General features: G+C 53.3%; 3 protein-coding genes across 5 annotated transcripts in view; 1 reads left to right on the forward strand and 2 right to left on the reverse strand.

Moving 5' to 3' along the window:
* Positions 1-3,363: 3,363 nt before the first annotated feature.
* BICDL2 (BICD family like cargo adaptor 2) lies at positions 3,364-39,846 on the reverse strand. Its single transcript, XM_069984738.1, has 10 exons — positions 39,753-39,846; positions 30,564-30,867; positions 29,108-29,323; positions 23,860-23,976; positions 10,189-10,335; positions 6,331-6,507; positions 5,625-5,762; positions 5,412-5,542; positions 4,310-4,430; positions 3,364-4,198 (listed from the first exon to the last, which is right to left on the reverse strand). Exons 2-10 carry the CDS (start codon positions 30,852-30,854, stop codon positions 4,043-4,045), a joined length of 1,494 nt encoding a protein of 497 aa, XP_069840839.1. The 5' UTR covers positions 30,855-30,867; positions 39,753-39,846; the 3' UTR covers positions 3,364-4,042.
* A 3,255-nt stretch (positions 39,847-43,101) lies between these two features.
* THOC6 (THO complex subunit 6) lies at positions 43,102-57,978 on the reverse strand. 2 transcript variants are annotated; one of them, XM_069982405.1, is made up of 13 exons: positions 57,902-57,978; positions 50,124-50,239; positions 49,719-49,783; positions 48,871-48,974; positions 48,667-48,710; positions 48,541-48,589; positions 48,257-48,328; positions 47,488-47,590; positions 47,365-47,414; positions 46,360-46,422; positions 45,827-45,937; positions 45,382-45,510; positions 43,102-43,309 (listed from the first exon to the last, which is right to left on the reverse strand). In XM_069982405.1, the coding sequence occupies exons 1-13, from the start codon at positions 57,914-57,916 to the stop codon at positions 43,226-43,228; spliced, it is 1,005 nt and encodes a 334-aa protein (XP_069838506.1). In that variant the 5' UTR covers positions 57,917-57,978; the 3' UTR covers positions 43,102-43,225. The 2 variants fall into 2 exon arrangements, with proteins under 2 accessions (XP_069838506.1, XP_069838507.1); XM_069982406.1 differs by having other exon boundaries at positions 43,104-43,309; positions 48,667-48,707.
* Positions 57,979-58,079: 101 nt separating this feature from the next.
* The window catches only part of SRRM2 (serine/arginine repetitive matrix 2), a 32,001-nt gene continuing 17,991 nt past the window's right edge, over positions 58,080-72,089 (forward strand). For both annotated transcript variants that reach the window (XM_069984739.1, XM_069984740.1), the window contains exons 1-2: positions 58,080-58,202; positions 71,075-71,328. In XM_069984739.1, coding sequence (XP_069840840.1) covers positions 71,090-71,328 — 239 coding nt within the window. In that variant the 5' untranslated portion in view covers positions 58,080-58,202; positions 71,075-71,089. The remainder of the gene's footprint in view (positions 58,203-71,074; positions 71,329-72,089) is intronic.

Genomic DNA, 72,089 nt, shown 5'->3' on the forward strand with positions numbered 1-72,089 from the left:
CACCACCATCATCTCTCCACACACCACCATCATCTCTCCACACACCACCATCATCTCTCCACACACCACCAGACTCCACACACCACCAGACTCCACACACCACCATCATCATCATCTCTCCACACACCACCATCATCTCTCCACACACCACCATCATCTCTCCACACACCATCATCTCTCCACACACCACCATCATCTCCACACACCACCAGACTCTCCACACACCACCAGACTCTCCACACACCACCAGACTCTCCACACACACCATCATCTCTCCGCACACCACCAGACTCTCCACACACCACCATCATCTCTCCACACACCACCATCATCTCTCCACACACCACTATCATCTCTCCACACACCACCATCATCTCTCCACACACCACCACCATCATCTCTCCACACACCACCACCAGACTCTCCACACACCACCATCATCTCTCCACACACCACCAGACTCTCCACACACCACCATCATCTCTCCACACACCACAATCTCTCCACACACCACCACCATCTCTCCACACACCACCATCATCTCTCCACACACCATAATCTCTCCACACACCACCATCTCTCCACACACCACCATCATCTCTCCACACATCACCATCATCTCTCCACACACCACCATCATCTCTCCACACACCACCACCATCTCTCCACACACCACCACCATCTCTCCACACACACCATCATCTCTCCGCACACCACCAGACTCTCCACACACCACCAGACTCTCCACACACCACCATCATCTCTCCACACACCACCATCATCTCTCCACACACCACCACCATCTCTCCACACACCACCAGACTCTCCACACACCACCAGACTCTCCACACACCACCATCATCTCTCCACACACCACCATCATCTCTCCACACACCACCACCATCATCTCTCCACACACCACCACCAGACTCTCCACACACCACCATCATCTCTCCACACACCACCAGACTCTCCACACACCACCATCATCTCTCCACACACCACAATCTCTCCACACACCACCATCTCTCCACACACCACCACCATCTCTCCACACACCACCATCATCTCTCCACACACCATAATCTCTCCACACACCACCATCTCTCCACACACCACCATCATCTCTCCACACACCACCATCATCTCTCCACACACCATAATCTCTCCACACACCACCATCATCTCTCCACACACCACCATCATCTCTCCACACACCACCATCATCTCTCCACACACCACCATCATCTCTCCACACACCACCACCAGACTCTCCACACACCACCATCATCTCTCCACACACCACCAGACTCTCCACACACCACCATCATCTCTCCACACACCACAATCTCTCCACACACCACCATCTCTCCACACACCACCACCATCTCTCCACACACCACCATCATCTCTCCACACACCATAATCTCTCCACACACCACCATCTCTCCACACACCACCATCATCTCTCCACACACCACCATCATCTCTCCACACACCATAATCTCTCCACACACCACCATCATCTCTCCACACACCACCATCATCTCTCCACACACACTATCATCTCTCCACACACCACCATCATCTCTCCACACACCACCATCATCTCTCCACACACCACCATCATCTCTCCACACACCACCATCATCTCTCCACACACCACCAGACTCTCCACACACCACCAGACTCTCCACACACCACCAGACTCTCCACACACCACCAGACTCTCCACACACACCATCATCTCTCCGCACACCACCAGACTCTCCACACACCACCATCATCCCTCCACACACCGCCATCATCCCTCCACACACCGCCATCATCCCTCCACACACCACCATCTCTCCACACACCGCCATCATCTCTCCACACACCGCCACCATCTCTCCACACACCGCCACCATCTCTCCACACACCATAATCTCTCCACACACCACCATCATCTCTCCACACACCACCATCATCTCTCCACACACACCATCATCTCTCCACACACCGCCATCATCTCCACACACCACCATCATCTCTCCACACACCACCAGACTCTCCACACACCACCAGACTCTCCACAAGCGCAGTAACTCAGTCAAAGCCGCCAGTATTCACCGCTGGATGCCACAGGACTGTATACCACCTGCCCGTCTATCAGTAAAGGAGTTGTTGTTACACTGCCTCCCTCCTTGTCTCCCTGTTGTCCCGGTTATCTGCACCACACCACCTCCAAGGGCCATTGTACCGGACAGCAGTATTTGGGGTTGGCCCCGGGGGAACTACAGGTCCACACCACCGACCACCTTACACACAGGTGCAGCCCCCCTACAGGAACCTCTGCAGTAGCCACAGGAGAGAGAGAGAACTCAGGGAAGCGCCAGAGAGTCCCCCTGTACCTGCAGAAGCCCTCGTGCCCACCTGTGACCATGACAAGATCCAGCCATCCTGCAGGTACAGCACACTCTCCCTCTGCAGCCCTCGGTGCGTCCCCTCACAGAGGAGCTCAGCGCCACACTCAGGAGAGACTACCACCACCATCATCCTCTCCTCATTCCCCTCACTCTCTTCCAAGTACCCCGGCTCGCTGCATCTGTGTGCCGGCAGTATGACATCAGGGGCCCCTCTCTCTCTCTATGTGCCGGCAGTGTTACATCAGGGGCCCCTCTCTCTCTCTATGTGCTGGCAGTGTGACATCAGGGGCCCCTCTCTCTCTATGTGCCGGCAGTGTGACATCAGGGGCCCCTCTCTCTCTATGTGCTGGCAGTGTGACATCAGGGGCCCCTCTCTCTCTCTCTATGTGCTGGCAGTGTGACATCAGGGGCCCCTCTCTCTCTATGTGCCGGCAGTGTGACATCAGGGGCCCCTCTCTCTCTCTCTATGTGCTGGCAGTGTGACATCAGGGGCCCCTCTCTTTCTCTCTATGTGCCGGCAGTGTGACATCAGGGGCCCCTCTCTCTCTCTCTATGTGCCGGCAGTGTGACATCAGGGGCCCCTCTCTTTCTCTCTATGTGCCGGCAGTGTGACATCAGGGGCCCCTCTCTCTATTTGCCGGCAGTGTGACATCAGGGGCCCCTCTCTCTATTTGCCGGCAGTGTGACATCAGGGGCCCCTCTCTCTCTATGTGCCGGCAGTATGACATCAGGGGCCCCTCTTTCTCTCTCTCTATGTGCTGGCAGTGTGACATCAGGGGCCCCTCTCTTTCTCTCTATGTGCCGGCAGTGTGACATCAGGGGCCCCTCTCTTTCTCTCTATGTGCCGGCAGTGTGACATCAGGGGCCCCTCTCTCTCTCTCTGTGCTGGCAGTGTGACATCAGGGGCCCCTCTCTCCCCCTCTAGTTTGGAGTCTCTTTAAAAACACTGAGACAATTCAAAATAGGCCAATATTTATATATACAAAATGCACATTATATACAGAGGTGATAGGATCCCCCTCCCCCCCTCGCAACGTGGAGTCAGCTCCGCCCACTGCTGGGTGGTATACCGAGGGCTATATGTGACATGGAGTCAGCTCCGCCCACTGCCGGATGGTATACCGAGGGCTATATGTGACATGGAGTCAGCTCCGCCCACTGCTGGGTGGTACACAGAGGGCTATATGTGACATGGAGTCAGCTCCGCCCACTGCTGGGTGGTATACCGAGGGCTATATGTGACATGGAGTCAGCTCTGCCCACTGCTGGGTGGTATACCGAGGGCTATATGTGACATGGAGTCAGCTCCGCCCACTGCCGGATGGTATACAGAGGGCTATATGTGACATGGAGTCAGCTCCGCCCACTGCCAGATGGTATACCGAGGGCTATATGTGACATGGAGTCAGCTCCGCCCACTGCTGGGTGGTACACAGAGGGCTATATGTGACATGGAGTCAGCTCCGCCCACTGCTGGGTGGTACACAGAGGTGTACAACAGGTGCTATAACCCACCAGGCATTATAAATCATGCAGGTCCTGAGGGTCGGAGCTCCTCAGGCCTCAGTAGAAGCTTGTGCGTGTCGGGCAGGACCATCACACCAGCTTCAGGTCCACAGTGGCTCCTCCAGCTCTTAGATCCTCTTGAAGATGGAGAAGATGCCATTGGCAGCATCGCGTGGTCTCCTGCGGCTGTCTCTTCTGGTGGGGGTGGACGGGGAGGTCTCGGATGTCCTCTCCTGCTCTCTCTGGGTCTTCAGCTGCTGGCTGATAACTATCTGCATGTCGTCCTGTGTGGAGAAAGCAACAACCATCAAGCGGGTGGAGATCACAGCCGAGAACCTCACGTCTCCTGACCACCGAGGTATAGTCCAGGAGTGGGGGAGTCTCAGCGGCCTCACCTGCCAGGCCTCCAGCTCCTGGCTCAGTAACACCTTCTGCTCCACCGCGCTCAGAAGCTGACGGCTCATCGACTCCTTTTCCAGGCGACATTTCGCCAACTCCAGTTCCAGCTCCCCCTTCCTGCAGATGACACATAAGTACAGTTAGGAGGTTCCCATGGAGCCAATGGCGGCCTCCTCATACAGCCCAAGCGTGGCCCAATGTGGTGTTGGCCGCCTCCTCCTCATACAGCCCACACGTGGTCAAATGTGGTGGTGGACGCCTCCTCATACAGCCCAAGCGTGGCCCAATGTGGTGGTGGCCTCCTCCTCATTCAGCCCAAGCGTGGCCAAATGTGGTGTTGGCCTCCTCCTCAAACAGCCCATGTGTGGCCCAATGTGGTGGTGGCCTCCTCCTCATACAGCCCACACGTGGTCAAATGTGGTGGTGGCCGCCTCCTCATACAGCCCAAGCGTGGCCCAATGTGGTGGTGGCCTCCTCCTCATACAGCCCAAGCGTGGCCCAATGTCGTGGTGGCCTCCTCCTCATACAGCCCAAGCGTGGCCCAATGTCGTGTTGGCCTCCTCCTCATACAGCTCACACGTGGTCAAATGTGGTGGACGCCTCCTCATACAGCCCAAGTGTGGCCCAATGTCGTGTTGGCCTCCTCCTCATACAGCCCATGTGTGGCCCAATGTGGTGTTGGCCTCCTCTTCATACAGCCCATGTGTGGCCCAATGTGGTGGTGGCCTCCTCCTCATACAGCCCATGTGTGGCCCAATGTGGTGTTGGCCTCCTCTTCATACAGCCCATGTGTGGCCCAATGTGGTGGCGGCCTCCTTCTCATACAGCCCATGTTAGGCCCAATGTGGTGGTGGCCTCCTCCTCATACAGCCCATGCGTGCCCCAATGTGGTGGTGGCCTCCTCATACAGCCCATGTGTGGCCCAATGTTGTGGTGGCCTCCTCCTCATACAGCCCATGTGTGCCCCAATGTGGCGGTGGCCTCCTCATACAGCCCGAGCGTGGCCCGATATGGTGGTGATGGTGGCCGTGCCCCCCCCCCCCCCCCCGTCTCGTCGTGCACTTGCTCTCATCCTGTGCTCCTGTCACGGTGACTTACTTCATGATGGCCTCGTCACGGTCGGACACGGCCTGTCTCAGAACGCTGTCCCGGTCATTCTGCTGTAGCATCTCCCGCAGCTTCTGCAGTTCCTCCTGTAGGGACTTGATCTCGATATATTGCAGATTGGCCTGTGAAGAGCGAGGACACTGGGTGTGAGGCAGTGCCACCTGGTGGATGCAGGGGGCGATATGGCGCAGCACGTGGAGTTACCAGATCCTGCAGTCTCACTATCTCCTCTTCCTTCTCCAGGATCAGCTCTCGCTCTCTCTGGCTTCTATATGAGGACATGTGACCAGCGCCTCCTGTGGACTGTCCCCCAAACTGCAGCGAGGGGTTCATCCTGGTGCTCTGCAAAAGAATAAAAAAAGTGTTATTATGGATGATGGGGACGTATAGTGTGGCCGGCACTGATGATGGGGACGTATAGTGTGGCCGGCACTGGTGATGGGGATGTATAGTGTGTCCGGCACTGGTGATGGGGATGTATAGTGTGGCCGGCACTGATGACGGGTGATGGGGATGTATAGTGTGGCAGGCACTGATGGGGATGTATAGTGTAGCAGGCACTGATGATTGATGATGAAGGTATATAGTGTAGCAGGCACTGGTGATGGGGATGTATAGTGTGGCCGGCACTGATGATGGGTGATGGGGATGTATAGTGTGGCTGGCACTGGTGATGGGGATGTATAGTGTGTCCGGCACTGATGATGGGGATGTATAGTGTGTCCGGTGATGGGGATGTATAGTGTGTGCGGCACTGATGATGGGGATGTATAGTGTGTCCGGTGATGGGGATGTATAGTGTGGCCGGCACTGGTGATGGGGATGTATAGTGTGGCCGGCACTGGTGATGGGGATGTATAGTGTGGCCGGCACTGGTGATGGGGATGTATAGTGTCTATAGATTCCTCACCTCATGTTCAGGACCTCCTGACGTCTCTTGCATTTCAGAGTGCAGAGAGTGGCGGTTTTCATGGGAAGGAAAGTGACTGTCTCTCAGCTTCAGCTCATCCTGCAGCTCTCTCACTTGTATCTGCAGAGACCGCTGACTGTCTCTTAGACGCTCAACTTCCAAGTTATTTTCCTGCATCTTTATAAGACAGTGATGGTGATGAGAGAGTGTGAGAGGAGATTCCCAGAATGCCATGGAAGGTGCGTCATCTGCCGGATGTCCCCCGTCACCCGCCCAGTCCCCCCCCGTCACCCGCCAAGTCTCCCCAGTGTCCCCCGTCAACCGCCCAGTGTCCCCCGTCACCCGCCCAGTCTCCCCCGTCACCCGCCCAGTCTCCCCCGTCACCCGCCCAGTCTCCCCCGTCAACCGCCCAGTCTCCCCCGTCAACCGCCCAGTCTCCCCCGTCAACCGCCCAGTCTCCCCCGTCAACCGCCCAGTCTCCCCCGTCAACCGCCCATGTATGTATGTATGTATGGATGGATGGATGGATGACCACCACCACCACCATGTATGGATGACTTGACCACCATGTATGTATGTATGTATGTATGTATGGATGTATGGATGGACAGATGGATGACCACCACCACCATGTATGGATGACTTGACCACCATGTATGTATGTATGTATGGATGGATGGATGGATGACCACCACCACCACCATGTATGGATGACTTGACCACCATGTATGTATGTATGTATTTATGGATGGACGGATGGATGACCACCACCACCATGTATGGATGACTTGACCACCATGTATGTATGTATGTATGGATAGGACTGAGCGAAATTCATGTCTCACTATGTGAGACATGGAAAAACCAGGCATGTGATGTGATCTCCAGCAAAGATAGTTGCTGGGGATGTATTGATAAAGTGTGTTTAGGCCGGGTTTTTAGGAATGGATGGCAGGCTTGGTAGTGGGGCAGGAATGGATGGCAGGCTTGGTAGTGGGGCAGGAATGGATGGCAGGCTTGGTAGTGGGGCAGGAATGGATGGCAGGCTTGGTAGTGGGGCAGGAATGGATGGCAGGCATGGATGGCAGGCTTGGTAGTGGGGCAGGAATGGATGGCAGGCTTGGTAGTGGGGCAGGAATGGATGGCAGGCATGGATGGCAGGCTTGGTAGTGGGGCAGGGATGGATGGCAGGCTTGGTAGTGGGGCAGGGATGGATGGCAGGCTTGGTAGTGGAGCAGGAATGGATGGCAGGCTTGGTAGTGGGGCAGGAATGGATGGCAGGCTTGGTAGTGGGGCAGGAATGGATGGCAGGCTTGGTAGTGGGGCAGGAATGGATGGCAGGCTTGGTAGTGGGGCAGGAATGGATGGCAGGCTTGGTAGTGGGGCAGGAATGGATGGCAGGCATGGATGGCAGGCTTGGTAGTGGGGCAGGAATGGATGGCAGGCTTGGTAGTGGGGCAGGAATGGATGGCAGGCTTGGTAGTGGGGCAGGAATGGATGGCAGGCTTGGTAGTGGGGCAGGAATGGATGGCAGGCTTGGTAGTGGCGCAGGAATGGATGGCAGGCTTGGTAGTGGGGCAGGAATGGATGGCAGGCATGGATGGCAGGCTTGGTAGTGGGGCAGGAATGGATGGCAGGCTTGGTAGTGGGGCAGGAATGGATGGCAGGCATGGATGGCAGGCTTGGTAGTGGGGCAGGGATGGATGGCAGGCTTGGTAGTGGGGCAGGGATGGATGGCAGGCTTGGTAGTGGAGCAGGAATGGATGGCAGGCTTGGTAGTGGGGCAGGAATGGATGGCAGGCTTGGTAGTGGGGCAGGAATGGATGGCAGGCTTGGTAGTGGGGCAGGAATGGATGGCAGGCTTGGTAGTGGGGCAGGAATGGATGGCAGGCTTGGTAGTGGGGCAGGAATGGATGGCAGGCATGGATGGCAGGCTTGGTAGTGGGGCAGGAATGGATGGCAGGCTTGGTAGTGGGGCAGGAATGGATGGCAGGCATGGATGGCAGGCTTGGTAGTGGGGCAGGCTTGGTAGTGGGGCAGGGATGGATGGCAGGCTTGGTAGTGGAGCAGGAATGGATGGCAGGCTTGGTAGTGGGGCAGGAATGGATGGCAGGCTTGGTAGTGGGGCAGGGATGGATGGCAGGCTTGGTAGTGGGGCAGGGATGGATGGCAGGCTTGGTAGTGGGGCAGGAATGGATGGCAGGCTTGGTAGTGGGGCAGGAATGGATGGCAGGCTTGGTAGTGGGGCAGAAATGGCTGGCAGGCTTGGCAGTGGGGCAGGAATGGATGGCAGGCTTGGTAGTGGGGCAGGGATGGATGGCAGGCTTGGTAGTGGGGCAGGGATGGATGGCAGGCTTGGTAGTGGGGCAGGAATGGATGGCAGGCTTGGTAGTGGGGCAGAAATGGCTGGCAGGCTTGGCAGTGGGGCAGGAATGGATGGCAGGCTTGGTAGTGGGGCAGGGATGGATGGCAGGCTTGGTAGTGGGGCAGGAATGGATGGCAGGCTTGGTAGTGGGGCAGGAATGGATGGCAGGCTTGGTAGTGGGGCAGGAATGGATGGCAGGCTTGGTAGTGGGGCAGAAATGGCTGGCAGGCTTGGCAGTGGGGCAGGAATGGATGGCAGGCTTGGTAGTGGGGCAGGGATGGATGGCAGGCTTGGTAGTGGGGTAGGAATGGATGGCAGGCTTGGTAGTGGGGCAGGAATGGATGGCAGGCTTGGTAGTGGGGCAGGAATGGATGGCAGGCTTGGTAGTGGGGCAGGAATGGATGGCAGGCTTGGTAGTGGGGCAGGAATGGATGGCAGGCATGGTAGTGGGGCAGGAATGGATGGCAGGCTTGATAGTGGGGCAGGAATGGATGGCAGGCTTGGTAGTGGGGCAGGAATGGATGGCAGGCTTGGTAGTGGGGCAGGGATGGATGGCAGGCTTGGTAGTGGGGCAGGAATGGATGGCAGGCTTGGTAGTGGGGCAGGAATGGATGGCAGGCTTGGTAGTGGGGCAGGGATGGATGGCAGGCTTGGTAGTGGGGCAGGAATGGATGGCAGGCTTGGTAGTGGGGCAGGAATGGATGGCAGGCTTGGTAGTGGGGCAGGAATGGATGGCAGGCTTGATAGTGGGGCTGTCCTTTCCACTTCCTCCACTCCAGATATTGTTTGGTGTCGGGCAGCACAGGTGCTCGGGCTGGATCATCAGCAGCTCCATATAGTGTTGCAGAGCCATGGACAGAGTGAGGCCGGGGGCAGCTGAGTGTGCGGGAGGCTGCAGCCTCAGGAGAAGCCGTATACCTGACCAAGGTAAATACTGGACTGTATACAATGTGTCGTAGCGTATAGACAGGGCCGGCTGCTGTTAGTTAGTGCTGGACAAGCAGAGTTTATTTTGTGTTCTGCCTAAAGCCGAGGCTGCTTATTTGTTTTCTAGTATTGGATAATAAACGCAGGCAAAGCCGGGACTTCATTCGTTTGAGCCTGTTGACTGCTGTTCACACTGCAATCCTGCACTCTACCGAGCAAATCCTTCCACTGTATGGATGTATGGATGGATGAATGACCTAGCCACCACTATGTATGGATGTATGGATGTATGGATGGATGACCTGACCACCACTATGGATGGATGGATGGATGTATGGATGGATGACCTGACCACCACTATGGATGGATGGATGGATGGATGGATGACCTGACCACCACTATGGATGGATGTATGGATGTATGGATGGATGACCTGACCACCACTATGGATGGATGGATGGATGGATGGATGGATGACCTGACCACCACCCCGCCTCCTCATATATAACATGTTCCCCCCCATGAGTGACCCTAGGGCTATGAGGGGCATCAGGGCAGCTCCTTACTTTTGCCTCAGCCTCCGTCTTCTGTCTCTCCAGCTGCAGGACGCTCTCTCTTAGGTGGAACATAGCACTCTGGACGCTCTCATTGTCCACTTGAAGAGCTTTAACTTGAGACTCCAAATCCCTCTTCTTCTCCAGCAGGAGGGCGTTCTACAAAGCAAGACGAGAGGGTAAGCTGCCCCGCACTGCACCCCCATCCTCCACCCCCATCACCCCCCGCACTGCACTCCCATCACCCTCTGCACTGCACCCTCATCCTCCCCCCCCCCCCCGCACTGCACTCCCATCCTCTACCCCCTGCACTGCCCACCCCCCCATCCTCCACCCCGCACTGCACCCCCATCCTCCACCCCCATCACCCCCGGCACTGCACTCCCATCCTCTACCCCCTGCACTGCCCACCCCCCCATCCTCCACCCCGCACTGCACCCCCATCCTCCACCCCCATCACCCCCCTGCACTGCACCCCCATCCTCTACCCCCTGCACTGCCCACCCCCCCATCCTCCACCCCGCACTGCACCCCCATCCCCCTGCACTGCACCCCCATCCTCTACCCCCTGCACTGCCTACCCCCCCATCCTCCACCCCGCACTGCACCCCCATCCCCCTGCACTGCACCCCCATCCTCCCCCCACACTGCACCCCCATCCCCCTGCACTGCACCCCCATCCTCCCCCCACACTGCACCCCCATCCCCCGCACTGCACCCCCATCCTCCACCCCGCACTGCACCCCCATCACTGCACTCCCATCCTCCCCCCCCCGCACTGCACCCTCATCCTCCCCCCGCACTGCACCCCCATCACCCCCGCACTGCACTCCCATCCTCCCCCCCCGCACTGCACCCTCATCCTCCCCCCGCACTGCACCCCCATCACCCCCGCACTGCACTCTCATCCTCCCCCCGCACTGCACCCCCATCACCCCCGCACTGCACTCCCATCAGCCCCGCACTGCACCCCCATCCTCCCCGACACTGCACCCCCATCCTCCCCCCCCCGACACTGCACCCCCATCCTCCCCCCCCCGACACTGCACCCCCATCCTCCCCCCCCACTGCCCACTCCCCCATACTCCACCCCATCATCCTCCCCCCACACTGCCCCCCCATCCTTCAACCCCATCCTCACCCCTGCACTGCCCATCCCCCTGCACTGCACCCCCATCCTCCCCCCGCACTGCACCCCCATCCTCCCCCCGCACTGCACCCCCATCCTCCACCCCGCACTGCACTCTCATGCCCGCCCCCCATCTGCTCCCCCGCACTGCACCTCCATCACCCTCCGCACCGCCCACCCCCAAACTGCATCCTCATCTTCCCCCAGCACTGCACACCCATCAGCACCGCTGTGTACTGTCCTCTCCCCCCACCTCGCTCTGCAGCACCGGTGTGTACTGTCCTCTCCCCCCACCTCGCTCTGCAGCACCGCTGTGTACTGTCCTCTTCCCCCACCTCGCTCTGCAGCACCGCTGTGTACTGTCCTCTCCCCCCACCTCGCTCTGCAGCACCGCTGTGTACTGTCCTCTCCCCCCACCTCGCTCTGCAGCACCGCTGTGTACTGTCCTCTCCCCCCACCTCGCTCTGCAGCACCGCTGTGTACTGTCCTCTCCCCCCACCTCGCTCTGCAGCACCGCTGTGTACTGTCCTCTCCCCCCACCTCGCTCTGCAGCACCGCTGTGTACTGTCCTCTCCCCCCACCTCGCTCTGCAGGCTCTGCAGCACCGGTGTGTACTGTCCTCTCCCCCACCTCGCTCTGCAGGCTCTGCAGCACCGGTGTGTACTGTCCTCTCCCCCCACCTCGCTCTGCAGGCTCTGCAGCACCGCTGTGTACTGTCCTCTCCCCCCACCTCGCTCTGCAGGCTCTGCAGCACCGGTGTGTACTGTCCTCTCCCCCCACCTCGCTCTGCAGGCTCTGCAGCACCGCTGTGTACTGTCCTCTCCCCCCACCTCGCTCTGCAGGCTCTGCAGCACCGGTGTGTACTGTCCTCTCCCCCCACCTCGCTCTGCAGGCTCTGCAGCATCGGTGTGTACTGTCCTCTCGCTCTGCAGGCTCTGCAGCACCGGTGTGTACTGTCCTCTCCCCCACCTCGCTCTGCAGGCTCTGCAGCACCGGTGTGTACTGTCCTCTCCCCCACCTCGCTCTGCAGGCTCTGCAGCACCGGTGTGTACTGTCCTCTCCCCCCACCTTGCTCTGCAGGCTCTGCAGCAGCGGTGTGTACTGTCCTCTCCCCCCACCTCGCTCTGCAGCACCGCTGTGTACTGTCCTCTCCCCCCACCTCGCTCTGCAGCACCGCTGTGTACTGTCCTCTCCCCCCACCTCGCTCTGCAGCACCGCTGTGTACTGTCCTCTCCCCCCACCTCGCTCTGCAGCACCGCTGTGTACTGTCCTCTCCCCCCACCTCGCTCTGCAGGCTCTGCAGCACCGGTGTGTACTGTCCTCTCCCCCACCTCGCTCTGCAGGCTCTGCAGCACCGGTGTGTACTGTCCTCTCCCCCCCACCTCGCTCTGCAGGCTCTGCAGCACCGCTGTGTACTGTCCTCTCCCCCCACCTCGCTCTGCAGGCTCTGCAGCACCGGTGTGTACTGTCCTCTCCCCCCACCTCGCTCTGCAGGCTCTGCAGCACCGCTGTGTACTGTCCTCTCCCCCCACCTCGCTCTGCAGGCTCTGCAGCACCGGTGTGTACTGTCCTCTCCCCCCACCTCGCTCTGCAGGCTCTGCAGCATCGGTGTGTACTGTCCTCTCGCTCTGCAGGCTCTGCAGCACCGGTGTGTACTGTCCTCTCCCCCACCTCGCTCTGCAGGCTCTGCAGCACCGGTGTGTACTGTCCTCTCCCCCACCTCGCTCTGCAGGCTCTGCAGCACCGGTGTGTACTGTCCTCTCCCCCCACCTTGCTCTGCAGGCTCTGCAGCAGCGGTGTGTACTGTCCTCTCCCCCCACCTCGCTCTGCAGCACCGGTGTGTACTGTCCTCTCCCCCCACCTCGCTCTGCAGGCTCTGCAGCACCGGTGTGTACTGTCCTCTCCCCCCACCTCGCTCTGCAGGCTCTGCAGCACCGGTGTGTACTGTCCTCTCCCCCCACCTCGCTCTGCAGCACCGGTGTGTACTGTCCTCTCCCCCACCTCGCTCTGCAGGCTCTGCAGCACCGGTGAGTACTGTCCTCTCCCCCCACCTCGCTCTGCAGCACCGGTGTGTACTGTCCTCTCCCCCCACCTCGCTCTGCAGGCTCTGCAGCACCGGTGTGTACTGTCCTCTCCCCCACCTCGCTCTGCAGGCTCTGCAGCAGCGGTGTGTACTGTCCTCTCCCCCCACCTCGCTCTGCAGCACCGGTGTGTACTGTCCTCTCCCCCCACCTCGCTCTGCAGCACCGCTGTGTACTGTCCTCTCCCCCCACCTCGCTCTGCAGGCTCTGCAGCACCGGTGTGTACTGTCCTCTCCCCCCACCTCGCTCTGCAGCACCGGTGTGTACTGTCCTCTCCCCCACCTCGCTCTGCAGGCTCTGCAGCACCGGTGAGTACTGTCCTCTCCCCCCACCTCGCTCTGCAGCACCGCTGTGTACTGTCCTCTCCCCCCACCTCGCTCTGCAGCACCGGTGTGTACTGTCCTCTCCCCCCACCTCGCTCTGCAGCACCGGTGTGTACTGTCCTCTCCCCCCACCTCGCTCTGCAGGCTCTGCAGCACCGGTGTGTACTGTCCTCTCCCCCCACCTCGCTCTGCAGCACCGGTGTGTACTGTCCTCTCCCCCCACCTCGCTCTGCAGCACCGGTGTGTACTGTCCTCTCCCCCCACCTCGCTCTGCAGCACCGGTGTGTACTGTCCTCTCCCCCCCACCTCGCTCTGCAGCACCGGTGTGTACTGTCCTCTCCCCCCACCTCGCTCTGCAGGCTCTGCAGCACCGGTGTGTACTGTCCTCTCCCCCCACCTCGCTCTGCAGCACCGGTGTGTACTGTCCTCTCCCCCCACCTCGCTCTGCAGCACCGGTGTGTACTGTCCTCTCCCCCACCTCGCTCTGCAGGCTCTGCAGCACCGGTGAGTACTGTCCTCTCCCCCCACCTCGCTCTGCAGCACCGCTGTGTACTGTCCTCTCCCCCCACCTCGCTCTGCAGGCTCTGCAGCACCGGTGTGTACTGTCCTCTCCCCCCACCTCGCTCTGCAGCACCGGTGTGTACTGTCCTCTCCCCCCACCTCGCTCTGCAGGCTCTGCAGCACCGGTGTGTACTGTCCTCTCCCCCCACCTCGCTCTGCAGGCTCTGCAGCACCGGTGTGTACTGTCCTCTCCCCCCACCTCGCTCTGCAGCACCGGTGTGTACTGTCCTCTCCCCCCACCTCGCTCTGCAGCACCGGTGTGTACTGTCCTCTCCCCCCACCTCGCTCTGCAGCACCGGTGTGTACTGTCCTCTCCCCCCACCTCGCTCTGCAGCACCGGTGTGTACTGTCCTCTCCCCCCACCTCGCTCTGCAGGCTCTGCAGCACCGGTGTGTACTGTCCTCTCCCCCCACCTCGCTCTGCAGCACCGGTGTGTACTGTCCTCTCCCCCCACCTCGCTCTGCAGCACCGGTGTGTACTGTCCTCTCCCCCACCTCGCTCTGCAGGCTCTGCAGCACCGGTGAGTACTGTCCTCTCCCCCCACCTCGCTCTGCAGCACCGCTGTGTACTGTCCTCTCCCCCCACCTCGCTCTGCAGGCTCTGCAGCACCGGTGTGTACTGTCCTCTCCCCCCACCTCGCTCTGCAGCACCGGTGTGTACTGTCCTCTCCCCCCACCTCGCTCTGCAGGCTCTGCAGCACCGGTGTGTACTGTCCTCTCCCCCCACCTCGCTCTGCAGGCTCTGCAGCACCGGTGTGTACTGTCCTCTCCCCCCACCTCGCTCTGCAGCACCGGTGTGTACTGTCCTCTCCCCCCACCTCGCTCTGCAGCACCGGTGTGTACTGTCCTCCTCCCCCCCACCTCGCTCTGCAGCACCGGGTGTGTACTGTCCTCTCCCCCCACCTCGCTCTGCAGCACCGGTGTGTACTGTCCTCTCCTCCCACCTCGCTCTGCAGGCTCTGCAGCACCGGTGTGTACTGTCCTCTCCCCCCACCTCGCTCTGCAGCACCGGTGTGTACTGTCCTCTCCCCCCACCTCGCTCTGCAGGCTCTGCAGCACGGTGTGTACTGTCCTCTCCCCCCACCTCGCTCTGCAGGCTCTGCAGCACCGGTGTGTACTGTCCTCTCCCCCCACCTCGCTCTGCAGCACCGGTGTGTACTGTCCTCTCCCCCCACCTCGCTCTGCAGGCTCTGCAGCACCGCTGTGTACTGTCCTCTCCCCCCACCTCGCTCTGCAGGCTCTGCAGCACCGGTGTGTACTGTCCTCTCCCCCCACCTCGCTCTGCAGCACCGGTGTGTACTGTCCTCTCCCCCCCACCTCGCTCTGCAGCACCGGTGTGTACTGTCCTCTCCCCCCACCTCGCTCTGCAGCACCGGTGTGTACTGTCCTCTCCCCCCACCTCGCTCTGCAGCACCGGTGTGTACTGTCCTCTCCCCCACCATCGCTCTGCAGGCTCTGCAGCACCGGTGTGTACTGTCCTCTCCCCCCACCTCGCTCTGCAGCACCGGTGTGTACTGTCCTCTCCCCCCACCTCGCTCTGCAGGCTCTGCAGCACCGGTGTGTACTGTCCTCTCCCCCCACCTCGCTCTGCAGGCTCTGCAGCACCGGTGTGTACTGTCCTCTCCCCCCACCTCGCTCTGCAGCACCGGTGTGTACTGTCCTCTCCCCCCACCTCGCTCTGCAGGCTCTGCAGCACCGGTGTGTACTGTCCTCTCCCCCCCACCTCGCTCTGCAGCACCGGTGTGTACTGTCCTCTCCCCCCACCTCGCTCTGCAGCACCGGTGTGTACTGTCCTCTCCCCCCACCTCGCTCTGCAGCACCGGTGTGTACTGTCCTCTCCCCCCACCTCGCTCTGCAGCACCGGTGTGTACTGTCCTCTCCCCCCACCTCGCTCTGCAGCACCGGTGTGTACTGTCCTCTCCCCCCACCTCGCTCTGCAGGCTCTGCAGCACCGGTGTGTACTGTCCTCTCCCCCCACCTCGCTCTGCAGCACCGGTGTGTACTGTCCTCTCCCCCCACCTCGCTCTGCAGGCTCTGCAGCACCGGTGTGTACTGTCCTCTCCCCCCACCTCGCTCTGCAGGCTCTGCAGCACCGGTGTGTACTGTCCTCTCCCCCCACCTCGCTCTGCAGGCTCTGCAGCACCGGTGTGTACTGTCCTCTCCCCCCACCTCGCTCTGCAGGCTCTGCAGCACCGGTGTGTACTGTCCTCTCCCCCCACCTCGCTCTGCAGCACCGGTGTGTACTGTCCTCTCCCCCCACCTCGCTCTGCAGGCTCTGCAGCACCGGTGTGTACTGTCCTCTCCCCCCACCTCGCTCTGCAGGCTCTGCAGCACCGGTGTGTACTGTCCTCTCCCCCCACCTCGCTCTGCAGCACCGGTGTGTACTGTCCTCTCCCCCCACCTCGCTCTGCAGCACCGGTGTGTACTGTCCTCTCCCCCCACCTCGCTCTGCAGCACCGGTGTGTACTGTCCTCTCCCCCCACCTCGCTCTGCAGCACCGGTGTGTACTGTCCTCTCCCCCCACCTCGCTCTGCAGGCTCTGCAGCACCGGTGTGTACTGTCCTCTCCCCCACCTCGCTCTGCAGGCTCTGCAGCACCGGTGTGTACTGTCCTCTCCCCCCACCTCGCTCTGCAGCACCGGTGTGTACTGTCCTCTCCCCCCACCTCGCTCTGCAGGCTCTGCAGCACCGGTGTGTACTGTCCTCTCCCCCCACCCTCGCTCTGCAGCACCGGTGTGTACTGTCCTCTCCCCCCACCTCGCTCTGCAGCACCGGTGTGTACTGTCCTCTCCCCCCACCTCGCTCTGCAGCACCGGTGTGTACTGTCCTCTCCCCCCACCTCGCTCTGCAGCACCGGTGTGTACTGTCCTCTCCCCCCCACCTCGCTCTGCAGGCTCTGCAGCACCGGTGTGTACTGTCCTCTCCCCCACCTCGCTCTGCAGGCTCTGCAGCACCGGTGTGTACTGTCCTCTCCCCCCACCTCGCTCTGCAGGCTCTGCAGCACCGGTGTGTACTGTCCTCTCCCCCCACCTCGCTCTGCAGCACCGGTGTGTACTGTCCTCTCCCCCCACCTCGCTCTGCAGCACCGGTGTGTACTGTCCTCTCCCCCCACCTCGCTCTGCAGCACCGGTGTGTACTGTCCTCTCCCCCCACCTCGCTCTGCAGCACCGGTGTGTACTGTCCTCTCCCCCCACCTCGCTCTGCAGGCTCTGCAGCACCGGTGTGTACTGTCCTCTCCCCCACCTCGCTCTGCAGGCTCTGCAGCACCGGTGTGTACTGTCCTCTCCCCCCACCTCGCTCTGCAGCACCGGTGTGTACTGTCCTCTCCCCCCACCTCGCTCTGCAGGCTCTGCAGCACCGGTGTGTACTGTCCTCTCCCCCCACCTCGCTCTGCAGCACCGGTGTGTACTGTCCTCTCCCCCACCTCGCTCTGCAGCACCGGTGTGTACTGTCCTCTCCCCCCACCTCGCTCTGCAGCACCGGTGTGTACTGTCCTCTCCCCCCACCTCGCTCTGCAGCACCGGTGTGTACTGTCCTCTCCCCCCACCTCGCTCTGCAGGCTCTGCAGCACCGGTGTGTACTGTCCTCTCCCCCACCTCGCTCTGCAGACTCTGCAGCACCGGTGTGTACTGTCCTCTCCCCCCACCTCGCTCTGCAGCACCGGTGTGTACTGTCCTCTCCCCCCACCTCGCTCTGCAGGCTCTGCAGCACCGCTGTGTACTGTCCTCTCCCCCCACCTCGCTCTGCAGGCTTTGCAGCACCGGTGTGTACTGTCCTCTCCCCCCACCTCGCTCTGCAGCACCGGTGTGTACTGTCCTCTCCCCCCACCTCGCTCTGCAGCACCGGTGTGTACTGTCCTCTCCCCCCACCTCGCTCTGCAGGCTCTGCAGCACCGGTGTGTACTGTCCTCTCCCCCCACCTCGCTCTGCAGGCTCTGCAGCACCGGTGTGTACTGTCCTCTCCCCCCACCTCGCTCTGCAGCACCGGTGTGTACTGTCCTCTCCCCCCACCTCGCTCTGCAGGCTCTGCAGCACCGCTGTGTACTGTCCTCTCCCCCCACCTCGCTCTGCAGGCTCTGCAGCACCGGCAGGGCCGGCGTTAGGGGGGGGCAAAGTAGGCACTTGCCCAGGGCCCCCATCCCCCAGGGGCCCCCTAGCTCCTTCCTTCATTAGTGGAGCAGGAAGCAGAGCAGCACAAGCAGCTCCCCTGCTCCACTAATGAAGGAAGGAGCTGAGCTGTGAGGACGGAGCGCCCCTCCTGCAGAGCTGCCTGTGCCCTACAGAAGAGGAGGAACGGCAAGCCCAGGTAAAGAAATAGAGGGGGGGGGGGGGGGGGGTTAGAGGGTCACGGAGACTGGGGGCGGGACTTGCGGCCAGGGGGAGGTGCTTACGGCCGCGGGTGGGCGGAGCCTCGGGTGTCTTTGTAAAACAGTAACCCCCTCCCCATATACTAGCCTAGCGAACAGTATACAGGAAGGGGGCAGGGGATCTTGTATGATGCAGTCCCCCCTTCCACCATATACTGTTCAGGGCCCTCCTCCCTCTGTATCTATGGCCACCAGGCCCTGAGCAGTACATGATGGAGGTGGGTGCTGAATCACACAGTATCCTGTATGATAAAGTACCCCCATATCTCTCCTCTGCTCTACTATTACCCCAATACTACTCCTAATACTGCTCTACTATTACCCCCAATACTACTCCTAATATTGCTCTACTACCCCTAATAGTGCCCTACTACTACCCCAATACTACTCCTAATACTGCCCTACTACTACCCCCAATAGTGCCCTACTACTACCCCAATACTACTCCTAATACTGCTCTACTATTACCCCCAATACTACTCCTAATACTGCCCTACTACTACCCCCAGTAGTGCCCTACTACTACCCCCAATACTACTCCTAATACTGCTCTACTATTACCCCCAATAGTGCCCTACTACTACCACCATCAATACTACTCCTAATACTGCCCTACTATTACCCCCAATAGTGCCCTACTATTACCCCCAATACTACTCCTAATACTGCCCTACTATTACCCCCAATAGTGCCCTACTACTACCCCAATACTACTCCTAATACTGCCCTACTACTACCCCCAATACTACTCCTAATACTGCTCTACTACTACCCCCAATAGTGCCCTACTACTACCACCATCAATACTACTCCTAATACTGCTCTACTACTACCCCCAATATTACTCCTAATACTGCTCTACTATTACCCCCAATACTACTCCTAATACTGCCCTACTATTACCCCCAATAGTGCCCTACTACTACCCCAATACTACTCCTAATACTGCTCTACTATTACCCCCAATACTACTCCTAATACTGCTCTACTACTACCCCCAATAGTGCCCTACTACTACCACCATCAATACTACTCCTAATACTGCTCTACTACTACCCCCAATAGTGCCTTACTACTACCCCAATACTACTCCTAATACTGCCCTACTACTACTCCCAGTAGTGCCCTACTACTACCCCCAATACTACTCCTAATATTGCTCTACTACTACCCCCAATAGTGCCCTACTATTACCCCCAATACTACTCCTAATACTGCCCTACTACTACCCCCAATAGTGCCCTACTATTACCCCCAATACTACTCCTAATACTGCCCTACTACTACCCCCAATAGTGCCCTACTATTACCCCCAATACTACTCCTAATACTGCTCTACTACTACCCTCAATACTACTCCTAATACTGCCCTACTACTACCCCCAATAGTGCCCTACTACTACCACCATCAATACTACTCCTAATACTGCTCTACTACTACCCCCAATAGTGCCCTACTATTACCCCCAATACTACTCCAAATACTGCTCTACTACCCCCAATACTGCCCTACTACTACCACCATCAATACTACTCCTAATACTGCTCTACTACTACCACAAATACTGCCCTACTACTACCCCCAATACTACTCCCAATACTGCTCTACTACTACCACAAATACTGCCCTACTACTACCCCCAATACTACTCCCAATACTGCTCTACTACTACCACAAATACTGCCCTACTACTACCCCAATACTACTCCTAATACTGCTCTACTACTACTCCCAATACTGCCCTACTACTACTCCTAATACTACTCTACTACTACCCCCAATACTGCTCTACTACTACCCCCATACTGCCCTACTACTACCCCCAATACTGCTCTACTACTACCCCCATACTGCCCTACTACTACCCCCAATACTACTCCCAATACTGCTCTACTACTACCACAAATACTGCCCTACTACTACCCCAATACTACTCCTAATACTGCTCTACTACTACTCCCAATACTGCCCTACTACTACTCCTAATACTACTCTACTACTACCCCCAATACTGCTCTACTACTACCCCCATACTGCCCTACTACTACCCCCAATACTGCTCTACTACTACCCCCATACTGCCCTACTACTACCCCCAATACTACTCCTAATACTGCTCTACTACTACCCCCAATACTGCTATACTACTACCCCCATACTGCCCTACTACTACCCCCAATACTACTCCTAATACTGCTCTACTACTACCCCAATACTGCTCTACTACTACCCCCAATACTGCTCTACTACTACTACTCCCAATACTACTCTACTACTACCCCTAATACTGCTCTACTACTACCCCCAATACTGCTCTACTACTACCCCCAATACTGCTCTACTACTACCCCTAATACTGCTCTACTACTACCCCCAATACTGCTCTACTACTACCCCCAATACTGCTCTACTACCATTGCTATTATTACCTCCACTCCTGATACTACTACTACTCCCAATACTGCTCTACTACTACCCCTAATACTGCTCTACTACTACCCCCAATACTGCTCTACTACTACCCCCAATACTGCTCTACTACTACCCCCAATACTGCTTTACTACCATTGCGATTATTACCTCCACTCCTGATACTACTACTACTCCCAAAACTGCTACTCCCCTTATCTACTACTACACCCCTCATCTTATATGCTTCTACTATTGCTACACCCCTTATCCACTATGCCTATACTACTACACCCATCAAAAAATAAATAAAAAAAATCGAGAAAAGAAAAAACGAGATTTTATTTTTTGACCACATCACCCCAGCCCTAGGAGATGCTATGTGCTGGGGGCGGGGGGGCATTTAACTATCAGTGGAGATGCTATGTGCTGAGGGGGCAACTATCAGTGGAGATGCTATGTGCTGGGGGGGGGGGGGGGGAAGAACAGGGGAGATGCTATGTGCTGGGGGGGGGGGTAACTATCAGGGGAGCTGCTATCTGCTGAGGGGGCAACTATCGGGGCTAGCTAACAGGTGTAAAACCTACAGTGAGATGCCTCCTATATTGGTGGATACTACATACTGGGTGGTGGAGGTAACTACCAGAAGAATTACCTACAGAGGGATACCGACTATATGTACTATGGAGGCACAGAGGGACCTATCTACTATATAGGGCACAGAGGGGTCTTATTTAAGGTCACAGAAGATCACCCCACCTCGAGCAGCGCGCCAACCGCTGACAAAAAAGTATCGGGACCTTAAATTGCTGCTACAATGTTTTAGCATTTGGGGCCCCACCTTCAACTTTGCCCAGGGCCACATTTTGTCTAAAACCGGCCCTGAGCACCGCTGTGTACTGTCCTCTCCCCCCACCTCGCTCTGCAGGCTCTGCAGCACCGGTGTGTACTGTCCTCTCCCCCCACCTCGCTCTGCAGGCTCTGCAGCACCGGTGTGTACTGTCCTCTCCCCCCACCTCGCTCTGCAGGCTCTGCAGCACCGGTGTGTACTGTCCTCTCCCCCCACCTCACTCTGCAGGCTCTGCAGCACCGCTGTGTACTGTCCTCTCCCCCACCTCGCTCTGCAGGCTCTGCAGCACCGGTGTGTACTGTCCTCTCCCCTCACCTCGCTCTGCAGGCTCTGCAGCACCGGTGTGTACTGTCCTCTCCCCCCACCTCGCTCTGCAGGCTCTGCAGCACCGGTGTGTACTGTCCTCTCCCCCCACCTCGCTCTGCAGGCTCTGCAGCACCGGTGTGTACTGTCCTCTCCCCCCACCTCGCTCTGCAGGCTCTGCAGCACCGGTGTGTACTGTCCTCTCCCCCCACCTCGCTCTGCAGGCTCTGCAGCACCGCTGTGTACTGTCCTCTCCCCCCACCTCGCTCTGCAGGCTCTGCAGCACCGGTGTGTACTGTCCTCTCCCCCCACCTCACTCTGCAGGCTCTGCAGCACCGGTGTGTACTGTCCTCTCCCCCCACCTCGCTCTGCAGGCTCTGCAGCACTGGTGTGTACTGTCCTCTCCCCCCACCTCGCTCTGCAGGCTCTGCAGCACCGGTGTGTACTGTCCTCTCCCCCCACCTCGCTCTGCAGGCTCTGCAGCACCGGTGTGTACTGTCCTCTCCCCCCACCTCGCTCTGCAGGCTCTGCAGCACCGGTGTGTACTGTCCTCTCCCCCCACCTCGCTCTGCAGCACCGCTGTGTACTGTCCTCTCCCCCCACCTCGCTCTGCAGGCTCTGCAGCACCGGTGTGTACTGTCCTCTCCCCCCACCCCACTCTGCAGGCTCTGCAGCACCGGTGTGTACTGTCCTCTCCCCCCACCTCGCTCTGCAGGCTCTGCAGCACCGGTGTGTACTGTCCTCTCCCCCACCTCGCTCTGCAGCACCGGTGTGTACTGTCCTCTCCCCCCACCTCGCTCTGCAGGCTCTGCAGCACCGCTGTGTACTGTCCTCTCCCCCCACCTCGCTCTGCAGGCTCTGCAGCACCGGTGTGTACTGTCCTCTCCCCCCACCTCGCTCTGCAGGCTCTGCAGCACCGGTGTGTACTGTCCTCTCCCCCCACCTCGCTCTGCAGCACCGGTGTGTACTGTCCTCTCCCCCCACCTCGCTCTGCAGGCTCTGCAGCACCGGCGTGTACTGTCCTCTCCCCCCACCTCGCTCTGCAGCACCGGTGTGTACTGTCCTCTCCCCCCACCTCGCTCTGCAGGCTCTGCAGCACCGCTGTGTACTGTCCTCTCCCCCCACCTCGCTCTGCAGCACCGATGTGTACTGTCCTCTCCCCCCACCTCGCTCTGCAGGCTCTGCAGCACCGGTGTGTACTGTCCTCTCCCCCCACCTCGCTCTGCAGGCTCTGCAGCACCGCTGTGTACTGTCCTCTCCCCCCACCTCGCTCTGCAGGCTCTGCAGCACCGCTGTGTACTGTCCTCTCCCCCCACCTCGCTCTGCAGGCTCTGCAGCACCGCTGTGTACTGTCCTCTCCCCCACCTCGCTCTGCAGGCTCTGCAGCACCGCTGTGTACTGTCCTCTCCCCCACCTCGCTCTGCAGGCTCTGCAGCACCGGTGTGTACTGTCCTCTCCCCCCACCTCGCTCTGCAGGCTCTGCAGCACCGGTGTGTACTGTCCTCTCCCCCCACCTCGCTCTGCAGGCTCTGCAGCACCGGTGTGTACTGTCCTCTCCCCCACCTCGCTCTGCAGGCTCTGCAGCACCGGTGTGTACTGTCCTCTCCCCCACCTCGCTCTGCAGGCTCTGCAGCACCGGTGTGTACTGTCCTCTCCCCCCACCTCGCTCTGCAGGCTCTGCAGCACCGCTGTGTACTGTCCTCTTCTCAGCTGCAGCTCCCGGTTCTCGTCCCTCAGAGTCTCCAGCTGCAGAGTCAGAGATTTCTCCGTCTGAGAGGCCTGAGGAGACAGGATGGAGGAGATCAGGGGTCGCCCGGAGACCATGTATCTAAGCCTGTCATGTGTGATACAGTCTGCTGTACTAAGTATCTCATCCTATGATGTGTGATACGGTCTGCCGAACTGTGTATCTAATCCTATCATGTACGATCCTGTCTGCCGGACTGTGTATCTAATTGTATCCTGTGTGATACAGTCTGCCAGTCTGTGTATCTGATCCTATCCTGTGTGATACTGTCTAATAAGCTGTGTATCTTAACGTATCCTATGTGATACAGTCTAATAAGCTCTGTATCTAATCCTATCCTGTGTGATACAGTCTGCCAGTCTGTGTATCTAATCCTATCCTGTGTGATACAGTCTGCCAGTCTGTGTATCTAATCCTATCCTGTGTGATACAGTCTGCCAGTCTGTGTATCTAATCCTATCCTGTGTGATACTGTCTAATGAACTGTGTATCTAATCCTATCCTGTGTGATACAGTCTGCCAGTCCGGGTATCTAATCCTATCCTGTGTGATACTGTCTAATGAACTGTGTATCTAATCCTATCCTGTGTGATACAGTCTGCCAGTCCGGGTATCTAATCCTATCCTGTGTGATACAGTCTGCCAGTCGGTGTATCTAATCCTATCCTGTGTGATACAGTCTGCCAGTCGGTGTATCTAATCCTATCCTGTGTGATACAGTCTGCTAGTCTGTGTAACTAATCCTATCATGTACGATCCTGTCTGCCGGACTGTGTATCTAATTGTTTCCTGTGTGATACAGTCTGCTAGTCTGTGTATCTGATCCTATCCTGTGTGATACAGTCTGACAGTCTGTGTATCTAATTGTATCCTTTGTGATACAGTCTGACAGTTTGTGTATCTGATCCTATCCTTTGTGATACAGTCTGCCAGTTTGTGTATCTGATCCTATCCTGTGTGATACAGTCTGCCAGTCTGTGTATCTGATCCTATCCTGTGTGATACAGTCTAATAAGCGGTGTATCTAATCCTATCCTGTGTGATACAGTCTGCCAGTCTGTGTATCTAATCCTATCCTGTGTGATACAGTCTGCCAGTCTGTGTATCTAATCCTATCCTGTGTGATACAGTCTGCCAGTCTGTGTATCTAATCCTATCCTGTGTGATACAGTCTGCCAGTCTGTGTATCTAATCCTATCCTGTGTGATACAGTCTGCCAGTCTGTGTATCTAATCCTATCCTGTGTGATACTGTCTAATGAACTGTGTATCTAATCCTATCCTGTGTGATACAGTCTGCCAGTCCGGGTATCTAATCCTATCCTGTGTGATACTGTCTAATGAACTGTGTATCTAATCCTATCCTGTGTGATACAGTCTGCCAGTCCGGGTATCTAATCCTATCCTGTGTGATACAGTCTGCCAGTCGGTGTATCTAATCCTATCCTGTGTGATACAGTCTGCCAGTCGGTGTATCTAATCCTATCCTGTGTGATACAGTCTGCTAGTCTGTGTATCTAATCCTATCATGTACGATCCTGTCTGCCGAACTGTGTATCTAATTGTTTCCTGTGTGATACAGTCTGCTAGTCTGTGTATCTGATCCTATCCTGTGTGATACAGTCTGACAGTCTGTGTATCTAATTGTATCCTTTGTGATACAGTCTGACAGTTTGTGTATCTGATCCTATCCTTTGTGATACAGTCTGCCAGTTTGTGTATCTGATCCTATCCTGTGTGATACAGTCTGCCAGTCTGTGTATCTGATCCTATCCTGTGTGATACAGTCTAATAAGCGGTGTATCTAATCCTATCCTGTGTGATACAGTCTGCCAGTCTGTGTATCTAATCCTATCCTATGTGATACAGTCTGCCAGTCTGTGTATCTAATCCTATCCTGTGTGATACTGTCTAATGAACTGTGTATCTAATCCTATCCTGTGTGATACAGTCTGCCAGTCCGGGTATCTAATCCTATCCTGTGTGATACAGTCTGCCAGTGTTTGTATCTGATCCTATCCTGTGTGATACAGTCTGCCAGTCGGTGTATCTAATCCTATCCTGTGTGATACAGTCTGCCAGTTGGTGTATCTAATCCTATCCTGTGTGATACAGTCTGCTAGTCTGTGTATCTAATCCTATCATGTACGATCCTGTCTGCCGGACTGTGTATCTAATTGTTTCCTGTGTGATACAGTCTGCTAGTCTGTGTATCTGATCCTATCCTGTGTGATACAGTCTGCCAGTCTGTGTATCTGATCCTATCCTGTGTGATACAGTCTGCCAGTCTGTGTATCTAATCCTATCCTGTGTGATACAGTCTGCCAGTCTGTGTATCTGATCCTGTCCTGTGTGATACAGTCTGCCAGTCTGTGTATCTGATCCTGTCCTGTGTGATACAGTCTGCCAGTCTGTGTATCTGATCCTGTCCTGTGTGATACAGTCTGCCAGTCTGTGTATCTGATCCTATCCTATGTGATACAGTCTGCCAGTCTGTGTATCTAATCCTATCCTGTGTGATACTGTCTAATGAACTGTGTATCTAATCCTATCCTGTGTGATACAGTCTGCCAGTCCGGGTATCTAATCCTATCCTGTGTGATACAGTCTGCCAGTGTTTGTATCTGATCCTATCCTGTGTGATACAGTCTGCCAGTCGGTGTATCTAATCCTATCCTGTGTGATACAGTCTGCCAGTTGGTGTATCTAATCCTATCCTGTGTGATACAGTCTGCTAGTCTGTGTATCTAATCCTATCATGTACGATCCTGTCTGCCGGACTGTGTATCTAATTGTTTCCTGTGTGATACAGTCTGCTAGTCTGTGTATCTGATCCTATCCTGTGTGATACAGTCTGCCAGTCAGTGTATCTGATCCTGTCCTGTGTGATACAGTCTGCCAGTCTGTGTATCTGATCCTGTCCTGTGTGATACAGTCTGCCAGTCTGTGTATCTGATCCTGTCCTGTGTGATACAGTCTGCCAGTCTGTGTATCTGATCCTGTCCTGTGTGATACAGTCTGCCAGTCTGTGTATCTGATCCTGTCCTGTGTGATACAGTCTGCCAGTCTGGGTACCTCTCCTCTGTGAGTCCTGTATCTGGGCAGTAGCGGGCATCCTGTCTCCCGGCCCCCAGCCCTGAGGATCAGGCTGCAGAGCGGATCAGCCCCCGCAGCCGCCAGCTGTCACCCCCGGATTATGGGATTACAGTGTCCTCATTCCTGCCACACACTGACCTCAGGCGTATCACCTGTATCCAAGCCTCTGCTCACTACATACTGACTTCAATTCAGGCAGGACTGGATCATCATTACCAGTGTGGTGAACAATGTATCTAAGCCTGTCACATGCACACAGCTGAGCTGTGTATCTAAGCCTGTGAGGTATGACGCAGTCTGTATCTAAGCCCGTGAGGTGTGAGGCAGTCTGTATCTAAGCCCGTGAGGTGTGAGGCAGTCTGTATCTAAGCCCGTGAGGTGTGAGGCAGTCTGTATCTAAGCCCGTGAGGTGTGAGGCAGTCTGTATCTAAGCCCGTGAGTTGTGAGGCAGTCTGTATCTAAGCCCGTGAGGTGTGAGGCAGTCTGTATCTAAGCCCGTGAGGTGTGAGGCAGTCTGTATCTAAGCCCGTGAGGTGTGACGCAGTCTGTATCTAAGCCCGTGAGGTGTGAGGCAGTCTGTATCTAAGCCCATAAGGTTTGAGGCAGTCTGTATCTAAGCCCGTGAGGTAGTCTGTATCTAAGCCCGTGAGTTGTGAGGCAGTCTGTATCTAAGCCTGTGAGGTGTGACGCAGTCTGTATCTAAGCCTGTGAGGTGTGAGGCAGTCTGTATCTAAGCCTGTGAGGCAGTCTGTATCTAAGCCTGTGAGGTGAGAGGCAGTCTGTATCTAAGCCTGTGAGGTGAGAGGCAGTCTGTATCTAAGCCTGTGAGGTGTGAGGTAGTCTGTATCTAAGCCCGTGAGGTGTGAGGCAGTCTGTATCTAAGCCTGTGAGGTGTGAGGCAGTCTGTATCTAAGCCTGTGAGGTGTGAGGCAGTCTGTATCTAAGCCTGTGAGGCAGTCTGTATCTAAGCCTGTGAGGTGTGACGCAGTCTGTATCTAAGCCTGTGAGGTGTGACGCAGTCTGTATCTAAGCCTGTGAGGTGTAAGGCAGTCTGTATCTAAGCTTGTGAGGTGTGAGGCAGTCTGTATCTAAGCCCGTGAGGTGTCAGGCAGTCTGTATCTAAGCCCGTGAGTTGTGAGGCAGTCTGTATCTAAGCCCGCGAGGTGTGAGGCAGTCTGTATCTAAGCCCGTGAGGTGTGACGCAGTCTGTATCTAAGCCCGTGAGGTGTGACGCAGTCTGTATCTAAGCCCGTGAGGTGTCAGGCAGTCTGTATCTAAGCCCGTGAGGTGTCAGGCAGTCTGTATCTAAGCCCGTGAGGTGTCAGGCAGTCTGTATCTAAGCCTGTGAGTTGTGAGGCAGTCTGTATCTAAGCCCGTGAGGTGTGACTCAGTCTGTATCTAAGCCTGTGAGTTGTGAGGCAGTCTGTATCTAAGCCCGTGAGGTGTGAGGCAGTCTGTATCTAAGCCCGTGAGGTGTGACACAGTCTGTATCTAAGCCCGTGAGGTGTGAGGCAGTCTGTATCTAAGCCCGTGAGGTGTGAGGCAGTCTGTATCTAAGCCCGTGAGGTGTGAGGCAGTCTGTATCTAAGCCCGTGAGGTGTGAGGCAGTCTGTATCTAAGCCCGTGAGGTGTGAGGCAGTCTGTATCTAAGCCTGTGAGGTGTGAGGCAGTCTGTATCTAAGCCTGTGAGGTGTGAGGCAGTCTGTATCTAAGCCCATGAGTTGTAAGGCAGTCTGTATCTAAGCCCGTGAGGTAGTCTGTATCTAAGCCTGTGAGTTGTGAGGCAGTCTGTATCTAAGCCTGTGAGGCAGTCTGTATCTAAGCCCGTGAGGTGTAAGGCAGTCTGTATCTAAGCCTGTGAGGTGTGAGGCAGTCTGTATCTAAGCCTGTGAGGTGTGAGGCAGTCTGTATCTAAGCCCGTGAAGTGTAAGGCAGTCTGTATCTAAGCCCGTGAGGTGTAAGGCAGTCTGTATCTAAGCCTGTGAGGTGTGAGGCAGTCTGTATCTAAGCCTGTGAGGTGTGAGGCAGTCTGTATCTAAGCCTGTGAGGTGTGATACAGCTCCCTCACCTGCAGCACCTGCTCCAGGAGGCGCTGGTTCTGCTCGGACAGCTCCTGCACGGCGGTGGCGCTCTCGCGGCCGCACTCTCTCTGCTCGCTCAGGAGCTGTCTCGTCTGCAGCCGCGCCTCCGCCAGGTCGCTCTCCAGATCTGTGATTTGCGCCTTCCATTCACCGTCCTTCGCCTCCATTTTTAGCCGTAAAGCGTGCTTCTCCTGCTCCAGACGCTGCAAAACACAAGCAAGGGGCAACAATGAGAATGCTAACAGGAAACCAGCAGAATAGTGAGTGCAGCTCTGGAGGAGGATGAGACATGATGTAACAGCAGAATAGTGAGTGCAGCTCTGGAGGAGGATGAGACATAACAGCAGAATAGTGAGTGCAGCTCTGGAGGAGGATAAGACATAACAGCAGAATAGTGAGTGCAGCTCTGGAGGATGAGACAGGATGTATTGGCAGAATAGTGAGTGCAGCTCTGGAGGATGATACAGGATGTATTGGCAGAATAGTGAGTGCAACTCTGGAGGATGAGACCTGATGTAACAGCAGAATAGTGAGTGCAGCTCTGGAGGATGAGACATGATGTAACAGCAGAATAGTGAGTGCAGCTCTGGAGGATGAGACATGATGTAACAGCAGAATAGTGAGTGCAGCTCTGGAGGATGAGACATGATGTAACAGCAGAATAGTGAGTGCAGCTCTGGAGGATGAGACATGATGTAACAGCAGAATAGTGAGTGCAGCTCTGGAGGATGAGACATGATGTAACAGCAGAATAGTGAGTGCAGCTCTGGAGGATGAGACATGATGTAACAGCAGAATAGTGAGTGCAGCTCTGGAGGATGAGACATGATGTAACAGCAGAATAGTGAGTGCAGCTCTGGAGGATGAGACATGATGTAACAGCAGAATAGTGAGTGCAGCTCTGGAGGATGAGACAGGATGTAACAGCAGAATAGTGAGTGCAGCTCTGGAGGATGAGACATGATGTAACAGCAGAATAGTGAGTGCAGCTCTGGAGGATGAGACAGGATGTAACAGCAGAATAGTGAGTGCAGCTCTGGGGGATGAGACAGGATGTATTGGCAGAATAGTGAGTGCAGCTCTGGAGGATGAGACAGGATGTAACAGCAGAATAGTGAGTGCAGCTCTGGGGGATGAGACATGATGTATTGGCAGAATAGTGAGTGCAGCTCTGGAGGATGAGACAGGATGTAACAGCAGAATAGGGAGTGCAGCTCTGGAGGATGAGACATGATGTAACAGCAGAATAGTGAGTGCAGCTCTGGAGGATGAGACATGATGTAACAGCAGAATAGTGAGCGCAGCTCTGGAGGATGAGACATGATGTAACAGCAGAATAGTGAGCGCAGCTCTGGAGGATGAGACATGATGGAACAGCAGAATAGTGAGTGCAGCTCTGGAGGTGGTGAGTAGAGAGACATTAGGGGTGTGGCCTCCTATTACCTCTCGGGTTTCCCTCAGCTCCTCCTCTAGCGCCTCGCGGCTCTTCTCCAGCAGGTCGTTCCTCTCCAGTAGGGCCTTCCCCAGCTCGGCGGCCAGCAGCAGGTCCTTGTCCTTCCTCTCCAGGGCCAGGCTCAGGTCTTCCTCCCGCCGCTCCTCATCCTCCTCTTCTAGGTAGGAAGGTCGTCTCTCTATCAGGAAGGGGTAGAAGTGTTCCTCCATGGTAGGAGACGCCATGCCAGCATCCCAGCTGAGGGGGGCGCCCTCCCCACTCTCCACCTCTCCTGAGCTCATTAGATGGAACAACCTGGGGGGAGAGGATGGAAAGGTGAGAGAACGGCCACCGGATGGAGAGTCCCAAATAGAGCGCAGAGCCACCAACGTCCACCCTCCCGCTCTTGACCACCCTCTCCCCCAGTCTCTTCCTCTCCCCCAGTCTCCCTCTAGCCGCACCCCCCCCCCCCCCATCCCTCCGCTTGCTCTCTCTCTCCTCTGTCCTTCTCAGTGACCCCCGGGCAGGACATGTTGGGATTAGGGATGGTCCGAATCTGCCGAGGCATCAGATTCCCGCTGTCTTCCCTCTCCGTGGAGCGGGTGGATACAGCGGGAGGACCGCCTGGAAAACTGGGATGCAGCCTATAGTTATGGCTGTATCCCAGTTTTCCAGGCAGTCCTCCTACTGTATCCACCCTTTCCACGGAGCGGGCAGACAGCGGGAATCATTTCCGAGAGTTCGGGTTTGTACGAACCCGACCCGAATCAGGTTCGGACCATCCCTAGTGGGGATGAGGAGGAGCCCCCGACCAAGGGGAGGAGGAGAAACCCCTGACCAAAGGGATGAGGAGGAGCCCCCGACCAAGGGGATGAGGAGGAACCCTGATCCAGAGGACGAGGAGGAACCCCCGACCCCGGGGATGAGGAGGAGCCCCCGACTAAGGGGTTAAGGAGGAGCCCCCAACCAAGGGGATGAGGAGGAGCCCCCGACCAAGGGGATGAGGAGGAACCCTCAACCCCAGGGACAAGGAGGAACCCCCGACCCTGGGGATGAGGAGGAATCCCCGACCCCGGGGACAAGGAGGAACCCCCAACCACGGGGACGAGAAGGAGCCCCCGACCAAAGGGATGAGGAGGAACCCCCGACCCCAGAGATGAGGAGGAACCCTGGTAATATCAGGATACAGCGGCTGACCTCAATTGATCGGTAATATCAGGATATAACAGGTGTGTGGTGTCCCACTAGGGATGTTACTGCTGTTCACACCCTTCGTAAAAGTCTGTACTTGTGGTCTTATTGCAGCTGAAGTATTACTAAAGATGACCACTAGATGTCACTATATTATGTACTGAAGTATAGAAGCTGCACAGCTGAAGTGTCTCAAAGGGTTATTGTGTTTATGTGTACCAGATTCTGTGAACCAGTAGGATCTTTACTTTCTTTTGTCCTATCACCTCTTTCCTTTTCTGCTCTTCTGTTGTACACTTTCTACCCAACCACAGCGCACCTTACACCCTGGTTAGGAAGTTAGTCCCTTGGGTGAAGGGGGGAGTCTTAGCTGAGTTTCTGAGAAGAAAGGACACAGCTCAGATAGCTCTCCACAGTGGTCCTACCTGGGCTCTGGCCCTCTTCCAGGTCCCCCTCTAAAGAAGAGGAGTAGTCTTAGTCAGTACCCCGCATGGGTAGGACGCAGGACAGTGCTCTGTTACAATCTTCTTTCTTGAAGTATCTGTACCTTGCATGATGCAGTGTTAAACCGCTCAGGAGAGGGCTAGCCAACAGACAACCCAAGCCGTGGACTCAGAGAAACAACAGTGCAGAATATTATCCACTAAAGAGCCAGGAACTGATCCGGGTGGAGCAAAGTTACTGTTACAGTCTATGAACTCCATCTCGCAGCCCGAGTGTCAGCCAGGAAACCCTCAGCACTCTGCTCATCCCAGGTAATAAGGTCTGGGGCCTGTGTCACCTATTAGTACGGTTCAGCCAACACTAGTGGGCATAAGATGGTGGGAAGACTCTAGAAGGGTCAATACACAGGCACAGGTTTCTTCTTCTTCTACTACAAGTATTCTTCTCTACACTCCAACATCCCGGCAGAGCACATTACTACACCCCCCCTCTCTACTACGCTACCTCAGTACAACCTTATCAACTCTACTACATCCTACTCAGCACTTATCCCGCAGATCTGGTGGTTTTACGCCTCAGTATTTATTGGAACTTTGTCAAGTGTATGTATATGTATATATATATATATACATATATATATATATATATATATATACACACCACTCTGGCCATCTGTGACTACACTATCCCAAGGGACCCGGTAGCCACCTGACAGGACACCGAACACAGGGGAGAAGGGTACAACCAGCCTTAAACCTTAAAAGCAGCCGTGCCATCACACCTGTGTGCCCACCAGGCACTGGCGTCACGTGACAAAACCCTTAAGGTCCAGCTGTATCCACCACGAGTGGCGTCACACTTCCATCTAGCAAGTGACCGGCCGTTCCACCGCTACAACATCATCCGGGTGCTCGCCACAGAACTGGCGTCACGAACAGGATTACAAGCCTTGTTGCTGTTTATTGTCGCTGCCTATAACGCTGTGTATGGTGTGTGGTGTGTATGGAACTGTGTGCTCAGTATCACTCACAGATGTCACCCAGGACTTAGTATTGCACCACCTATTGCCCTGAAGATAACTTCTTCTACTCAAGTGACCCCGACAGTGCTCGTAAAAGTGGGAGAGCCATCTTTATAGCCTGGACTCGTATCCATTATACACTGCATCATCACTGCTAGAAAGCCCGCCAAAATGAGGAAAACGCAGGAAAGACTGGCTAAAAGCGCACCAAAAGCTCAACACTGCCCCCTGGCAGAACCGCGCAGCACAGAAATTTTTCGTGGAGGACCCCTGATGGCGAGACACCTCCTTTCCCCTACTTCCGACACGGCCATGATGTTGGAGGCCGACGCCCATGTACGTCCCCTGCGCTCCACCGGAAGTGATGACTCCACCCTCAGAGACGACACGATGGGGCATCAGGAGCAGCAGTTCTTTGACGCAGCTACACAAGCCATTGCCGAGATTGTCAGAGCCCTGGCCCGCTGGTCAGCTAACTGCAGATAAGCAGCTGGACCCTACCACACCGTCCTCCACTCCGGCCCAGCCGCTACGACCACCGGTCACACAGCTGATAGCCTGGGACACAGTAGCCGGAGGGGAGAATGACTTCTTTGTTATTCGGGATCCTGATCAGGACAGCGATCCCTACTCAGAGTTCTCCATGCACAACGAGTATAATCATGCGGTTGAAGCAGCCTGTGATGATGACGACATTGGTCCACCCTTCTGTCCTCCAGCAGCAGAAAAGCCACAGGCCGCAGTGGTACCAGCACAGTCCCGGTCCAGTGACGCAGCTGCCAGGAAAGTCACTGCAGCAGAGCTGGAGAGAGAACTGATCAGGCGTTATGATCAACCCCGTCCTGGTGAAAAGCCCTGGAGAGACGGAGAAGCGGTTGTATTTGCCTGGCACGCGCCATAACCTGAAAGAGGGTGAGATCGTGGAACACACTCCTTATACCTTTGAGGGACTCAGATGGGCTGGCGTGATCACCAGACCTAAACACTATGTCCAGGAATCCTACAAACCCACGGCATCACAGGACTGGGAAGAGTACCACCACAGGAAAGCCCTGGAGGAACAAGTTGTTGTGACTACAACCTCTGAATCAAAGACTCCATCACCAACCAGAGAAGATGTCAGGCGGAAAACCGCTACTGCCACCATTGCTGTCCCTCCTACAGCAGCTGTCACAGAGATCAGCACCATGTGTCAGATCCAGCCTCAAGTCACCTACAACGTTGCTGTGACCACAGCTCCAGCACTACTACAGCGTCAACCATGACAGAGGAGTGCGTCTGCTGTAAAAGATTTGGATCCAGATGTCTACTTCCGGCACAGCCAAGGAAGAAGTCTACCAAGCTGGCTCCTCGACACTCTCTAACCTGAAGAGGGCGCTATGCTGTCCCTTGGGCAGTTCGGCTGAGCTGCTCTGTTAAGCCATCTTGGCTCCTACAATTTCCTTTGTGTCCCCAGTTTGAAGCATCCCAGTTCAAGATTCTGTACCCAGCCTAGCCGTCATCCCCTTCCCTAACATCCCCTTCTTGTGAGGAAGGTGCCTCACTATTGCTGTTGAAAGAGGAACTGACGCATCATGGCACTACCCAGAGTGCATATACAAATACATCCAGTACCCCAAAAGTTTTATGGTGGACGATTTCATTATTGCCCAAACACAACCAAGCCAAAGTTTTATATGTGTATATATGCTCTTAAAAGTATTTTTTGCTATAATGTGTTCTAATAACCCATGCTGTGCCTTAACAAATGTCCAGCCTTTTCCTCAAGGTGTTATGCCGTGGACGGTTTTTCTCAAGTGGGGGAGTATGTGGTGTCCCACTAGGGGTGTTACTGCTGTTCACACCCTTCGTAAAAGTTTGTACTTTTTGTGGTCTTATTGCAGCAAAAGTATTACTAAAGATGACCACGAGATGTCGTTGTATTGTATATTGAAGTGTGGAAGCTGCACAGCTGAAGTGTCTCAAAGGGTTATTGTGTTTGTGTGTACCAGATTCTGTTTAACCAGTAGGATCTTTACTTTCTTCTGTCCTATCACCTCTTCCCTTTCTGCTCTTCTGTTGCACTCTTTCCACTTAACCACAGCGCACCTTACATGCTGAATAGAAAGATAGTCCCTTTGGTGAAGGAGGAGTCTTCGCTGAGTTTCTGTGGAGAAAGGACGCAGCTTAGATAGCTGTCCACAGTGGTTCTACCTGGGCTCTGGCCCTCTGCCAGGTCCCCTCTACAAAAGAGTTAGTCTTAGTGCCCTAATACAAACTACTTTCTTGAAGTGTCTGTACCCTGCATGATGCAGTGCTAAACCCTTCAGTAGAGGACTAGCCAACAGATCATCTCAACCCACGCCTAGGACTAGGAGTAACCACAATGCAGGACAGTATCCACTAAAGAGCCAAAGAGCTAGGAACTGATCCGGGTGGAGCAAAGTTACTGGAAAGTCTATGAACTCCATCTCGCAGCACAAGTGTCAGCTGGAAACCCTTAGCACTTTGCTCATCCTAGGTAACAAGGTCTGGGGCCTGTGTCACCTATTAGTACGGTTCAGCCAACGCTAGTGGGCATAAGGTGGTGTGAAGACTATAGGAAAGTCAATATACAGGCAAAGGTTGTCTTTTTCTTCTTCAACAATTCTTCTCTACACTCCAACATCCCGGAAGAGCACATTACTACTTGGGTTAAGACTCTCACGGCACTCTCCTCTCCACTACCTCATCACAACCTTATCCACTCTACTACATCCTACTCTGTATTTACGTCTCAGTATTTATTGGAACTTTGTCAAGTGTATGTGTGTGTATATATATATATATATATACGAGCTCATCTGTATCACCTGCTGCACATTTGCAAATAGTAAAGCAAGTCAACGTTTTCTCAGAGTCTGATTATTCATCACCATCTCTCCTTTCTGTGGGTGGGGGGTCCTACTATCAGGGAGGGTCATTACACGGCTCTGGCCATCTGTGACATAACCCCAAGGGACTCGGCAGCAACCCGACAGGACACCGACCACAGGGGAGAAGGTACAACCGGCCTTACACACTAAAAGCAGACGTGCCATCACACTTGTGTGCCCACCAGGCACTGGCGTCATGTGACAAGACCCGTAAGGTCCGGCTGTATCTCGGCCATCCACCACAGGAGTGGCGTCACACTTCCATCTAGCAAGTGACCGTCCGTCCCACCGCTACATCATCCGGGGGCTCACCATAGGTGCAGTCAGGTGGTCGGTAATACCAGGCTATCCCACGGTAATATCTGGGCGGGGCCACATTCAGAAACACCTGAGGAAGCTGCTTATTAAACCTTCAACACCTGGAAATTCACTGATGAGGAAAGTTCTAATTCCCAGGAGAGAAAGTGACTCAGAGCAGAAAGACTGGAAATGCGGCAGAAGAGACGGCGACTACATGAGGGAGGAGGCAGGGAGCAGCGGCCAGTCAGCCAGTATGATGGGAGTGACCTCACAGGACCAGTGAATGAGCGCCACCCGAAGGACACTGCGCCAGATCAGGAACCCTGGAGAAGAGTCGACAGAGACCAGGACAGAACCTCATCCACATACGACGCCCATCATCAACAAGGTCTATGAGGTGGAGCTGGAGGGGGCGTGTCGTGAGGTGGAGGAGGTGACGGGGTGGGGGGCTATGAGGTTGAGGTGGTGATAGGGTGGGGGGGCTATGAGGTTGAGGTGGTGATGGGGTGGGGAGGTGTCTGAGGTGGAGGTGCTGACGGGGTGGGGAGGTGTCTATGAGGTAGAAGTGGTGAGGGGGTGGGGAGGTGTCTATGAGGGGGTGGGGAGGTGTCTATGAGGGGGTGGGGAGGTGTCTATGAGGGGGTGGGGAGGTGTCTATGAGGTGGAGGAGGTGACAGGACGATGTCTATGAGGTGGAGGAGGTGACTGAGGGGGGGGGATGTCTATGAGGTGGAGGAGGAGGTGACGGGGTGGGGAGGTGTCTATGAGGTGGAGGAGGTGACTGAGGGGGGGGATGTCTATGAGGTGGAGGAGGAGGTGACGGGGTGGGGAGGTGTCCATAAGGTGGAGGAGGTGACTGAGGGGGGGGATGTCTATGAGGTGGAGGAGGAGGTGACGGGGTGGGGAGGTGTCTATGAGGTGGAGGAGGAGGTGACGGGGTGGGGAGGTGTCTATGAGGTGGAGGAGGTGACTGAGGGGGGGGATGTCTATGAGGTGGAGGAGGAGGTGACGGGGTGGGGAGGTGTCTATGAGGTGGAGGAGGTGACAGGACGATGTCTATGAGGTGGAGGAGGAGGTGACGGGGTGGGGAGGTGTCTATGAGGTGGAGGAGGTGACTAAGGGGGGGGATGTCTATGAGGTGGAGGTGGTGACGGGGTGGGGTGTCTATGAGTTGGAGGAGGAGGTGACAGGGTGGGGAGGTGTCCATAAGGTGGAGGTGGTGCCCGGGGGGGGGGGTTGTCTTTGTGGTGATGGGGGGGGGGGGGTCTGAGGTGAAGGAGGTGACGGGGGGGGGGGGGGCAGGTTGATGAGGTGGAGGAGGTGACAGGGGATGTCTAAGAGGTGGAGGAGGTGACAGGGTAAGGGATGTCTATGGGGTGGAGGTGGTGACGGGGTGGGGTGTCTAAGAGGTGGTGGAGGTGACGGGGGCGGGGGGGTCCTATGAGGTTGGGGAGGTGATGCCCCTTCCTGAGTTGTGGGGAGGGTGTGCGGTGTGTGGAATGTGCGGTGCGGTGGGGATGGGCTGTGCGGTGCGGTGGGGATGGGCCGCGCGGTGCGGTGGGGATGGGCCGCGCGGTGTGGTGGGGATGGGCCGCGCGGTGTGGTGGGGATGGGCCGCGCGGTGCGGTGGGATGGGGATGGGGATGGGGCGCGCGGTTGCATGTGTTTGGGGCTCGGCCAGGATGAGTGGAGGATCAGCGCAGGTGATGCTCCTATAGGGTCTGGGACGTCACAGTGAGCGCTGCTCTGGGTTATTTATAGCTGCTTATTGTATGTGAGGAATGTCACCCGGCAGGTGATCGCCCTGCCGCCCATCGCTGCTGTCAGCCGGCAGTCAGCCCTGGGAAGGTTCCTCAGGGTGTGAGACACGTTAGACCAGCACAGCAGGTGTGACCATGCTGACAGCTTACACAATAATATAGTGTCACACACATCACACATCCCGGGGAGACCACAGACACCAGGATACAAAACACTGACCCCCCCCCCCCCCCCCCCGAGGGTACGGAACATCACCACTATACATCTCATCACCGGAAACAGCAACGGCCAAACCATCACCACTATACGTACACACCGCCATATGCCAGACATCATACATACATGCTGGATATCAGACATACACACCATCATACATACATGCTAAATATCAGACATACACGCCATCATCCATACATGCTGAATATCACACATACATGCTGAATATCACACATACATGCTGAATATCATACACACCATCATACATACATAACGGATATCACATACACACCATCATACATACATGCTGAATATCACACATACACGCCATCATACATACATAATGGATATCACACATACACATCATACATATATATACATACATGCTGAATATCACACATACACGCCATCATACATACATACTGTATATCACACATACACGCCATCATACATACATGCTGTATATCACACATATACACGCCATCATACATGCTGAATATCACACATACACGCCATCATACATACATAATGGATATCACACATACACATCATACATATATATACATACATGCTGAATATCACACATACACGCCATCATACATACATACTGTATATCACACATACACGCCATCATACATACATGCTGTATATCACACATATACACGCCATCATACATACATGCTGTATATCACACATATACACGCCATCATACATGCTGAATATCACACATACACACCATCATACATACATAATGGATATCACACATACACATCATACATATATATACATACATGCTGAATATCACACATACACACCATCATACATACATGCTGTATATCACACATACACGCCATCATACATACATACATGCTGTATATCACACATACACGCCATCATACATACATACATGCTGAATATCACACATACGCACCATCATACATACATAATGGATATCACACATACACATCATACATATATATATACATACATGCTGAATATCACACATACACACCATCATACATACATACATGCTGAATATCACACATACACGCCATCATACATATATATATATACATACATGCTGAATATCACACATACACGCCATCATACATACATGCTGTATATCACACATACACGCCATCATACATACATACATGCTGAATATCACACATACACACCGCCATATGCTGGGTATGCCATGTACAGTATCGGAATCCATGCTGTAACACATATGGAGGTCCTGGGCACAGGTCTGCCGGAGCTCTCACATAAGCTGTAGCGCAGGCCATACATGCAGATACATGACACAGGCTCCACTCCGACCACATACAGGAGCCCCGCCCATCCTGGGGCCCCTCTGCAGAGCCTCTCACCTGGGGACGCAGGGGGTCTCGAGCTCAGGACCATGTCAGTGTGTGGCGCTGCACTCTTCCTGACTGTCTCCCTGGTTGTCACCTCCACAGATGTCAGGTGTGGCTACACGGGGAGGAGACCGCAGCTCAGGGCGTCACTCAGGTTCACTCCACCTGCAGGAAGCAAACCCAAAAGTGAGAGAGAGAGAGAGAGAGAGAGAGAGAGACTGCTCATCCCGGGAATTACAGCAGAGCCCGAGGATTACAGGACTGAGCAGCCCAGTAATGGAGGAGGATTATCTGTACACAGTGTCAGACCCTGAGCCACCAGCACTGCCCCCCCAGACTGAGCCGCCAGCACTGCCCTCCCAGACTGAGCCGCCAGCACTGCCCCCCCAGACTGAGCCGCCAGCACTGCCCCCCCCAGACTGAGCCGCCAGCACTGCCCCCCCATACTGATCCCCAATACTGATCCGCCAGCACTGCTCCCCCATACTGATCCCCAATACAGATCTGCCAGCACTACCCCCCATACTGATCCCCAATACAGAGCTGCCAGCACTGCCCCCCAAACTAAGCCCTAATAATGAGCCGCCAGTACTGCCCCCAGACTGATCCCAAATAATGAGCCGGCAGCACTGTCCCCCCATACTGAGCCACCAGCACTGCACCCCCATAATGAGCAGCCAAGCACTACCCCCCATACTGACCCCCAATACTGATCCCCAATACTGAGCCGCCAGCACTGCCCCCCCGACAGATCCCCAATACTGAGCCACCCTGTAATGGAGGATTCTCTCTACATGGTGCCAGGACCTGAGCTGCCAGCACTGCCCCCCCCCCCCCTAATACTGATCCGCTAGCACTGCCCCCTCATACTGAGCTGCCATATTGATTCCCAATACTGAGCCACCAGCACTGCCCCTCATACATACATAGTGTGACCAGCTGGACCGCCGAGCCCAGCCACGATCTGACTCCTCTGCTCCTATAAGTAGATGCAATGCGGCCATTGATTACAGGGTTCTCTGCACTACAACCATTTGGGGTCCACCGTCGACTTTATTGCAGATGACATTATTATGGCTTTTAAGGACCCTCTGTCCTATTATAAGAACTTTATGATGTTGAGCTCAATATATTATAAACATTGATGTTGTATAGTCGGGACTCTCCCAGTGGGCGGCCTGTATCACTAGAGGTAACATGGCGGCCACCATCAGATGCTGGAGTCAGGGCTCTCCTGGTAGGCGGCCTGTATCAGTAGAGGTAACATGGCGGCCACCATAGAGATGCTGTAGTTGGGGCTCTCCTAGTGGGCGGCCTGTATCAGTAGCGGTAACATGGCGGCACCATCAGATGCTGGAGTTGGGGCTCTCCTGGTAGGCGACCTGTATCAGTAGAGGTAACATGGCGGCCACCATAGAGATGCTGTAGTCGGGACTCTCCCAGTGGGCGGCCTGTATCACTAGAGGTAACATGGCGGCCACCATCAGATGCTGGAGTCAGGGCTCTCCTGGTAGGCGGCCTGTATCAGTAGAGGTAACATGGCGGCCACCATAGAGATGCTGGAGTTGGGGCTCTCCTAGTGGGCGGCCTGTATCAGTAGAGGTAACATGGCGGCCACCATAGAGATGCTGGAGTCGAGGCTCTCCTAGTGGGCGGCCTGTATCAGTAGAGGTAACATGGCGGCACCATCAGATGCTGGAGTTGGGGCTCTCCTAGTGGGCGGCCTGTATCAGTAGAGGTAACATGGCGGCACTATCAGATGCTGTAGTCAGGGCTCTCCCAGTGGGCGACCTGTATCAGTAGGGGTAACATGGCGGCACCATCAGATGCTGGAGTTGGGGCTCTCCTAGTGGGCGGCCTGTATCAGTAGGGGTAACATGGCGGCACCATCAGATGCTGGAGTCGAGGCTCTCCTTGTAGGCGACCTGTATCAGTAGGGGTAACATGGCGGCACCATCAGATGCTGGAGTTGGGGCTCTCCTAGTGGGCGGCCTGTATCAGTAGAGGTAACATGGCAGCACCATAGAGATGCTGGAGTCGAGGCTCTCCTAGTGGGCGACCTGTATCAGTAGGGGTAACATGGCGGCACCATCAGATGCTGGAGTTGGGGCTCTCCTAGTGGGCGGCCTGTATCAGTAGAGGTAACATGGCAGCACCATAGAGATGCTGGAGTCGAGGCTCTCCTAGTGGGCGACCTGTATCAGTAGAGGTAACATGGCGGCACCATCAGATGCTGTAGTTGGGGCTCTCCTAGTGGGCGGCCTGTATCAGTAGCGGTAACATGGCGGCACCATCAGATGCTGGAGTTGGGGCTCTCCTAGTGGGCAGCCTGTATCAGTAGGGGTAACATGGCGGCACCATCAGATGCTGTAATTGGGGCTCTCCTGGTAGGCGACCTGTATCAGTAGAGGTAACATGGCGGCCACCATCAGATACTGTAGTCGGTGCTCTCCGGGTAGGCGGCCTGTATCAGTAGACGTAACATTGCAGCCACCATAGAGATGCTGTAGTCGGGGCTCTCCCAGTGGGCGGCCTGTATTAGTAGAGGTAACATGGCGGCACCATCAGATGCTGGAGTCGAGGCTCTCCTAGTGGGCGGCCTGTATCAGTAGAGGTAACATGGCGGCACCATCAGATGCTGGAGTTGGGGCTCTCCTAGTGGGCGGCCTGTATCAGTAGAGGTAACATGGCGGCCACCATAGAGATGCTGTAGTCGGGGCTCTCCCAGTGGGCGACCTGTATCAGTAGGGGTAACATGGCGGCACCATCAGATGCTGGAGTTGGGGCTCTCCTGGTAGGCGACCTGTATCACTAGAGGTAACATGGCGGCCACCATAGAGATGCTGTAGTCGAGGTTCTCCTAGTGGGCGGCCTGTACCAGTAGAGGTAACATGGCGGCCACCATCAGATGCTGGAGTTGGGGCTCTCCTGGTAGGCGACCTGTATCACTAGAGGTAACATGGCGGCCACCATAGAGATGCTGGAGTCGAGGCTCTCCTAGTGGGCGGCCTGTATCAGTAGAGGTAACATGGGGGCACCATCATACGCTGGAGTCTGGGCTCTCCTAGAAGGCGGGTCATGTGACCTGTCGTCGTGGGCAGAGATACCAGGATGCCCCTGCTGTGTCCTCAGGTGACATGTGGATAGGCGTCAGGCCTGTATACAGATAAGCAATGGTGGGCGAGCAGCTACCTCAGTACTGTGCACTGTCTCTCTCTATACAGAGCAGGGACACTATACTCACCAGGATCTAGTGACCAGAGCACAAAGCTGCAGAGGATGTGCAGTACCCTAAGATAGCCACAAGGGGCCGTGTGCTCCACAGAAAATATCAACCACAGATTATCAACTTCAAGGATTTTATTATAAAAATGTAAAAAAGAAAAAAGAAAAAAAAAAAAGAAAAAGAGACAACGAGAGAGGAGGTAAAGAGAGAGAGAGAGACAAAGAGGGAGAGAGAGAGACTGGGTGAGAGAGACAGCTCCTCAGGTGAAGGTGAGAGAGAACGCTCGGTATCTGAAGTTGGTGAAGACATCAACCCTGGAGCTGCTGCCGGCCGCGGTGAGGACCTGAGGGATAAACAGCAGATGAGAGGACGCCGAGCAGTCTCACCCCCATCCCTCTCTGGGACCCTCTCTCTCTCTCTCGCCCCCATCCCTCTCTGGGACCCTCTCTCTCTCTCTCGCCCCCATCCCTCTCTGGGACCCTCTCTCTCTCGCCCCCATCCCTCTCTGGGACCCTCTCTCTCTCGCCCCCATCCCTCTCTGTGACCCTCTCTCTCTCGCCCCCATCCCTCTCTGGGACCCTCTCTCTCTCTTGCCCCCATCCCTCTCTGGGACCCTCTCTCTCTCTTGCCCCCATCCCTCTCTGGGACCCTCTCTCTCTCTCGCCCCATCCCTCTCTCTCTCTCGCCCCCATCCCTCTCTGTGACCCTCTCTCTCTCGCCCCCATCCCTCTCTGGGACCCTCTCTCTCTCTTGCCCCCATCCCTCTCTGGGACCCTCTCTCTCTCTTGCCCCCATCCCTCTCTGGGACCCTCTCTCTCTCTTGCCCCCATCCCTCTCTGGGACCCTCTCTCTCTTGCCCCCATCCCTCTCTGGAACCCTCTCTCTCTCTCGCCCCCATCCCTCTCTGGAACCCTCTCTCTCTCTCGCCCCCATCCCTCTCTGGGACCCTCTCTCTCGCCCCATCCCTCTCTGGGACCCTCTCTCTCTCTCGCCCCCATCCCTCTCTGGGACCCTCTCTCTCTCTCTCGCCCCCATCCCTCTCTGGGACCCTCTCTCTCGCCCCCATCCCTCTCTGGGACCCTCTCTCTCGCCCCATCCCTCTCTGGGACCCTCTCTCTCTCTCGCCCCCATCCCTCTCTGGGACCCTCTCTCTCTCTCGCCCCCATCCCTCTCTGGGACCCTCTCTCTCTCGCCCCCAATCCCTCTCTGGGACCCGCTCTCTCTCGCCCCCATCCCTCTCTGGGACCCGCTCTCTCTCGCCCCCATCCCTCTCTGGGACCCGTTCTCTCTCGCCCCCATCCCTCTCTGGGACCCGCTCTCTCTCGCCCCCATCCCTCTCTGGGACCCGCTCTCTCTCGCCCCCATCCCTCTCTGGGACCCGCTCTCTCTCGCCCCCATCCCTCTCTGGGACCCTCTCTCTCTCGCCCCATCCCTCTCTCTCTCTCGCCCCATCCCTCTCTGGGACCCTCTCTCTCTCGCCCCATCCCTCTCTCTCTCTCGCCCCCATCCCTCTCTGGGACCCTCTCTCTCTCTCGCCCCCATCCCTCTCTGGGACCCTCTCTCTCTCTCTCGCCCCATCCCTCTCTGGGACCCTCTCTCTCGCCCCATCCCTCTCTGGGACCCGCTCTCTCTCGCCCCCATCCCTCTCTGGGACCCGCTCTCTCTCGCCCCCATCCCTCTCTGGGACCCTCTCTCTCTCGCCCCCATCCCTCTCTGGGACCCTCTCTCTCTCGCCCCATCCCTCTCTGGGACCCTCTCTCTCTCGCCCCCATCCCTCTCTGGGACCCTCTCTCTCTCGCCCCCATCCCTCTCTGGGACCCTCTCTCTCTCGCCCCCATCCCTCTCTGGGACCCTCTCTCTCTCTTGCCCCATCCCTCTTCTGGGACCCTCTCTCTCTCTTGCCCCATCCCTCTCTGGGACCCTCTCTCTCTCTCTTGCCCCCATCCCTTTCTGGGACCCTCTCTCTCGCCCCCATCCCTTTCTGGGACCCTCTCTCTCGCCCCCATCCCTCTCTGTGACCCTCTCTCTCTCGCCCCCATCCCTCTCTGGGACCCTCTCTCTCTCTTGCCCCCATCCCTCTCTGGGACCCTCTCTCTCTCTTGCCCCCATCCCTCTCTCTCTCTCTCGCCCCCATCCCTCTCTGGGACCCTCTCTCTCTCGCCCCCATCCCTTTCTGGGACCCTCTCTCTCTCTCGCCCCCATCCCTCTCTGGGACCCTCTCTCTCTCTTGCCCCCATCCCTCTCTCTCTCTCTCGCCCCCATCCCTCTCTGGGACCCTCTCTCTCTCGCCCCCATCCCTTTCTGGGACCCTCTCTCTCTCTCACCCCATCCCTCTCTGGGACCCTCTCTCTCTCGCCCCCATCCCTCTCTGGGACCCTCTCTCTCTCGCCCCCATCCCTCTCTGGGACCCTCTACCTTGTTTTCCTGGGAGGTCTCGTTGATGCTCAGAGAGTAGATGGCGCAGGGGGTACTCGGGATCTGGGCGCGGAGGTCTCCGTTTATCTGACAGTGATTAATATGTGGCGCTTGCCCCGCAGACAGGATCTGAGGATGAGAGAGCGCCGGGAGAGACATCAGAGCAGGGTGAGGTGCGCAGGGGTGGTATGGGGTGAGGCAGGGGTGGTATGGGGTGAGGCAGGGGTGGTATGGGGTGAGGCAGGGGTGGTATGGGGTGAGGCAGGGGTGGTATGGGGTGAGGCAGGGGTGGTATGGGGTGAGGCAGGGGTGGTATGGGGTGAGGCAGGGGTGGTATGGGGTGAGGCAGGGGTGGTATGCGGTGAGGCAGGGGTGGTATGCGGTGAGGCAGGGGTGGTATGGGGTGAGGCAGGGGTGGTATGGGGTGAGGCATGGTATCACTTACCATATCCTGATAGAACATGACCTGTTGCTGGGTTTCCTGGATCGGGAAGATGGTGGCCGGCGTGACAGAGCGGAGATGCCAGAGGGCTAACGTAGGACCCCCGCCACACACCTGCCGGAGACATCACAGACTAAAAGGTACCACACACCAGCTGCCACCGAATAGCCCCCCTCGGATCCTCTCCGCAATGCTATCCCCCCCAGGAACCCCTCCGCCCGCCCCTGGATCCCCTCTGCAATCCCATTCCCATAAACCCCCCCCCCCCCCCCCCCCCCCCAGGGAACCCCCAGCCAGACAGCCCCGCCCCCAGCCAGGCCCTGGCAGACAGCCCCGCCCCCAGCCAGACAGCCCCGCCCCCAGCCAGGCCCTGGCAGACAGCCCCGCCCCCAGCCAGGCCCTGGCAGACAGCCCCGCCCCCAGCCAGGCCCTGGCAGACAGCCCCGCCCCCAGCCAGGCCCTGGCAGACAGCCCCGCCCCCAGCCAGGCCCTGGCAGACAGCCCCGCCCACCCCCAGCAGCACCATCAGCCCTCACCATCCAGTCGGAGTCTGTAGCCACACAGCTGATCCACTTCCCGTACTGCGGCCGTGCACATTCCTGGGGGAAACGGAGAAAGACCCCAATAACAGATGGGAGAGACAGTCCCTACCCCATCTGTATATACACTGATATAGTCCCTACCCCAATAACTGATGTGAGAGACAGTCCCTACCCCATCTGTATATACACTGATATAGTCCCTACCCCAATAACTGATGTGAGAGACAGTCCCTACCCCATCTGTATATACACTGATATAGTCCCTATCCCATCTGTATATACACTGATATAGTCCCTACCCCATCTGTATATACACTGATATAATCCCTACCCCATCTGTATATACACTGATATAGTCCCTACCCCATCTGTATATACACTGATATAATCCCTACCCCATCTGTATATACACTGATATAGTCCCTACCCCAATAACTGATGTGAGAGACAGTCCCTACCTCATCTGTATATACACTGATATAATCCCTACCCCATCTGTATATACACTGATATAGTCCCTACCCCATCTGTATATACACTGATATAGTCCCTACCCCATCTGTATATACACTGATATAATCCCTACCCCATCTGTATACACACTGATATAATCCCTACCCCATCTGTATATACACTGATATAATCCCTACCCCATCTGTATATACACTGATATAGTCCCTACCCCATCTGTATATACACTGATATAGTCCCTACCCCATCTGTATATACACTGATATAATCCCTACCCCATCTGTATATACACTGATATAGTCCCTACCCCATCTGTATATACACTGATATAGTCCCTACCCCATCTGTATATACACTGATATAGTCCCTACCCCATCTGTATACACACTGATATAGTCCCTACCCCATCTGTATATACACTGATATAGTCCCTACCCCATCTGTATACACACCGATATAGTCCCTTCCCCACCTGAGATGGGATCTTTTGTTATATACCCCGGTGATGGAGGGAGGGGGGACACTTACCTCATATTTATACACCTCGATCTTATGTGTCTGAGCCCCCATCCTGAGATCTGAGGAAGAGGGAAAGAAGATGAGAGAGAAGTAGATGAGGACCCCCAGACAGGCCAGGACCCCCACACTCACCCCAGAGCCTGACTGATCCGTCCTCACTGCCCGACACCACCTCCCTCTGCTGCTCCCGGAGTGACAGACAGTGGATGTAATCTTCATGTCCCTGGAGACTCATCTGTAGTGGAGACACACAGGATGTAACCGGCAGGCCCCTCCCCCCGAGGACCCACAGGATGTAACCGGCAGGCCCCTCCCCCCGAGGACCCACAGGATGTAACCGGCAGGCCCCTCCCCCCGAGGACACACAGGGCGTAACCAGCAGGCCCCTCCCCCGGGGACCCACAGGGTGTAACCGGCAGGCCCCTCCCCCCGAGGACCCACAGGATGTAACCGGCAGGCCCCTCCCCCCGAGGACACACAGGGCGTAACCAGCAGGCCCCTCCCCCGGGGACCCACAGGGTGTAACCGGCAGGCCCCTCACCCCGAGGACCCACAGGATGTAACCGGCAGGCCCCTCCCCCTGAGGACCCGCAGGGCGTAACCGGCAGGCCCCTCCCCCGGAGGACCCACAGGATGTAACCGGCAGGCCCCTCCCCCCGAGGACCCACAGGATGTAACCGGCAGGCCCCTCCCCCCGAGGACCCACAGGATGTAACCGGCAGGCCCCTTCCCCCGAGGACCCACAGGGTGTAACCGGCAGGCCCCTTCCCCCGAGGACCCACAGGGTGTAACCGGCAGGCCCCTCCCCCCGAGGACCCACAGGATGTAACCGGCAGGCCCCTCCCCCAAGGACCCCTTATAGTGCTCGGTAGCTGGGGTGGTGGAGGAGCAGATCGTTTACCGTGAACACTCCCGATTCCAGGTCCATGGCGTGTATGTGACAGCTTCCTCCACCGAGCAGGAGAGAATTATCCTATGGGTGAGGGGAAAAAGAAATAATAAGGGGGGCTCTCCAGACACTGGGGGGTCCTGTAATGTGGGCGGGGCTGGAGGGTCCTGTAATATGGGGGGGCTCTTCAGACACTGGGGTGGGGGTCCTGTAATGTGGGGGAGCTCTTCAGACACTGAGGTGGGGGTCCTGTAATGAGGGGGGGGGCTCTACAGACACTGGGGTGGGGGTCCCACCTTCTGGTTGAGGACGAGGCTGTTGATCTCAGGGGTATCCAGGCTGTTCCTATAGACAGAACATGATGAGGTTAATGTCAGGAGCTGCAGGTAGTGATTGCAGGATAATGGGGGGAGGGGTCTTACCTGGAGGAGGGGGCCATACGACACCACGCCACTGCACAGCCCTGCTGGGGAATACGGAACAGAGTGAGGAGTCGCACCATCACTATACAATGGATAATGGGGGGGGTCTCTCATCCCCTTACAGGGGACCGGGGGTTGTGTGTGTGTGTGTGTGTGTGTGTGTGTGTGTGTGTGTGTGTGTGTGTGTGTGGGGTGTGTTCTCACCTTCTTACAGACATCGCCCCATAGCCAGCCCTTCACCTCGTTCCCCCCCGCACTGATCAGGTGGCGGTCACTAGAGGTCAGGCTGTAGACAGGAGCAGCATGGGCTGCACAGAGACAACACATAATGAGACATGCGCCATATAAACACACCGCACCCCACAATAATACCCCCCCACACACACATATACAGCCATACACCCCCCCAAATACACACATACAGCCATACACGCCCCCCCACAGCCATACACCCACACACACAGCCATACCCCCCCCCACACACACACAGTCATACCCCCCCACACACACAGCCATACCCCCCCACACACACAGCCATACCCCCACACACACACAGCCATACCCCCCCCCACACACACATATACAGCCATACCCCCCCACACACACATATACAGCCATACCCCCCACACAAACACAGCCATACCCCCCACACACACAACCATACCCCCCCACACACATACACCCATACCCCCCCCACACACACATATACAGCCATACCCCCCCACACACACATATACAGCCATACCCCCCACACAAACACAGCCATACCCCCCACACACACAACCATACCCCCCCACACACATACACCCATACCCCCCTCCACACACACATACAGCCATACCCCCCCCCCAACACACACATACAGCTGTCCCTCATACAGCTGTACCACACACAGCCATACACCCCCTAACACACACACACACATACAGCCATACACCCTCTCCCACCATACCCCCCCCCACATACAGCCATACACCCTCTCCCACCATACCCCCCCCCCCCCCCACATACAGCCATACACCCCCTCCCACATACACACACAGGACACTCACCTTGTATTATGGCGGTGGGCTCTTTGCTCTGATCTTTGGCTTCAGAGCTGAGTGCAGATGAGAGGCTGTAAGAGGCAACATAAATAATCAGAGAGACCCACCAACACAGAGAAACCCCTCACCCCCAACACAGAGACCCCCCCAAACCCCAAGAGACCCCCCACAAATACACAGAAACCCCTCCCCCCAACACAGAGACCCCCCAAACCACAGTCCCCTCAACCCCAACAGAGACCCCCCACAAATACACAGAAACCCTTCCCCCCAACAGAGACCCCCCCCAAACCACAGTCCCCTCAACCCCAACAGAGACCCCCCACAAATACACAGAAACCCCTCCCCCCAACACAGAGACCCCCAAAACACACAGACCCCTCAACCCCAACAAAGACCCCCCCACCTCACCTGAACACCCCAATCTGACCCAGGTTGTTACCAACAGCCAGAAACTTGCCACAAGGGGAGAAGCACTGACTGAAGATGGTCATGTGGAGGCGCTCCAGCGAGCGGGAGATGTCACCCTGAGGAAAGAGGCGGGAGGTCAGGAACAGGTACAGATCCATCCACCCTGACTACGACTACACTCTGCCCGGTCCACGCCACGCTGCCACTATGATAGCGCCACTGCTCCTACACCGATCCTCCAATGTAACCTCCTATAAAACCACATCCCATACCGCACCTTCCTCCCACACACCACCCTCCTCCCACACCCCCACATCCCATACCGCACCCTCCTCCCACACCACCACATCCCATACCGCACCCTCCTCCCACACCGCCACATCCCATACCGCACCCTCCTCCCACACCGCCACATCCCATACCGCACCCTCCTCCCACACCCCCACGTCCCATACCGCACCCTCCTCCCACACCCCCACATCCCATACCGCACCCTCCTCCCACACCCCCACATCCCATACCGCACCCTCCTCCCACACCACCACATCCCATACCGCACCCTCCTCCCACACCGCCACATCCCATACCGCACCCTCCTCCCACACCGCCACATCCCATACCGCACCCTCCTCCCACACCCCCACGTCCCATACCGCACCCTCCTCCCACACCCCCACATCCCATACCGCACCCTCCTCCCACACCCCCACATCCCATACCGCACCCTCCTCCCACACCCCCACATCCCATACCGCACCCTCCTCCCACACCCCCACATCCCATACCGCACCCTCCTCCCACACCCCCACATCCCATACCGCACCCTCCTGCCACACCCCCACATCCCATACCGCACCCTCCTCCCACACCCCCACATCCCATACCGCAGCCCAGAAACTGGGCCACTGACTAGGGATGCACGATGCACCAAAATATAGATACTACTATCGATTCTTGTGGCAAAAAAACGGTTTGGTAGCAGGATTTCCTGGTAAGATACTTTATGTTAAGCTCCGCAATAGAGTACAGTGCACAGAACACAGCGGCGGCTACAGAGTCTATAGAGCCTATAAGACTATAGAGCCATAAGAGAAACAGATCGCTGATCTCAGGGAGACCAGCCAAACAACAACACTGCCGGCTGCTAGTGAAAGCGCTCAATGCAGTGACGTCCTAGGTGCATTGCCCCCTGGGAAACATGAATATCCAAAAGAAGAGCCCATGGAGCCTTATTGAAGAGTCTCGAAACACAGGACTAGCCAGATATCCCTCCGGGAAGGACCCAGAATCCTGCTCCACACTGATGAGGGGCAACACCCCGAAACAGCTGTATGTGGATGGTTACTTAGCCTTGGTTTATCCCTTGTCATTACATTGACTTATAGGGCCACTTAATATGGTGGATTTGGTGGTTTCCTTACAGTAACCGCCCCTTGGCTGGGTCCTTCCCGGAGGGATATCTGGCTAGTCCTGGGTTTCGAGACTCTTCAATGAGGCTCCACAGGCTCTTCTTTTGAAGACTATAGAGAGCAGACGTATCACACAGAGAGCAGGGTAATAGTAGGAGCTGAAGACTATAGAGAGCAGACAGACGTATCACACAGAGAGCAGGGTAATAGTAGGAGCTGAAGACTATAGAGAGCAGACAGACGTATCACACAGAGAGCAGGGTAATAGTAGGAGCTGAAGACTATAGAGAGCAGACAGACGTATCACACAGAGAGCAGGGTAATAGTAGGAGCTGAAGACTATAGAGAGCAGACGTATCACACAGAGAGCAGGGTAATAGTAGGAGCTGAAGACTATAGAGAGCAGACGTATCACACAGAGAGCAGGGTAATAGTAGGAGCTGAAGACTATAGAGAGCAGACGTATCACACAGAGAGCAGGGTAATAGTAGGAGCTGAAGACTATAGAGAGCAGACGTATCACACAGAGAGCAGGGTAATAGTAGGAGCTGAAGACTATAGAGAGCAGACGTATCACACAGAGAGCAGGGTAATAGTAGGGGCTGAAGACTATAGAGAGCAGACGTATCACACAGAGAGCAGGGTAATAGGAGCTGAAGACTATAGAGAGCAGACGTATCACACAGAGAGCAGGGTAATAGTAGGAGCTGAAGACTATAGAGAGCAGACGTATCACACAGAGAGCAGGGTAATAGTAGGAGCTGAAGACTATAGAGAGCAGACGTATCACACAGAGAGCAGGGTAATAGTAGGAGCTGAAGACTATAGAGAGCAGACGTATCACACAGAGAGCAGGGTAATAGTAGGAGCTGAAGACTATAGAGAGCAGACGTATCACACAGAGAGCAGGGTAATAGTAGGAGCTGAAGACTATAGAGAGCAGACGTATCACACAGAGAGCAGGGTAATAGTAGGAGCTGAAGACTATAGAGAGCAGACGTATCACACAGAGAGCAGGGTAATAGTAGGAGCTGAAGACTATAGAGAGCAGACGTATCACACAGAGAGCAGGGTAATAGTAGGAGCTGAAGACTATAGAGAGCAGACGTATCACACAGAGAGCAGGGTAATAGTAGGGGCTGAAGACTATAGAGAGCAGACGTATCACACAGAGAGCAGGGTAATAGTAGGAGCTGAAGACTATAGAGAGCAGACGTATCACACAGAGAGCAGGGTAATAGTAGGAGCTGAAGACTATAGAGAGCAGACGTATCACACAGAGAGCAGGGTAATAGTAGGAGCTGAAGACTATAGAGAGCAGACGTATCACACAGAGAGCAGGGTAATAGTAGGAGCTGAAGACTATAGAGAGCAGACGTATCACACAGAGAGCAGGGTAATAGTAGGAGCTGAAGACTATAGAGAGCAGACGTATCACACAGAGAGCAGGGTAATAGTAGGGGCTGAAGACTATAGAGAGCAGACAGACGTATCACACAGAGAGCAGGGTAATAGTAGGAGCTGAAGACTATAGAGAGCAGACGTATCACACAGAGAGCAGGGTAATAGTAGGAGCTGAAGACTATAGAGAGCAGACGTATCACACAGAGAGCAGGGTAATAGTAGGAGCTGAAGACTATAGAGAGCAGACGTATCACACAGAGAGCAGGGTAATAGTAGGAGCTGAAGACTATAGAGAGCAGACGTATCACACAGAGAGCAGGGTAATAGTAGGAGCTGAAGACTATAGAGAGCAGACGTATCACACAGAGAGCAGGGTAATAGTAGGAGCTGAAGACTATAGAGAGCAGATGTATCACACAGAGAGCAGGGTAATAGTAGGAGCTGAAGACTATAGAGAGCAGACGTATCACACAGAGAGCAGGGTAATAGTAGGAGCTGAAGACTATAGAGAGCAGACAGATGTATCACACAGAGAGCAGGGTAATAGTAGGAGCTGAAGACTATAGAGAGCAGACAGACGTATCACACAGAGAGCAGGGTAATAGTAGGAGCTGAAGACTATAGAGAGCAGATGTATCACACAGAGAGCAGGGTAATAGTAGGAGCTGAAGACTATAGAGAGCAGATGTATCACACAGAGAGCAGGGTAATAGTAGGAGCTGAAGACTATAGAGAGCAGACGTATCACTCAGAGAGCAGGGTAATAGTAGGAGCTGAAGACTATAGAGAGCAGACAGATGTATCACACAGAGAGCAGGGTAATAGTAGGAGCTGAAGACTATAGAGAGCAGACGTATCACACAGAGAGCAGGGTAATAGTAGGAGCTGAAGACTATAGAGAGCAGACAGATGTATCACACAGAGAGCAGGGTAATAGTAGGAGCTGAAGACTATAGAGAGCAGACGTATCACACAGAGAGCAGGGTAAGAGCTGGGGGCATCTTTATATGTATTAAAAATTATTAAAAGAGAAGTCTGGTGAAAATTTTTATAAAAAGTGTTGTATTGTGTTGTATTGTATAGTGTTGTATTGTATAGTGTTGTATTGTATAGTGTTGTATTGTATAGTGTTGTATTGTATAGTGTTGTATTGTGTTGTATTGTATTGTGTTGTATTGTATAGTGTTGTATTGTGTTGTATTGTATTGTATTGTATTGTATTGTGTTGTGTTGTGTGTTGCCTCCCAAAAGTTATACAAATCCCCAATATACACGTATTACAGGAAACGCTTATAAAGGGCTTTCTCCCTGCACTTACTACTGCATCAAGGAAGGGGGGGGGGGGGTACTGGGCTACTGACAGAGGGGAAGGGGGGGGGGGGGTACTGGGCTACTGACAGAGGGGAAGGGGGGGATACTGGGCTACTGACAGAGGGGAAGGGGGGGATACTGGGCTACTGACAGAGGGGAAGGGGGGGGATACTGGGCTACTGACAGAGGGGAAGGGGGGGGGGGGTACTGGGCTACTGACAGAGGGGAAGGGGGGGGGGGTACTGGGCTACTGACAGAGGGGAAGGGGGGATACTGGGCTACTGACAGAGGGGAAGGGGGGGGATACCGGGCTACTGACAGAGGGGAAGGGGGGGATACTGGGCTACTGACAGAGGGGAAGGGGGGGGAGATACTGGGCTACTGACAGAGGGGAAGGGGGATACTGGGCTACTGACAGAGGGGAAGGGGGGGATACTGGGCTACTGACAGAGGGGAAGGGGGGGATACTGGGCTACTGACAGATGGGAAGGGGGGGGATACCGGGATACTGACAGAGGGGAAGGGGGGGATACTGGGCTACTGACAGAGGGGAAGGGGGGGGGATACTAGGCTACTGACAGAGGGGAAGGGGGGGGATACTGGGCTACTGACAGAGGGGATACTGGGCTACTGACAGAGGGGAAGGGGGGGGATACTGGGCTACTGACAGAGGGGAAGGGGAGGATACTGGGCTACTGACAGAGGGGAAGGGGGGGAGATACTGGGCTACTGACAGAGGGGAAGGGGGATACTGGGCTACTGACAGAGGGGAAGGGGGGGATACTGGGCTACTGACAGAGGGGAAGGGGGGGATACTGGGCTACTGACAGAGGGGAAGGGGGGGATACTGGGCTACTGACAGTAGGGAAGGGGGGGATACTGGGCTACTGACAGAGGGGAAGGGGGGGATACTGGGCTACTGACAGAGGGGAAGGGGGGGGATACTAGGCTACTGACAGAGGGGAAGGGGGGGGATACTGGGCTACTGACAGAGGGGATACTGGGCTACTGACAGAGGGGAAGGGGGGGGATACTGGGCTACTGACAGAGGGGAAGGGGGGATACTGAGCTACTGACAGAGGGGAAGGGGGGGATACTGGGCTACTGACAGAGGGGAAGGGGGGGGGATACTGGGCTACTGACAGAGGGGAAGGGGGGATACTGGGCTACTGACAGAGGGGAAGGGGGGGATACTGGGCTACTGACAGAGGGGAAGGGGGGATACTGGGCTACTGACAGAGGGGAAGGGGAGGATACTGGGCTACTGACAGAGGGGAAGGGGGGATACTGGGCTACTGACAGAGGGGAAGGGGGGGATACTGGGCTACTGACAGAGGGGAAGGGGGGGATACTGGGCTACTGACAGAGGGGAAGGGGGGGGATACTGGGCTACTGACAGAGGGGAAGGGGGGGGGATACTGGGCTACTGACAGAGGGGAAGGGGGGGATACTGGGCTACTGACAGAGGGGATACTGGGCTACTGACAGAGGGGAAGGAGAGGATACTGGGCTACTGACAGAGGGGAAGGGGAGGATACTGGGCTACTGACAGAGGGGAAGGGGGGGATACTGGGCTACTGACAGAGGGGAAGGGGGGGATACTGGGCTACTGACAGAGGGGAAGGGGGGGTACTGGGCTACTGACAGAGGGGAAGGGGAGGATACTGGGCTACTGACAGAGGGGAAGGGGGATACTGGGCTACTGACAGAGGGGATACTGGGCTACTGACAGAGGGGAAGGGGGGATACTGGGCTACTGACAGAGGGGAAGGGGGGATACTGGGCTACTGACAGAGGGGAAGGGGGGGATACTGGGCTACTGACAGAGGGGAAGGGGGGGGATACTGGGCTACTGACAGAGGGGAAGGGGAGGATACTGGGCTACTGACAGAGGGGAAGGGGGGATACTGGGCTACTGACAGAGGGGAAGGGGGGGATACTGGGCTACTGACAGAGGGGAAGGGGGATACTGGGCTACTGACAGAGGGGATACTGGGCTACTGACAGAGGGGAAGGGGGGATACTGGGCTACTGACAGAGGGGAAGGGAGGATACTGGGCTACTGACAGAGGGAAGGGGGGGATACTGGGCTACTGACAGAGGGGAAGGGGGGATACTAGGGCTACTGACAGTGGGGAAGGGGGGGGGGTACTGGGCTACTGACAGAGGGGAAGGGGGGGATACTGGGCTACTGACAGAGGGGAAGGGGGGGTACTGGGCTACTGACAGAGGGGAAGGGGGGGGGGGGTACTGGGCTACTGACAGAGGGGAAGGGGGGGTACTGGGCTACTGACAGAGGGGAAGGGGGGGGATACTGGGCTACTGACAGAGGGGAAGGGGGGGATACTGGGCTACTGACAGAGGGGAAGGGGGGGATACTGGGCTACTGACAGAGGGGAAGGGGGGATACTGGGCTACTGACAGAGGGGAAGGGGGATACTGGGCTACTGACAGAGGGGAAGGGGGATACTGGGCTACTGACAGAGGGGAAGGGGGGATACTGGGCTACTGACAGAGGGGAAGGGGGGGGATACTGGGCTACTGACAGAGGGGATACTGGGCTACTGACAGAGGGGAAGGAGAGGATACTGGGCTACTGACAGAGGGGAAGGGGGGGATACTGGGCTACTGACAGAGGGAAAGGGGGGGATACTGGGCTACTGACAGAGGGGAAGGGGGGATACTGGGCTACTGACAGAGGGGAAGGGGGGGGGATACTGGGCTACTGACAGAGGGGAAGGGGGGATACTGGGCTACTGACAGAGGGGAAGGGGGGGGATACTGGGCTACTGACAGAGGGGAAGGGGGGGATACTGGGCTACTGACAGAGGGGATACTGGGCTACTGACAGAGGGGAAGGAGAGGATACTGGGCTACTGACAGAGGGGAAGGGGGGGATACTGGGCTACTGACAGAGGGGAAGGGGGATACTGGGCTACTGACAGAGGGGAAGGGGAGGATACTGGGCTACTGACAGAGGGGAAGGGGGATACTGGGCTACTGACAGAGGGGAAGGGGGGGATACTGGGCTACTGACAGAGGGGAATACTGGGCTACTGACAGAGGGAAAGGGGGGGATACTGGGCTACTGACAGAGGGGAAGGGGGGATACTGGGCTACTGACAGAGGGGAAGGGGGATACTGGGCTACTGACAGAGGGGAAGGGGGGGGTACTGGGCTACTGACAGAGGGAAAGGGGGGATACTGGGCTACTGACAGAGGGGAAGGGGGGATACTGGGCTACTGACGAGGGGAATGGGGGGGGATACTGGGCTACTGACAGAGGGGAAGGGGGATACTGGGCTACTGACAGAGGGGAAGGGGGGGATACTGGGCTACTGACAGAGGGGAAGGGGGGGGTACTGGGCTACTGACAGAGGGGAAGGGGGGATACTGGGCTACTGACAGAGGGGAAGGGGGGATACTGGGCTACTGACAGAGGGGAAGGGGGGGGTACTGGGCTACTGACAGAGGGGAAGGGGGGGGAGATACTGGGCTACTGACAGAGGGGATACTGGGCTACTGACAGAGGGGAAGGGGGATATATATATGTATATATATATATATATATATATATATATATATATATATATATATAAAAACTGTGACGTCACATGCTGCTGTATACACATTTATGTAAAGTATTACAATCACCTCAGCCGGACTCATCCTCACGCACACGGGCAGTCACCGGCGATCACTAATGACGTCACCAGGCACGCAGTGCAGCGCGGGAAATGTAGTGCAGGGGAATAACACAGCAACCAATCACAGACAAAGAATTAAGCCCGCCCCGACAAGGCATACGCGACCTCTCACGTGACACACGCACGACGCACGGTACGTAGCGCACACGCCGTCCCGAGTGTCGCAGCGGAGATTCTGAGGAGCAGGCCCCGAGACCGGAACCGGGAGAGCGCGGAGCGGGAGGAGCGTGACCGGAGCCTCCGGCCAGGTAATGTGTATACCGGATAACGGGAGGGCCGAGCGCCGAGTGCTGTATACTATACACCCCATGTATTATCACACAGCTGTCTATATACTATACACCCCCCATGTATTATCACACAGCTGTCTATATACTATATACCCCCCATGTATTATCACACAGCTGTCTATATACTATACACCCCCATGTATTATCACACAGCTGTCTATATACTATACACCCCCCATGTATTATCACACAGCTGTCTATATTCTATACACCCCCATGTATTATCACACAGCTGTCTATATACTATATACTATACACCCCCCATGTATTATCACACAGCTGTCTATATACTATATATTATACACCCCCCATGTATTATCACACAGCTGTCTATATACTATACACCCCCCATGTATTATCACACAGCTGTCTATATACTATACACCCCCCATGTATTATCACACAGCTGTCTATATACTATATACTATACACCCCCCATGTATTATCACACAGCTGTCTATATACTATATACTATACACCCCCCATGTATTATCACACTGCCGTCTATATACTATACACCCCCCATGTATTATCACACAGCTGTCTATATTCTATATACTATACACCCCCATGTATTATCACACAGCTGTCTATATACTATACACCCCCATGTATTATCACACAGCTGCTCTATACTATACTATACACCCCCCATGTATTATCACACAGCTGTCTATATACTATACACCCCCATGTATTATCACACAGCTGTCTATTTACTATACACCCCCATGTATTATCACACTGCTGTCTATATACTATATACTATACACCCCCATGTATTATCACACAGCTGTCTATATACTATATACTATACACCCCCATGTATTATCACACAGCTGTCTATATACTATACACCCCCCATGTATTATCACACTGCTGTCTATATACTATATACCCCCCCATGTATTATCACACAGCTGTCTATATACTATATACTATACACCCCCCATGTATTATCACACAGCTGTCTATATACTATACACCCCCATGTATTATCACACAGCTGTCTATATACTATACACCCCCATGTATTATCACACAGTTGTCTATATACTATACACCCCCCCATGTATTATCACACTGCCGTCTATATACTATACACCCCCCATGTATTATCACACAGCTGTCTATATACTATACACCCCCATGTATTATCACACAGCTGTCTATATACTATACACCCCCCATGTATTATCACACAGCTGTCTATATACTATATACCCCCATGTATTATCACACTGCTGTCTATATACTATATACCAGGGGTACTCAACAACTTTTAGTGAAGGTCCACTTACCGGGGTCTATTGTCAGGTGAAGGGCCGAGCTGAACATCAGTAGGAAACGTGTTTTGTTACTTTTCACAAACGTTGTTCAACTATTTACATACAGAATTGATGCTTATTAGTGGGAAAACTGGCATTTTCTCTCTCACCAACCCTTTGAAATTAGGTACACAGGGGTTGACTGCCCTAGTAGTATATAGCCCCCTTGTGCGCTCTCTTCCCCCAGTAGTATATAGCCCCCCTGTGCTCTCCCCCTGTATATATCCCCCCTGTGCTCTCTCCCCCTGTATATATCCCCCCTGTGCTCTCTCCCCCTGTATATAGCCCCCCTGTGCTCTCTCCCCCTGTATATAGCCCCCCCTGTGCTCTCTCCCAGTATAGCCCCCCCTGTGCTCTCTCCCAGTATATAGCCCCCCCCTGTGCTCTCTCCCAGTATATAGCCCCCCCTGTGCTCTCTCCCAGTATATAGCCCCCCTGTGCTCTCTCCCCCTGTATATAGCCCCCCCTGTGCTCTCTCCCAGTATATAGCCCCCCTATGCTCTCTCCCAGTATATACCCCCCCCTGTGCTTTCTCCCCCCTCTCCCCCCTGTATATAGCCCCCTGTGCTTTCTCCCCCTGTATATAGCCCCCCTGTTCTCTCTCTCTCTGTATATAGCCCCCCTGTGCTCTCTCTCTCTGTATATAGCCCCCCTGTGCTCTCTCCCCCTGTATATAGCCCCCCTGTGCTCTCTCCCCCTGTATATAGCCCCCCTGTGCTCTCTCCCCCTGTATATAGCCCCCCTGTGCTCTCTCCCCCTGTATATAGCCCCCCTGTGCTCTCTCCCCCTGTATATAGCCCCCCTGTGCTCTCTCCCCCTGTATATAGCCCCCCTGTGCTCTCTCCCCCTGTATATAGCCCCCCTGTGCTCTCTCCCCCTGTAGTATATAGCTCCCCTGTGCTCTCCCCCAGTATATAGCCCCCCTGTGCTCTCTCCCCCAGTATATAGCCCCCCTGTGCTCTCTCCCCCAGTATATAGCCCCCCTGTGCTCTCTCCCCCGTATATAGCCCCCTGTGGGCTCTCCCCATGTATATAGCCCCCTGTGGGTTCTCCCCCTGTATGCTCTCCCCCTGTATATAGCCCCACCTGTGCTTTCTCCCCCTGTGCTCTCTCCCCCTGTAGTATATAGCTCCCCTGTGCTCTCTCCCCCAGTATATAGCCCCCCCTGTGCTCTCTCCCCCGTATATAGCCCCCCTGTGCTCTCTCCCCCCAGTATATAGCCCCCCTGTGCTCTCTCCCCCGTATATAGCCCCCTGTGGGCTCTCCCCATGTATATAGCCCCCTGTGGGTTCTCCCCCTGTATGCTCTCCCCCTGTATATAGCCCCCCTGTGCGCTCCCCCCTCCCATATAGCATTAAAAACTGCAGCGGTCACTAGAGGCCGCTCTCCCTGCCGGCGCAGGAACGTCACTTGAGCGCCGACACCAGAGGGGGAGCGCGGCCTCTAGTGACCGCTGCGGCCATTGAGAGGTGACTGACAGGGAGGGAGCCAATGGCTTCCTCTCTGTCAGTGCTGCTGCCGCTCGGTATCTATGAGCGCTCGTTACGAGCGCTCATAGATACTTACTGTGCAGGGAGCAGTGCGGCAGCCGGGGTCCGGACAGCTGGCCGCCGCGGTCCGGGTTTGGACCGCGGTCCGCCAGTTGAGGACCCCTGCTATATACTATACACCCCCCATGTATTATCACACAGCTGTCTATATACTATATGCTATACACCCCCATGTATTATCACACTGCTGTCTATATACTATACACCCCCATGTATTATCACACAGCTGTCTATATACTATACACCCCCCATGTATTATCACACAGCTGTCTATATACTATATACTATACACCCCCCATGTATTATCACACAGCTGTCTATATACTATATACTATACACCCCCATGTATTATCACACAGCTGTCTATATACTATATACTATACACCCCCATGTATTATCACACAGCTGTCTATATACTATACACCCCACATGTATTATCACACAGCTGTCTATATACTATATACTATACACCCCCATGTATTATCACACAGCTGACTATATACTATACACCCCCATGTATTATCACACAGCTGTCTATATACTATATACTATACACCCCCATGTATTATCACACAGCTGTCTATATACTATACACCCCCCATGTATTATCACACAGCTGTCTATATACTATATACCCCCCATGTATTATCACACAGCTGTCTATATACTATATACTATACACCCCATGTATTATCACACAGCTGTCTATATACTATATACTATACACCCCCCATGTATTATCACACAGCTGTCTATATACTATACACCCCCCATGTATTATCACACAGCTGTCTATATACTATACACCCCCATGTATTATCACACTGCTGTCTATATACTATACACCCCCATGTATTATCACACAGCTGTCTATATACTATACACCCCCATGTATTATCACACAGCTGTCTATATACTATACACCCCCCATGTATTATCACACAGCTGTCTATATACTATACACCCCCATGTATTATCACACAGCTGTCTATATACTATACACCCCCCATGTATTATCACACAGCTGTCTATATACTATACACCCCCCATGTATTATCACACAGCTGTCTATATACTATACACCCCCATGTATTATCACACAGCTGTCTATATACTATACACTATACACCCCCCATGTATTATCACACAGCTGTCTATATACTATACACCCCATGTATTATCACACAGCTGTCTATATACTATATACTATACACCCCCCATGTATTATCACACAGCTGTCTATATACTATATACTATACACCCCCCATGTATTATCACACAGCTGTCCATATACTATACACCCCCATGTATTATCACACTGCTGTCTATATACTATATACTATACACCCCCATGTATTATCACACAGCTGTCTATATACTATACACCCCCATGTATTATCACACTGCCGTCTATATACTATACACCCCCATGTATTATCACACTGCTGTCTATATACTATACACCCCCATGTATTATCACACTGCTGTCTATATACTATACACCCCCATGTATTATCACACTGCTGTCTATATACTATATACTATACACCCCCATGTATTATCACACAGCTGTCTATATACTATACACCCCCCATGTATTATCACACTGCTGTCTATATACTATATACTATACACCCCCATGTATTATCACACAGCTGTCTATATACTATACACCCCCATGTATTATCACACAGCTGTCTATATACTATACACCCCCATGTATTATCACACAGCTGTCTATATACTATACACCCCCCATGTATTATCACACAGCTGTCTATATACTATATACCCCCATGTATTATCACACAGCTGTCTATATACTATATACTATACACCCCCATGTATTATCACACAGCTGTCTATATACTATACACCCCCATGTATTATCACACAGCTGTCTATATACTATACACCCCCATGTATTATCACACAGCTGTCTATATACTATACACCCCCCCCATGTATTATCACACAGCTGTCTATATACTATATACTATACACCCCCATGTATTATCACACAGCTGTGTATATACTATACACCCCCCATGTATTATCACACTGCTGTCTATATACTATACACCCCCATGTATTATCACACTGCTGTCTATATACTATACACCCCCATGTATTATCACACTGCTGTCTATATACTATACACCCCCATGTATTATCACACAGCTGTCTATATACTATATACTATACACCCCCCCCATGTATTATCACACAGCTGTCTATATACTATACACCCCCATGTATTATCACACAGCTGTCTATATACTATACACCCCCATGTATTATCACACAGCTGTCTATATACTATACACCCCCATGTATTATCACACAGCTGTCTATATACTATATACTATACACCCCCCATGTATTATCACACAGCTGTCTATATTCTATACACCCCCATGTATTATCACACAGCTGTCTATATACTATATACTATACACCCCCATGTATTATCACACAGCTGTCTATATACTATACACCCCCCATGTATTATCACACAGCTGTCTATATACTATACACCCCCATGTATTATCACACAGCTGTCTATATACCCCCCATGTATTATCACACAGCTGTCTATATACTATACACCCCCCATGTATTATCACACAGCTGTCTATATACTATATACTATACACCCCCATGTATTATCACACAGCTGTCTATATACTATATACTATACACCCCCCATGTATTATCACACAGCTGTCTATATACTATACACCCCCCATGTATTATCACACAGCTGTCTATACACTATATACTATACACCCCCCATGTATTATCACACAGCTGTCTATATACTATATACTATACACCCCCCCATGTATTTTCACACAGCTGTCTATATACTATATACTATACACCCCCCATGTATTATCACACAGCTGTCCATATACTATACACCCCCATGTATTATCACACAGCTGTCTATATACTATATACTATACACCCCCATGTATTATCACACAGCTGTCTATATACTATACACCCCCATGTATTATCACACAGCTGTCTATATACTATATACTATACACCCCCATGTATTATCACACAGCTGTCGATATACTATACACCCCCATGTATTATCACACAGCTTTCTATATACTATACACCCCCCATGTATTATCACACAGCTGTCTATATACTACATACTATACACCCCCATGTATTATCACACCGCTGTCTATATACTATACACCCCCCATGTATTATCACACAGCTGTCTATATACTATACACCCCCATGTATTATCACACAGCTGTCTATATACTATACACCCCCCCATGTATTATCACACAGCTGTCTATATACTATATACTATACACCCCCATGTATTATCACACAGCTGTCTATATACTATATACTATACACCCCCCATGTATTATCACACAGCTGTCTATATACTATACACCCCCATGTATTATCACACAGCTGTCTATATACTATATACTATACACCCCCCATGTATTATCACACAGCTGTCTATATACTATACACCCCCATGTATTATCACACAGCTGTCTATATACTATATGACTATACACCCCCATGTATTTATCACACAGCTGTCTATATACATATACACCCCCCCATGTATTATCATCACAGCTGTCTATATACTATACACCCCCCATGTATTATCACACAGCTGTCTATATATACTATACACCCCCATGTATTATCACACAGCTGTCTATATACTATACACCCCCCATGTATTATCACACAGCTGTCTATATACTATACACCCCCATGTATTATCACACAGCTGTCTATATACTATATACCCCCATGTATTATCACACAGCTGTCTATATACTATACACCCCCCATGTATTATCACACAGCTGTCTATATACTATACACCCCCCCATGTATTATCACACAGCTGTCTATATACTATACACCCCCATGTATTATCACACAGCTGTCTATATACTATATACTATACACCCCCCATGTATTATCGCACAGCTGTCTATTATATACTATACACCCCCCATGTATTATCACACAGCTGTCTATATACTATACACCCCCATGTATTATCACACTGCTGTCTATATACTATATACTATACACCCCCATGTATTATCACACAGCTGTCTATATACTATATACCCCCCCATGTATTATCACACAGCTGTCTATATACTATACACCCCCATGTATTATCACACAGCTGTCTATATACTATACACCCCCATGTATTATCACACAGCTGTCTATATACTAGATACTATACACCCCCCATGTATATCACACAGCTGTCTATATACTATACACCCCCATGTATTATCACACAGCTGTCTATATACTATACACCCCCATGTATTATCACACAGCTGTCTATATACTATATACTATACACCCCCATGTATTATCACACAGCTGTCTATATACTATACACCCCATGTATTATCACACAGCTGTCTATATACTATACACCCCATGTATTATCACACAGCTGTCTATATACTATACACCCCCATGTATTATCACACAGCTGTCTATATACTATACACCCCCATGTATTATCACACAGCTGTCTATATACTATACACCCCCATGTATTATCACACAGCTGTCTATATACTATATACTATACACCCCCCATGTATTATCACACAGCTGTCTATATACCTATTACTATACACCCCCATGTATTATCACAGCAGCTGTCCTATATACTATACACCCCCATGTATTATCACACAGCTGTCTACTACTATACTATACCCCCCCATTGTATTATCACACAGCTGTCTATATACTATACACCTGCCATGTATTATCACACAGCTGTCTATATACTATACACCCCATGTATTATCACACAGCTGTCTATATACTATACTACCCCCATGTATTATCACACAGCTGTCTATATACTATACACCCCATGTATTATCACACAGCTGTCTATATACTATACACCCCATGTATTATCACACAGCTGTCTATATACTATATACTATACACCCCCCATGTATTATCACACAGCTGTCTATATACTATATACTATACACCCCCATGTATTATCACACAGCTGTCTATATACTATACACCCCCCATGTATTATCACACAGCTGTCTATATACTATATACTATACACCCCCATGTATTATCACACAGCTGTCTATATACTACATACTATACACCCCCCATGTATTATCACACAGCTGTCTATATACTATACACCCCCCATGTATTATCACACAGCTGTCTATATACTATACACCCCCATGTATTATCACACAGCTGTCTATATACTATACACCCCCATGTATTATCACACAGCTGTCTATATACTATACACCCCCCCCATGTATTATCACACAGCTGTCTATATACTATACACCCCCCATGTATTATCACACAGCTGTCTATATACTATACACCCCCCATGTATTATCACACAGCTGTCTATATACTATACACCCCCATGTATTATCACACAGCTGTCTATATACTATACACCCCCATGTATTATCACACAGCTGTCTATATACTATACACCCCCCATGTATTATCACACAGCTGTCTATATACTATACACCCCCATGTATTATCACACTGCTGTCTATATACTATATACTATACACCCCCCATGTATTATCACACAGCTGTCTATATACTATATACTATACACCCCCATGTATTATCACACAGCTGTCTATATACTATATACTATACACCCCCATGTATTATCACACAGCTGTCTATATACTATATACTATACACCCCCCATGTATTATCACACAGCTGTCTATATACTATACACCCCCCATGTATTATCACACAGCTGTCTATATACTATACACCCCCATGTATTATCACACTGCTGTCTATATACTATATACTATACACCCCCATGTATTATCACACAGCTGTCTATATACTATATACTATACACCCCCCATGTATTATCACACAGCTGTCTATATACTATACACCCCCAAGTATTATCACACAGCTGTCTATATACTATACACCCCCATGTATTATCACACTGCTGTCTATATACTATATACTATACACCCCCATGTATTATCACACAGCTGTCTATATACTATATACTATACACCCCCCATGTATTATCACACAGCTGTCTATATACTATACACCCCCCATGTATTATCACACAGCTGTCTATATACTATACACCCCCATGTATTATCACACTGCTGTCTATATACTATACACCCCCCATGTATTATCACACAGCTGTCTATATACTATACACCCCCATGTATTATCACACTGCTGTCTATATACTATATACTATACACCCCCCATGTATTATCACACAGCTGTCTATATACTATACACCCCCCATGTATTATCACACAGCTGTCTATATACTATATACTATACACCCCCCATGTATTATCACACAGCTGTCTATATACTATACACCCCCCATGTATTATCACACAGCTGTCTATATACTATATACTATACACCCCCCATGTATTATCACACAGCTGTCTATATACTATACACCCCCCCATGTATTATCACACAGCTGTCTATATACTATATACTATACACCCCCCATGTATTATCACACAGCTGTCTATATACTATACACCCCCATGTATTATCACACAGCTGTCTATATTCTATATACTATACACCCCCCATGTATTATCACACAGCTGTCTATATACTATACACCCCCCATGTATTATCACACAGCTGTCTATATACTATATACTATACACCCCCCATGTATTATCACACAGCTGTCTATATACTATACACCCCCCATGTATTATCACACAGCTGTCTATATACTATATACTATACACCCCCATGTATTATCACACAGCTGTCTATATACTATATACTATACACCCCCCATGTATTATCACACAGCTGTCTATATACTATACACCCCCATGTATTATCACACAGCTGTCTATATTCTATATACTATACACCCCCATGTATTATCACACAGCTGTCTATATACTATACACCCCCCATGTATTATCACACAGCTGTCTATATACTATATACTATACACCCCCATGTATTATCACACAGCTGTCTATATACTATACACCCCCATGTATTATCACACAGCTGTCTATATTCTATACACCCCCATGTATTATCACACAGCTTTCTATATACTATATACTATACACCCCCCATGTATTATCACACAGCTGTCTATATACTATACACCCCCCATGTATTATCACACAGTTGTCTATATACTATATACTATACACCCCCCATGTATTATCACACAGCTGTCTATATACTATACACCCCCATGTATTATCACACAGTTGTCTATATACTATATACTATACACCCCCATGTATTATCACACAGCTGTCTATATACTATATACTATACACCCCCATGTATTATCACACAGCTGTCTATATACTATACACCCCCATGTATTATCACACAGCTGTCTATATACTATATACTATACACCCCCATGTATTATCACACAGCTGTCTATATACTATACACCCCCATGTATTATCACACAGCTGTCTATATACTATATACCCCCCATGTATTATCACACAGCTGTCTATATACTATATACTATACACCCCCCATGTATTATCACACAGCTGTCCATATACTATACACCCCCATGTATTATCACACAGCTGTCTATATACTATACACCCCCCATGTATTATCACACAGCTGTCTATATACTATACACCCCCCCATGTATTATCACACAGCTGTCTATATACTATACACCCCCCCATGTATTATCACACAGCTGTCTATATACTATACACCCCCCATGTATTATCACACAGCTGTCTATATACTATACACCCCCCATGTATTATCACACAGCTGTCTATATACTATACACCCCACATGTATTATCACACTGCCGTCTATATACTATATACTATACACCCCCCATGTATTATCACACAGCTGTCTATATACTATACACCCCCCATGTATTATCACACAGCTGTCTATATACTATATACTATACACCCCCATGTATTATCACACAGCTGTCTATATACTATACACCCCCATGTATTATCACACAGCTGTCTATATACTATACACCCCCCCATGTATTATCACACAGCTGTCTATATACTATACACCCCCCATGTATTATCACACAGCTGTCTATATACTATATACTATACACCCCCATGTATTATCACACTGCTGTCTATATACTATACACCCCCATGTATTATCACACAGCTGTCTATATACTATACACCTCCCATGTATTATCACACAGCTGTCTATATACTATACACCCCCATGTATTATCACACAGCTGTCTATTTACTATATACTATACACCCCCCATGTATTATCACGCAGCTGACTATATACTATACACCCCCCATGTATTATCACACAGCTGTCTATATACTATACACCCCCATGTATTATCACACAGCTGTCTATATACTATACACCCCCCCATGTATTATCACACAGCTGTCTATTTACTATATACTATACACCCCCCATGTATTATCACACAGCTGACTATATACTATACACCCCCATGTATTATCACACTGCTGTCTATATACTATACACCCCCATGTATTATCACACAGCTGTCTATATACTATATACTTTACACCCCCCATGTATTATCACACAGCTGTCTATATACTATACCCCCCCCATGTATTATCACACAGCTGTCTATATACTATACACCCCCCATGTATTATCACACAGCTGTCTATATACTATACACCCCCCATGTATTATCACACAGCTGTCTATATACTATATACTATACACCCCCATGTATTATCACACAGCTGTCTATATACTATATACTATACACCCCCATGTATTATCACACAGCTGTCTATATACTATATACTATACACCCCCATGTATTATCACACAGCTGTCTATATACTATACACCCCCATGTATTATCACACAGCTGTCTATATACTATATACTATACACCCCCCATGTATTATCACACAGCTGTGTATATACTATACACCCCCCATGTATTATCACACTGCTGTCTATATACTATACACCCCCATGTATTATCACACTGCTGTCTATATACTATACACCCCCATGTATTATCACACTGCTGTCTATATACTATACACCCCCATGTATTATCACACAGCTGTCTATATACTATATACTATACACACCCCCATGTATTATCACACAGCTGTCTATATACTATACACCCCCATGTATTATCACACAGCTGTCTATATACTATACACCCCCATGTATTATCACACAGCTGTCTATATACTTTACACCCCCATGTATTATCACACAGCTGTCTATATACTATATACTATACACCCCCATGTATTATCACACAGCTGTGTATATACTATACACCCCCATGTATTATCACACTGCTGTCTATATACTATATACTATACACCCCCCATGTATTATCACACAGCTGTCTATTTACTATATACCCCCCATGTATTATCACACAGCTGTCTATATACTATACACCCCCCATGTATTATCACACAGCTGTGTATATACTATACACCCCCCATGTATTATCACACTGCTGTCTATATACTATACACCCCCCATGTATTATCACACAGCTGTGTATATACTATACCCCCATGTATTATCACACAGCTGTCTATATACTATATACTATACACCCCATGTATTATCACACAGCTGTGTATATACTATACCCCCATGTATTATCACACAGCTGTCTATATACTATACACCTCCATGTATTATCACACAGCTGTCTATATACTATACACCCCCCCATGTATTATCACACAGCTGTCTATATACTTTATACTATACACACTATTCTGTATTATAAGATAAGGGGTGTAGAGCAGTGTATTCTAAGTAGTCCTTTCCGTCTGTGCTGGGTCTTGTGGTTCTCATCTGTGCCGTATGTTCTCAGGTTGTCTCCAGCACCATGTATAATGGGATCGGCCTCCCGACACCGCGGGGCAGCGGCACTAATGGATATGTGCAACGCAACCTTTCATCCGTCCGCCACAAGAAGGATCGTACCGACTACAAGTCTGAGGAGGAGCTGAAGAGGCTGGAGAGCATGCTGGTGAAGAAGCCCAACCAAGAGATCCTGGACCACGAGAGGAAGAGGAAGGTGGAGCTGAAGTGTCTGGAACTGGAGGAGATGATGGAGGAGCAAGGGTAATAAGGAGGGATGGATGATAATGAGGAAGGAGGGATGGATGGTAATGGGGAAGGAGGGATGGATGATAATGAGGAAGGAGGGATGGATGATAATGGGGAAGGTGGGATGGATGATAATGGGGAAGGAGGGAGGGATGGCAATGGGGAAGGAGGGAGGGATGGCAATGGGGAGGAGGGAGGGAAGGGATGGCAATGGGGAGGGAGGGATGATAATGAGGAGGGAGGGAGGGATGATAATGGGGAGGGAGGGAGGGATGGCAATGGGGAGGGAGGGAGGGATGGCAATGGGGAAGGAGGGAGGGATGGCAATGGGGAAGGAGGGAGGGATGGCAATGGGGAAGGAGGGAGGGATGGCAATGGGGAAGGAGGGAGGGATGGCAATGGGGAAGGAGGGAGGGATGGCAATGGGGAAGGAGGGAGGGATGGCAATGGGGAAGGAGGGAGGGATGGCAAAATGGGGAAGGAGGGAGGGATGGCAATGGGGAAGGAGGGAGGGATGGCAATGGGAAGGAGGGAGGGATGGCAATGGGGAAGGAGGGAGGGATGGCAATGGGGAAGGAGGGAGGGATGGCAATGGGGAAGGAGGGAGGGATGGCAATGGGGAAGGAGGGAGGGATGGCAATGGGGAAGGAGGGAGGGATGGCAATGGGGAAGGAGGGAGGGATGATGAGGAGGGATGATAGGGAGGGATGGATGATAATGTGGAGGGAGGGATGGATGATAATGTGGAGGGAGGGATGGATGATAATGTGGAGGGA

Source organism: Dendropsophus ebraccatus, chromosome 9 (assembly GCF_027789765.1).
Source record: "Dendropsophus ebraccatus isolate aDenEbr1 chromosome 9, aDenEbr1.pat, whole genome shotgun sequence".
In the NCBI taxonomy this organism is placed as follows: Eukaryota; Metazoa; Chordata; class Amphibia; order Anura; family Hylidae; genus Dendropsophus; species Dendropsophus ebraccatus.

Excerpts from the sequence above, each read along its gene's own strand:
- THOC6 (XM_069982405.1), bottom strand. Across the intron at positions 48,329-48,540 it reads GCCTCGTCCTCAACCAGAAG|GATAATTCTCTCCTGCTCGG; the intron begins GTGGGACCCCCA and ends CCTCACCCATAG. Across the intron at positions 43,310-45,381 it reads AGACCTCCCAGGAAAACAAG|GTCCTCACCGCGGCCGGCAG; the intron begins GTAGAGGGTCCC and ends TTTATCCCTCAG.
- BICDL2 (XM_069984738.1), bottom strand. The coding sequence starts at position 30,854 with ATGAGCTCAGGAGAGGTGGAGAGTGGGGAGGGCGCCCCCCTCAGCTGG. Across the intron at positions 23,977-29,107 it reads TCCTGGAGCAGGTGCTGCAG|GCCTCTCAGACGGAGAAATC; the intron begins GTGAGGGAGCTG and ends CTGTCTCCTCAG. Across the intron at positions 5,543-5,624 it reads TAGTGAGACTGCAGGATCTG|GCCAATCTGCAATATATCGA; the intron begins GTAACTCCACGT and ends CGCTCTTCACAG.